Source organism: Bufo gargarizans, chromosome 6, assembly GCF_014858855.1.
Source record: "Bufo gargarizans isolate SCDJY-AF-19 chromosome 6, ASM1485885v1, whole genome shotgun sequence".
NCBI classification, from domain to species: Eukaryota; Metazoa; Chordata; class Amphibia; order Anura; family Bufonidae; genus Bufo; species Bufo gargarizans.
The window spans coordinates 142,142,659-142,214,747 of record NC_058085.1 but is presented as its reverse complement, the minus strand read 5'-3'; positions in this window follow the sequence as shown (position 1 = coordinate 142,214,747).

Sequence of the window (72,089 nt, the reverse complement as noted above, 5' to 3'; positions counted from 1 at the left end):
TTTAGGCGCTGGGTGACCGGTATGGATTTAGCGACAGAATTAGACTTGGAAATGCACAGTAGCGTGTGTGTGAAGTTATTCTGAATGACCCTATGTGCACCTTGAATATTATATACCCTTTTAGGGATAGATTTCAAATAGCTCTGATATAGCAGGAACCACTAAATTATGAAATTGCTAAATTGGGAATTGTACTTCAACCCAGAACAAAAAATGTGCTTTGACGGACACTAAATAACTTTCCCAGCCACAACAGTACAGCGGTAACGAGAGATTTAGCGGGATATAAATTTGAGGCCTAGTATTTAGGCGCTGGGTGACCGGTATGGATTTAGCGACAGAATTAGACTTGGAAATGCACAGTAGCGTGTGTGTGAAGTTATTCTGAATGACCCTATGTGCACCTTGAATATTATATACCCTTTTAGGGATAGATTTCAAATAGCTCTGATATAGCAGGAACCACTAAATTATGAAATTGCTAAATTGGGAATTGTACTTCAACCCAGAACAAAAATGTGCTTTGACGGACACTAAATAACTTTCCCAGCCACAACAGGACAGCGGTAACGAGAGATTTAGCGGGATATAAATTTGAGGCCTAGTATTTAGGCGCTGGGTGACCGGTATGGATTTAGCGACAGAATTAGACTTGGAAATGCACAGTAGCGTGTGTGTGAAGTTATTCTGAATGACCCTATGTGCACCTTGAATATTATATACCCTTTTAGGGATAGATTTCAAATAGCTCTGATATAGCAGGAACCACTAAATTATGAAATTGCTAAATTGGGAATTGTACTTCAACCCAGAACAAAAAATGTGCTTTGACGGACACGAAATAACTTTCCCAGCCACAACAGGACAGCGGTAACGAGAGATTTAGCGGGATATAAATTTGAGGCCTAGTATTTAGGCGCTGGGTGACCGGTATGGATTTAGCGACAGAATTAGACTTGGAAATGCACAGTAGCGTGTGTGTGAAGTTATTCTGAATGACCCTATGTGCACCTTGAATATTATATACCCTTTTAGGGATAGATTTCAAATAGCTCTGATATAGCAGGAACCACTAAATTATGAAATTGCTAAATTGGGAATTGTACTTCAACCCAGAACAAAAAATGTGCTTTGACGGACACTAAATAACTTTCCCAGCCACAACAGGACAGCGGTAACGAGAGATTTAGCGGGATATAAATTTGAGGCCTAGTATTTAGGCGCTGGGTGACCGGTATGGATTTAGTGACAGAATTAGACTGGGATATGGCCAAAAAATAACCACACTATTGCTGGTTAAATGCACTTGGTGACGGGCGCAGCTTGCCCCTGATGTAGTATATGGCCAAAAAATGAACAGACTATTGCTGGTTAGGCTACTTTCACACTAGCGTTCGTCGGTCCGCTCGTGAGCTCCGTTTGAAGGAGCTCACGAGCGGACCCGAACGCAGCCGTCCAGCCCTGATGCAGTCTGAATGGAGCGGATCCGCTCAGACTGCATCAGTCTGGCGGCGTTCAGCCTCCGCTCCGCTCGCCTCCGCACGGACCGGCGGACCGCTTAACGCTGCTTGCAGCGTGCGGGTGTCCGCCTGGCCGTGCGGAGGCGTGCGGATCCGCCCAGACTTACAATGTAAGTCAATGGGGACGGATCCGTTTGAAGATGCCACAATATGGCTCAATCTTCAGGCGGATCCGTCCCCCATTGACTTTACATTGAAAGTCTGGACGGATCCGTACGAGGCTATTTTCACACTTAGCTGTTATATGCTAAAAATAATGCAGACGGATCCGTTCTGAACGGAGCCTCCGTCTGCATTATTATGATCGGATCCGTTCAGAACGGATCCGATCGAACGCTAGTGTGAAAGTAGCCTTAAATGCACTTGGTGTCACAGCTTGACGAACCACACTACTGAGGGTTAAATGCACTTGGTGACGGGCGCAGCTTGCCCCTGATGTAGTATATGGCCAAAAAATGAACAGACCATTGCTGGTTAAATGCACTTGGTGACGGGTGCAGCTTGCCCCTGATTTAGTATATGGCCAAAAAATGAACAGACTATTGCTGGTTAAATGCACTTGGTGTGATAGCTTGACCAACCACACTACTGAGGGTTAAATGCACTTGGTGACGGGCGCAGCTTCACCCTGATGTAGTATATGGCCAAAAAATGAACAGACTATTGCTGGTTAAATGCACTTGGTGACGGGCGCAGCTTGCCCCTGATTTAGTATATGGCCAAAAAATGAACAGACTATTGCTGGTTAAATGCACTTGGTGTGATAGCTTGACCAACCACACTACTGAGGGTTAAATGCACTTGGTGACGGGCGCAGCTTGCCCCTGATGTAGTATATGGCCAAAAAATGAACAGACTATTGCTGGTTAAATGCACTTGGTGTCACAGCTTGACGAACCACACTACTGAGGGTTAAATGCACTTGTTGACGGGCGCAGCTTGCCCCTGATGTAGTATATGGCCAAAAAATAAACAGACTATTGCTGGTTAAATGCACTTGGTGTGGCAGCTTCACCCTGATGTAGGCTTTAGCCAAAAAACAACCACACCATTGAGGGTTAAATGCACTTGGTGACAGGCGCAGCTTGCCCCTGATTTAGTATATGGCCAAAAAATGAACAGACTATTGCTGGTTAAATGCACTTGGTGTGACAGCTTCACTCTAATGTAGGCTTTAGCCAAAAAACAACCACACCATTGAGGGTTAAATGCACTTGGTCGCAGCTTGGATGCACTTGGTCGCAGCACCGCACAAGACACAAAATGGCCGCCGATCACCCCAGAAAAAAGTGACTGACAAACGGTCTGAGCAGCCTAAAAACAGTGAGTGAGCATTTGAATTTCAGCAGCTCAATGATGCACAGCTGCAGATCGATCGATTAATCAAGTGAAGTCCTTTGGAGGAGTTAATCTGCCTAATCTCGCCCTACTGTCGCAGCCGCAACCTCTCCCTACGCTAATCAGAGCAGAGTGACGGGCGGCGCTATGTGACTCCAGCTTAAATAGAGGCTGGGTCACATGGTGCTCTGGCCAATCACAGCCATGCCAATAGTAGGCATGGCTGTGATGGCCTCTTGGGGCAAGTAGTATGACGCTTGTTGATTGGCTGCTTTGCAGCCTTTCAAAAAGCGCCAAGAAAGCGTCACAAAAGCGCCAAGAAAGCGACGAACACCGAACCCGAACCCGGACTTTTACGAAAATGTCCGGGTTCGGGTCCGTGTCACGGACACCCCAAAATTCGGTACGAACCCGAACTATACAGTTCGAGTTCGCTCATCCCTATTCGTAACGCGATTTTTTATGAGTTTTATGATTTTCTTATGAGTATTTGCGATTTCTCTGCCATCATGTGAGGTCCATACTTATTGTATACATTGTTTTATTTTATGGATGTTTTTACTGTTTTATGTATTGGCTCCTTATATTAAATATGTATGATCATTGACGTAATCACAGAGTACTTGCTGCCTTCTTTTCCCAAACGTGGAGTGCCCCTAATTATCTATTGCTTATTTACTCTATTCAGATGGTTTGGGTGGACCGAGAGGTGTGCACCCTGATCCATTCGGTCGATAGGTAGAGTCGCTGTTATCATTTTCTCAGAGCAGGGGTATATCACACCCAAAATTTGGTGAATTTCACCCGAATATGTAACAGACAAATTAGTGAATTTTTTTTACTTGTCTACTATGTAGAGCAGTGGTATATCACACCCAAAAATTGGTGAATTTCACACGAATATGTAACAGACAAATGAGTCTTTTTTTTTTACCTGTCTATTAGGTAGAGCAGGGGCATATCACACCCAAAAATTTGTGAAATTCACCCAAATATATTTGGAAAACAAAGAAATGCGAGGCGGCACTGCTGGTATGTCTAGCACTATCAGGTACAAAATGTAAAACTGTGCGACCCAGTCAGGTGGTTGAAATTATCAGTGGTGCTCTCCTATCAGGAAAGTCCACAATGTAGCATACGATAATCCATATAGTAGATAGAATAACGATAGCGGCACTCACCCAGATGTTGCAAAAACTTCTTTATTCGTACACTTTAGATAAAAGTAGACAGCGGGCTGGGGCGGACCATAGCATGTATCTGCTGAGTGATCAGCTGGCGACGACCGTTTCGCACACTTGCGCTTCCTCTGACCTCTGACCTAGTCGTGCTACCTATGCGCTCATTTTAAGGCATCTATGTTGCCTCGGCAACCATTGACGCTAAGAAACAACTACCTCACTTAAATCAAAGCGAGGTAGTTGTTTTTTAGCGTCAATTGGTGAATTTCACCCAAATATGTAACAAATTAGTGAATTTTTTTTACCTGTCTACTAGATATAGCAGTGGTATATCACAGCCAGAAATTGGTGAATTTTACCTGAAAATGTAACAAAACACCAAAAGAAGAAAAGGGCCAGCACACAATAATATTATATATAAACTTTATTAGACGTCTCCAATCGAGACAAAGGCAATAAAATATACACAAAACACAATATGATGGTGGATAGAGAGCACACCGGAAAACATGTAGCACCACTAAAGGCTCATCCCGTTATGGCAAATAAATACAAGCATAGATAATGCATATGGGCCAAACAGGATGTGAAATACGTTTTAAGGCCGATTCATTGGCCTGTATTTGTGAGAGGGGCTCTGCCACGCTATTTAGGTTCCATTCCCCCTCCCCTACATCCTACGTCTGCTCAACACAGATCGTGGCCATATCCGTGTGCGTCTGGTCAGTTGCCTTACTGCTCCTTATTCGCACCGTGCACTGTGCCCACCGTTTCCACATCTAAACTCATTCACTCGCCTTCCCAGGTAAGTTGCCGCCTCAGTCAGCGGCTCGTTGCTTAAAGTCCGGTCGCAGTGCCAGGTAAGGGGGAGTCACGCTGCACCGGAGCGAACTGCCTGGATGCATCGGCTCCCACGCGGCAGTATAGGCAGGGTGCAGGGGTCAGCGTGGTCCCGAAATCGTTCGCAAATGTCTGGCACGGGCCGCCGTGCCATTAGTGAGGCAGGTTTATTTGGTTATATTTGCTGTACTTACCTCTGTGTCCTCTCCGTCTGGTGTCCTCTGCTGCTACCGGCCGCTTGCTTCACTTCACTCGGCATCCCAGGCTCCTTCCTGTCTGGCTCCATTCGCCCCCGGTGGCCACATCTTAGAATGCAGGACGGGGAGCTCACTACACAGTGTGTAGCGGGTTTTCAGGATGAGCACCCTCTGGTGGTCACTCCTGCTATTGCAGTTGAGAAAGAAAGAAAAAAAAAAAAAAAGAGAAAACACACATTTACTTACCTATGCCATTGTTTTACTTAGGAAAAAAAAAAAAAAAAGGGGGAAAGAAGGTTGTACTAACACGATGGGGTATGTATATATATGTATATATATATGCGTGTGTTAAAAAAAAAAAAAGGGAAAGAATTGCCCTCCACATTTTTTAGGTCATGTTCAGTCGCCTCAAAAACGCATTCACTACGTCAGTTCATTTTCAAACCTCCGTAGTTTACGCACCATACGCGTATTTGTTCGTCAATCTCGTATACATCTCCAGTCGTGTATAGCCGTTCCTTGTCTGTTTATGTTTTTTCTCCATTTCTCTCCAGGAACGTTACTTCTTTTCAGGTCTGCCATCGTTTCTCAGTGACCCAGTATCATATCTAACAGGTAGTATAGGGAACTTTTCAGTACTAGTTTCACCTTCTCATTTTGTCGTCTAAAAAATCTCACGGTTTTATTTAGATATTCTCCTCATTCCCGCTATTTGCTTCTTCTGTGCTGTGGGTAAGTCAGCTCAGTTGTCGTTGGCGGTAATCATTGATCACGAGGTGACGTTATCCACGATGGCATGCGCACGCACACCACATCGTTCGGTGGTAGGGTTGTCACTGGTGTCCAGTCCCGGGTCCCGTGCTTGTGCCTCATTCTCACGTACTGTATCTACAGGATCATGTCTCATGCCTCTGACATCATGGAGGCCTCAGTCAACGAAAATACCGACAGGTTGTCCGAAGCAGGTAGCATCCCGTCACTACGGAGTTGAACCGTACCAAGGTTGATGGCAGATCTGTCCAAGAGGGGTATCCCATTTACAGCATCGGCCAGAAAAGCGGAATTATACCGCCTACTCATGTCTTCTGCGAGTCCTCAACGTCAGGAGGAAGTCTCGATGGCCACAGTCCAGACCTCGGTCGCTCAGATTCACCTCATGCTAAATAATCTCACGTCATCTGTCACGGACATCCAATCCAGACTGGACACAGTCGAGTCCCGGGGTGCCGTTCTCACTCCTCCGGGTCCAGAGTTGGCCATCCCATCCACATCCGCTGCAGGGTGTACCGGTACGTCGGTGTCTCTGTTCCTAATATCACCCCCGCTCATTTCATACCTGCCAACATCAGGAAAGATATTCTGGAAGGCAGGGACGTCAACCTGGCTTCCCTGTTGATTGCTACAGCGGGATTTCTCTGACAGCAAAGTCATCGCGTGCGGCGATGTCTCAGTAGTACTCAGGGGCCGCGATCTCAGGCTAAACAGGAAGCTTACCATCCCGGAGTTCCTTTTAGCTTTCAGCCTGTATAGAGACGTAATTTGTTCCGTACGGCCTGATCGCAGGGAAGAGCTAGATCTTTATTTGTTTAGGGTGACTGAATTGGGGTACAAATATGGTGGTAGCTCATTTTACGATTATCACTGCTCCTTTTCAGCTAAAGCCGCGGCGGCCCTCAGTCAATTTCAGTTTCTCACAAACTGGGCTAATATCGACACTGAGCTATTTTGCAGACACTTTGCTGGTCTTAGGGCTCCTGCTTGTTCTCTGTGTCAATCCATCTACCACACAGCAGAATGGTGTCACAAAGCCACCTCTTGTGCCGATATTAGCCCTCCCGCACAGCCGTCTAGGCAGCCTGATCCCCTGCATGCCCCTGGTTTAGTCGACAAGTTGGGAAGGCCCATTCAATATCTCGGCAGATCACAGATCTGCAATAATTTCAACTTTTCCTCCTGCAATTATAGCCAGTGTAGGCTGTTACATGTGTGTGTGAATTGTTTTAGAGCCCATCCCAAGTTAGTCTGTACATTAAAAGCGGATAAGTCGTACCTCAGTGTCCTTAACGTTGATTGTCTGCTGCACTTCCTACGCAACCACCACGACCCCAGATTCGTTCAGTTCCTCATGTCAGGGTTTAAATCAGGTTTCCACCCTGGCCTAGTCGCCTTGCCTGAATCATCTTATGAGTGCAGGAATTTATTGTCAGCAGAGCTCCACCCTCGGGCAGCGGATGAACTGATTTCTATAGAATTGACTAAGGGGTTCCATATAGGCCCCTTTTCTTCTCCCCCTTTTGCACGGTGGAGAGTTAGCCCTATAGGCGTAGTCACAGGCAAATTTAGTAACAAACAAAGGTTGATCATCGACTTGTCAGCCCCACATGGTCACTCCACCCTCAGTATTAACTCTCATACCCTCCGAAGAAGTCAGCATGAAATACTCCTCCATAGATCAGGCCATTGCCATCATACTGCAGTTAGGCCATAACTCTATCCTGTCAAAAGCTGACATATCTGATGCCTTTAAGCTACTCCCCATCAGTCCGTCCCTGTGGCAGTGGCATGGTATAAAGTGGAGAGATCTTTATTATTTTGCCTCTAAGCTCACTTTCAGTTCAAAAATCAGTCTGTGGTTGTTTGACAAACTGGCCCAGGCTCTCCACTGAATACTAGTCAACGAGTTCCATTGTAGTTTTGTTATTCATTACTTAGACGACTTTCTGTTGTTGGAACGCCCCGAGTCCAATCCAATAGCACTGCAGTCGCTGCTGAACTGTTTTCACCAACTTGACATTCCCGTTTCTCCTAAAAAGGTGGAAGGTCCGTCCCCAGTTATTACTTTCTTAGGTATCATTGTGGACACAGTAAACATGGTTGCTAAATTACCAGAAAACAAACTGGACAGGATTAGGTTCACTCTCCACAATTTAACGCAAACCAGAACCATTAAAAAAATTGAATTACAGTCTCTTTTAGGCATGTTAAATTTTGCCATGCGAGTCATGCCCCAAGGTAGGCCGTTCGTGTCACGACTGCTAGCTCTCCTTCCTTCAGCTCCCTCCCAAGACAGCCTCGTATGCCTTGACGACCAAATAGTTGCCGACTTAGCCATGTGGGATTATTTTCTTAATAACTGGAATGGTATTTCTCTCCTCATCCCGGTGGTGTCCAATAGTTCCCCTATAGTCTTTTCTGATGCAGCTCCCAGTTCTGGATTCGCAGCCATTTTTGGCACACATTGGCAAGCGGACATTTGGCCTGACAAAGTCGAGATACTGCCAGGGTTTCTTCAGTCTTCAGCCTCCTGTGAGATTTACCCCTTAGTCGCAGCCGCTGATGTGTGGGGTCGCGAGTGGACTGGTCATACAGTGTTGTTCATTTCCGACAATGCAGCAGTTATGGATATCCTAAATAACGGGTCATCTAAATCCCCGCAGGTGTTGCCATTCCTCAGACGGCTAGTGCTTCTTTCATTACAATATACATATATCAGGACAGAAGAATGTCGCTGCTGATGCGCTGTCTAGAGCTAATTTTGGCCTTTTCTCGCAGGTATTTCCTGACGCAGACGCCAGCGGAGCCACAGTCCCTCCGTTTCCTTCTCTGGTTTGGACATAAACTCTCACTTAGCTACAGCTCGTTCTCTACTGGCCAAGTCCCTGTCACCCAACACGGCCAGGGCTTATCAAACAGGATAGAGGGCTTTTCTTAAATTTCAAGACAAATTTCCCCAAGGCGTCCTCGATTTTACCAACTACATCCTGGCCTTCATTGGTTATTGTCACTCTGAGTTGAATTTGTCGCACTCCACAGTCAAGTCTTACTTAGCTGGCGTACAGCATTTCCGAGCCTCTAGTCAACCACAAGCTCCCTCACTGTTCTCCATTCACGTAGTCAAGGCTACACTCAGAGGACTTGAGAAATGTAAACCTAACACGCGGCCGGGCCGCCAGGCCATCACCGGGCAAATATTTTGTCAGCTGTCCGACATGTTAGACCATAGCCCTTTTGGAGCCCAGCAAAGTCTAGTGATAAAAGTAGCCATATACCTGGCTTTCTACGGCTTCCTGAGACCAGGAGAGTTTATCTCAGCCCGTAGCAGCCACAGGTATCTGACTGTCGGACAACTGAAGACTGACACAGATAATTTCATTCTCTCGCTCATGTGCACCAAAACTTCACAGACAGGCCCTCCTACCCAGGTCACGTACTACCCAACCACTCACCACTGGTGCCCCGTTCAAGTATTTCATCAGTTGTTAAGTAGTATTGACAGTTTGTCACCTCAGAGGCCACTATTGCCTTTCAATGCCGCACACCTCACGAGCTCCCAATTTGTTTCACATGTTCGCTCCCTGATGGCCAACCTAGACTTAGACCCGGCATCTGTCTCCGGCCACTCCTTCCGGATTGGCGCCGCTTCTGCAGCTTCCAAGAACAGAGTTCTTGCTCACGTCATCGGGAAATTAGGGCGCTGGCACTCCTCCTGTTATTCGAGATACATATCTCACGCCTGTCAGAATCTTGTACTATAAATGCGGTTCGTAAATAAAGTTTCTGGTGGCTTGCTCTTTTGGCCTCCTTCAGTCATCCCTACAACGTTGCGGTTACGGCACAAATCAAACCGTTTAGTTAACTACCAGTTAGGGTCCCGGTACAGGGGTAGCCCCGACCACAAGTTTTAAGGCCGATTCATTGGCCTGTATTTGTGGGAGGGGCTCTGCCACGCTATTTACGTTCCATTCCCCCTCCCCTACATCCTACGTCTGCTCAACACACCCACCCGTCCCACCCTCCTTTTCATCATCTCACCAGGGGATGGCCTCCTTCAGTCATCCCTACGACGTTGCGGTTACGGAACAAATCAAACCGTTTAGTTAACTACCAGTTAGGGTCCCGGTGCAGGGGTAGCCCCGACCACAAATATAATTAGGGCAGGACTATCAGAATGAAGTAGAAATATCATACAATATACAGAGAGACAATATAAAGTGCATAGTGCAAAATGAGGGCAAGAATAGCAAAGTATATAAATATATAAATGATTCAGACTGGGAAGTCAGCAACAAAGCCCTACAATAAATACCTGAGTGGTGCACCGACAGCTATATCTATTGTAGGGCTTTGTTGCTGACTTCCCAGTCTGAATCATTTATATATTTATATACTTTGCTATTCTTGCACTCATTTTGCACTATGCACTTTATATTGTCTCTCTGTATATTGTATGATATTTCTCCTTCATTCTGTTAGTCCTGCCCTAAATATATGTATTTTACATCCTGTTTGGCCCATATGCATTATCTATGCTTGTATTTATTTGCCAAAACGGGATGAGCCTTTAGTGGTGCTACATGTTTTCCGGTGTGCTCTCTATCCACCATCATATTGTGTTTTGTGTATATTTTATTGCCTTTGTCTTGATTGGAGACGTCTAATAAAGTTTATATATAATATTATTGTGTGCTGGCCCTTTACTTCTTTTGGTGTTTTACTTCACGTTTCGGCTTGGCAATCTACTATTGGTGTACACTGAAAATGTAACAGACAAATTAGTTGAAATGACATAAAATAAAATACGTTCCCAAAAAAAGTTAAAAATCTTGATTTATGAGGTGGAGGTCCATATGGAGTTAGGAGTTTGAGGAGGAGAACGAGGTAGCCAACACTGGTTTTTGGTTTTATTTATTTATTTATTTATTATTATTATTTTTATTAGGGTACACTCCAAAAGAGTGGAAAATATACAAAATACAACAATAAGCAAGTGTGTTGTAGTATAACAATGGCTGGTAAGGCCGGTATACATGTCTATTCAGCACAAGGTACAGACAAGTCCTGTGGGATCTATGTCTGGTTCATTTTAATGAACGTGAGCTTGTCCGCATTGGCTGTGGACAGGCAGCTGCGCTTGTCTGTGATAAGGCCCCCTGCCGTGCTAAACACACGTTCATGCAATACGCTGGCTGCAAGGCAGGCCAGCACCTCCAAGGCGTAAAGGGCAAGCTCAGGCCATGTGCCCAATTTGGAGACCCAGAAGGTGAAGAGGACAGACCAGTCCTTCAGTAATTGTAGGCATGTGCACACATACTGCTCCACCATGTTGCTGAAATACTGCTTCCTGTTAAGACGTTCCATATCCGCTGGTGGTGCTGGTTGTTGTGGCATGCTGACAAAGCTTTTCCACATTTTGGCAATGCTAACCCTGCCTTCTGAGGTGCTGCTGGTGCCCTAGCTGTGTTGGCGACCTTTTCCTCTGCCTTTGCCTTGTGCTTCCACTGTGCCTCCGCTGTCACGTGGGAATGCCACCAGCAGCGCGTCTTCCAGCGTGCGCTTGTACTCGCTCATTTTATTATTACTCTCCAGTGACGGATTTAACCACCTCCGGACCGCCTATCGCAGATTCGTGTTCCGGAGGTGGCAGCCCTGCGCACAGTCACGCATATATGCGTCATCTCGCGAGAAGCGAGATTTCCTGTGAACGCGCGCACACAGGCGCGCGCGCTCACAGGAACGGAAGGTAAGCGAGTGGATCTCCAGCCTGCCAGCGGCGATCGCTCGCTGGCAGGCTGGAGATCCGAATTTTTTAACCCCTAACAGGTATATTAGACGCTGTTTTCATAACAGCGTCTAATATACCTCCTACCTGGTCCTCTGGTGGTCCCTTTTGTTAGGATCGACCACCAGAGGACTCAGGTAGGTCAGTACAGTCGCACCAAACACCACACTACACTACACTACACTACACCCCCCCGTCACTTTTTAACCCCTTATAAACCCCTGATCACCCATGTTCACCCCATATAAACTCCCTGATCACCCCCCTGTCATTGATCACCGCCCTGTCATTGATCACCCCCCTGTCAGGCTCCGTTCAGACGTCCGTATGATTTTTACGGATCCACGGATACATGGATCGGATCCGCAAAACGCATACGGACGTCTAAATGGAGCCTTACAGGGGGGTGATCAATGACAGGCGGGTGATCACCCATATACACTCCCTGATCACCCCCTGTCATTGATCACCCCCCTGTCATTGATCACCCCCCTGTAAGGCTCCATTCAGACGTCTGCATGATTTTTACGGATCCATGGATACATGGATCGGATCCGCAAAACACATGCGGACGTCTGAATGGAGCCTTACAGGGGGTGATCAATGACAGGCGGGTGATCACCCATATACCCTCCCTGATCACCCCCCTGTCATTGATCACCCCCCTGTAAGGCTCCATTCAGACGTCCGCATGTGTTTTGTGGATCCGATCCATGTATCCATGGATCCTTAAAAAATCATGCGGATGTCTGAATGGAGCCTTACAGGGGGGGTGATCAGTGACAGGGGGGTGATCACCCTGATCACCCCCTGTCATTGATAACCCCCCTGTAAGGCTCCATTCAGACATCCGCATGTGTTTTGTGGATCCGATCCATGTATCCATGGATCCGTAAAAAATCATGCGGATGTCTGAATGGATCCTTACAGGGGGGGTGATCAGTGACAGGGGGGTGATCACCCTGATCACCCCCTGTCATTGATAACCCCCCTGTAAGGCTCCATTCAGACGTCTGCATGTGTTTTGTGGATCCGATCCATGTATCCATGGATCCGTAAAAAATCATGCGGATGTCTGAATGGAGCCTTACAGGGGGGGTGATCAGTGACAGGGGGGTGATCACCCTGATCACCCTGATCACCCCCTGTCATTGATAACCCCCCTGTAAGGCTCCATTCAGACGTCCGCATGTGTTTTGTGGATCCGATCCATGTATCCATGGATCCGTAAAAAATCATGCGGATGTCTGAATGGAACCTTACAGGGGGGGTGATCAGTGACAGGGGGGTGATCACCCTGATCACCCTGATCACCCCCTGTCATTGATAACCCCCCTGTAAGGCTCCATTCAGACGTCTGCATGTGTTTTGTGGATCCGATCCATGTATCCATGGATCCGTAAAAAATCATGCGGATGTCTGAATGGAGCCTTACGGGGGGGGTGATCAGTGACAGGGGGGTGATCACCCTGATCACCCTGATCACCCCCTGTCATTGATAACCCCCCTGTAAGGCTCCATTCAGACGTCCGCATGTGTTTTGTGGATCCGATCCATGTATCCATGGATCCGTAAAAAATCATGCGGATGTCTGAATGGAGCCTTACAGGGGGGGTGATCAGTGACAGGGGGGTGATCACCCTGATCACCCTGATCACCCCCTGTCATTGATAACCCCCCTGTAAGGCTCCATTCAGACGTCCGCATGTGTTTTGTGGATCCGATCCATGTATCCATGGATCCGTAAAAAATCATGCGGATGTCTGAATGGAGCCTTACAGGGGGGTGATCAGTGACAGGGGGGTGATCCGGGAGTCTATATGGGTGATTACCCCCCTGTCATTGATCACCCCCCTGTCATTGATCACCCCCCCCCCCCCCCCCCCTGTAAGGCTCCATTCAGACTTTTTTTGGGCATAAGTTAGCGGAAATTTTTTGTTTGTTTTTGTTTTTGTTTTTTCTTACTAAGTCTCATATTCTACTAACTTGTGTCAAAAAATAAAATCTCACATGGACGCACCATACCCCTCACGGAATCCAAAGTAAACATTTTTAGACATTTATGTTCCAGACTTCTTCTCACGCTTTAGGGCCCCTAAAAAGCCAGGGCAGTATAAATACCCCACATGTGACCCCATTTCGGAAAGAAGACACCCCAAGGTATTCGCTGAGGGGCATATTGAGTCCATGAAAGATTGACATTTTTGTCCTAAGTTAGCGGAAAGTGAGACTTTGTGAGAAAAAAAACAAAAAAATCAATTTCCGCTAACTTATGCAAAAAATAAAAAATTTCTAGGAACTCGCCAGGCCCCTCATTGAATACCTTGGGGTGTCTTCTTTCCAAAGTGGGGTCACATGTGGGGTATTTATACTGCCCTGGCTTTTTAGGGGCCCGAAAGTGTGAGAAGAAGTCTGGGATCCAAATGTCTAAAAATGCCCTCCTAAAAGGAATTTGGGCCCCTTTGCGCATCTAGGCTGCAAAAAAGTGTCACACATCTGGTATCGCCGTACTCAGGAGAAGTTGGGGAATGTGTTTTGAGGTGTCATTTTACATATACCCATGCTGGGTGAGAAAAATATCTTGGTCAAATGCCAACTTTGTATAAAAAAAATAGGAAAAGTTGTCTTTTGCCAAGATATTTCTCTCACCCAGCATGGTTATATGTAAAATCGCACCCCAAAACACATTCCCCAACTTCTCCTGAGTACGGCGATACCAGATGTGTCACACTTTTTTACTGCCAAGGTGGGCAAAGGGGCACATATTCCAAAGTGCACCTTTCAGATTTTGCAGGCCATTTTTTACACATTTTGATTGCAAGGTACTTCTCACACATTTGGGCCCCTAAATTGCCAGGGCAGTATAACTACACCACAAGTGACCCCATTTTGGAAAGAAGACACCCCAAGGTATTCCGTGAGGGGCACGGCGAGTTCCTCGAATTTTTTATTTTTTGTCGCAAGTTAGTGGAATATGAGACTTTGTAAGGAAAAAAGAGAAAAAAAAAAAATCATCATTTTCCGCTAACTTGTGACAAAAAATAAAAAATTCTAGGAACTCGCCGTGCCCCTCACGGAATACCTTGGGGTGTCTTCTTTCCAAAATGGGGTCACTTGTGGCGTAGTTATACTGCCCTGGCAATTTAGGGGCCCAAATGTGTGAGAAGTACCTTGCAATCAAAATGTGTAAAAAATGGCCTGCAAAATCTGAAAGGTGCACTTTGGAATATGTGCCCCTTTGCCCACCTTGGCAGCAAAAAAGTGTGATACATCTGGTATCGCCGTACTCAGGAGAAGTTGGGGAATGTGTTTTGGGGTGTCATTTTACATATACCCATGCTGGATGAGAGAAATATCTTGGCAAAAGACAACTTTTCCCATTTTTTTATACAAAGTTGGCATTTGACCAAGATATTTTTCTCACCCAGCATGGGTATATGTAAAATGACACCCCAAAACACATTCCCCAACTTCTCCTGAGTACGGCGATACCAGATGTGTGACACTTTTTTGCTGCCAAGGTGGGCAAAGGGGCACATATTCCAAAGTGCACCTTTTGGATTTCACCGGTCATTTTTTACACATTTTGATTGCAAAGTTCTTCTCACACATTTGGGCCCCTAAATTGCCAGGGCAGTATAACTACGCCACAAGTGACCCCATTTTGGAAAGAAGACACCCCAAGGTATTCCGTAAGGGGCATGGCGAGTTCCTAGAATTTTTTATTTTTTGTCGCAAGTTAGTGGAATATGAGACTTTGTAAGAAAAAATAAAATAAATAAAATCATCATCATTTTCCGCTAACTTGTGACAAAAAATAAAAAGTTCTATGAACTCACTATGCCCATCAGCAAATACCTTAGGGTGTCTACTTTCCGAAATGGGGTCATTTGTGGGGGTTTTCTACTGTTTGGGCATTGTAGAACCTCAGGAATCATGACAGGTGCTCAGAAAGTCAGAACTGTTTCAAAAAGCGGAAATTCACATTTTTGTACCATAGTTTGTAAATGCTATAACTTTTACCCAAACCATTTTTTTTTTGCCCAAACATTTTTTTTTTATCAAAGACATGTAGAACAATAAATTTGGCGAAAAATTTATATATGGATGTCGTTTTTTTTGCAAAATTTTACAGCTGAAAGTGAAAAATGTCATTTTTTTGCAAAAAAATCGTTACATTTTGATTAATAACAAAAAAAGTAAAAATGTCAGCAGCAATAAAATACCACCAAATGAAAGCTCCATTAGTGAGAAGAAAAGGAGGTAAAATTCATTTGGGTGGTAAGTTGCATGACCGAGCGATAAACGGTGAAAGGAGTGTAGTGTAGGAACAAATGTACTTAGTGAACAACTCCAAGAATTTGCGAAAGAGTATTTAAACTAGGAAGGGGGGGCAAAAGAGTGAAAATAAAAGAGTCCAATTGCCCCCCGAAACAATGCCAGAACAGGTCAGATGCACAGAGGTTAAGAAATGATAAGCTCAGAGTCCTCTCTACAAATGCTCGCAGTTTAGGTAAAAAAAATCAATGAACTTGGGTCAATAATGGCATCTGAGAATGTAGATTTAGTGGCTGTTACGGAGACATGGTTTAATGAAAGAAATGACTGGGACATAACCATACCAGGGTACTCTTTATACAGAAGAGACAGAGAAGGCAAGAAAGGAGGAGGAGTGGCCCTGTATGTGAAAGATAGCATTAAATCTAACCTAATACAAGTTGGTGAGGCCAACATAGAGTCAGTTTGGGTTACGTTGCAGTTTGCTAATCATGCAGTAACTCGTGTAGGTGTGATATATAGACCACCTGATCAAGTTAAAGAACTAGATGATCTACTAGTTGAAGAAATAGCTAAAATGACAATGAAAGGAGAAGTTATCATTATGGGAGATTTCAATCTTCCAGATATAAACTGGAAAACCAAAATAGCAAGTTCTACCAGGAGTACAGATATTCTAAATTCCCTACTGGGGTTATCCCTACAACAAATGGTTGAGGAGCCAACCCGGAGGGAGGCCATTTTGGATTTGATATTCACAAATGGGGATTCGGTATATGATGTCATTGTAGGCGAAACCTTGGGATCTAGTGATCACCAGTCAGTGTGGTTTAATATAAGAACTGTGAAAGAGTCCCACCACACAAAAACAAAAGTTTTAGATTTTAGAAAAACAGACTTTTCAAAAATGAAATTAGTCATAAATGAGTCCTTATCAGACTGGAACGGATTACTTGGAGTCCAGGAGAAATGGGACTACTTAAAAGGTGCATTATTGAAGGCAACAGAAAATTGCATTAGACTTGTCAGTAAAAGCAAAAAAAGGAAGAGACCACTGTGGTACTCGGCAGAAGTGGCCCAAATCGTTAAAAATAAAAAGCTAGCATTTTGTAATTATAAAAAAAACCAGAGCAATGAAGATAAGGAAATCTACAAGATTAGGCAGAAAGAGGCCAAGCAAGTTATAAGAACTTCTAAAGCGCAGGCAGAAGAAAAACTAGCTCAGTCTATGAAAAAAGGGGATAAGACATTCTTCAGATATATAAATGAAAAAAGGAAATTAAAACAAGGAATAACTAAATTAAAAATAAAGGACGGAAGGTATGTAGAAGAGAATAAAGGGCTAGCCGACTGCCTTAATGAATACTTCTGTTCAGTTTTTACAAAAGAAAAAGAAGGAGAAGGACCTCCACTAGAAAGGATGACTATTAAATCGTTTGATGCATGTGTCTTTACAGAGGAAGATGTTCTAAGTTTGCTGTCTAAAGTGAAGACAAATAAGTCACAGGGGCCTGATGAGATACACCCAAAATTATTAAAAGAGCTTAGTGGTGAGCTGGCAAAACCGTTAACAGATTTATTTAACCAATCATTAGTAACAGGAGTCGTCCCGGAAGATTGGAAATTGGCAAATGTCGTGCCCATTCACAAGAAAGGTAGTAGGGAGGAATCGAGCAACTATAGACCAGTGAGTCTGACATCAATAGTAGGCAAATTAATGGAAACCCTATTAAAGGATAGGATTGTGGAACATCTAAAATCCCATGGATTGCAAGATGAAAAACAGCATGGGTTTACTTCAGGGAGATCATGTCAAACAAATCTTATAGATTTTTTTGACTGGGTGACTAAAATAATAGACGGTGGAGGTGCAGTAGACATCGCATATCTAGATTTTAGTAAGGCTTTTGACACTGTCCCACATAGAAGACTTATCAATAAACTGCAGTCATTGAGCATGGACTCCCATATTGTTGAGTGGATTAGGCAGTGGCTGAGTGACAGACAACAGAGGGTTGTAGTCAATGGAGAACATTCAAAACAAGGTCATGTTACCAGTGGGATTCCACAGGGATCTGTACTGGGACCAATTTTGTTTAATATCTTCATAAGTGACATTGCAAAAGGCCTCGATGGTAAGGTTTGTCTTTTTGCTGATGACACAAAGATATGTAACAGGGTTGATGTTCCTGGAGGGAAACGCCAAATGGAAAAGGACTTAGGAAAACTAGAAGAATGGTCAGAACTCTGGCAACTGAAATTTAATGTGGATAAGTGCAAGATAATGCACCTGGGGCGTAAAAACCCAAGGGCAGAATATAGAATATTCGACACAGTCCTGACCTCAGTATCTGAGGAAAGGGATTTAGGAGTAATTATTTCAGAAGACTTAAAGGTGGGAAGACAATGTAATAAAGCAGCACGAAATGCAAGCAGAATGCTTGGATGTATAGGGAGAGGTATAAGCAGTAGAAAGAGTGAAGTGCTTATGCCGCTGTACAGATCACTAGTGAGACCTCACTTGGAGTATTGTGCGCAGTACTGGAGGCCATATCTCCAGAAGGATATAGATACTCTAGAGAGAGTTCAGAGAAGAGCTACTAAACTAGTACATGGATTGCAGGATAAAACTTACCAGGAAAGGTTAAAAGACCTTAATATGTATAGCTTGGAAGAAAGAAGAGACCGAGGGGATATGATAGAAACTTTTAAATACATAAAGGGAATCAACTCGGTAAAGGAGGAGAGCATATTTAAAAGAAGAAAAACTACCACAAGAGGACACAGTTTTAAATTAGAGGGGCAAAGGTTTAAAAGTAATATAAGGAAGTATTACTTTACTGAGAGGGTAGTGGATGCATGGAATAGCCTTCCTGCAGAAGTGGTAGCTGCAAATACAGTGAAGGAGTTTAAGCATGCATGGGATAGGCATAAGGCCATCCTTCATATAAGATAGGGCCGGGGCTATTCATAGGATTCAGATATATTGGGCAGACTAGATGGGCCAAATGGTTCTTATCTGCCGACACATTCTATGTTTCTATGTTTAGTGCCGAAGTGTAAAAAGTGCTCTGGTCATGAAGGGGGTTTCACCTAGCGGGGCTGAAGTGGTTAAGGATGGTACGTTGTCCTTGTAACGGGGATCCAGCAGCGTGGCCACCCAGTTATCGGCACAAGTTAGAATGTGGGCAACTCGGCGGTCGTTGCGGAGGCACTGCAGCATGTAATCACTCATGTGTGCCAGGTTGCCCAGAGGCAATGAAAAGCTGTCCTCTGTGGGAGGTGTATCGTCTGTGTCCTCTGTACCCCCCCAGCCATGCACCAATGATGGCCTTGAGCTGGTTTGGGTGCCACCCTGCTGTGAACACAGTTCCTCTTCCTCCATCTTCTCCTCTTCATCTTCCACCTCGTCATCCTCCAGAACTGTGCCCTGGCTGGACAATTGTGTACCTGGCATTTGTGGGTGCAGGAACCCACCCTCGGAGCCACTTGTGAATGACTAGCTGGAAGCTCTATAAAATGTTCCCTCTTCCTCATCCTCCTCCTGTGCCACATCCTCTTTCATCATCGCCAGAAGCGTTTTTTCAGGGAGGCATATAAGTGGGATAGTAACGCTGAGAACGGCGTTATCGGCACTGGCCATGTTGGTGGAGTACTCAAAACAGCGCAACTAGGAACACAGGTCTCGCATAGAGGCCCAGTCATTGGTGGTGAAGTGGTGCTGTTCCACAGAGCAACTCACCCGTGCGTGCTGCAGCTGAAACTCCACTATTGCCTGCTGTTGCTCGCACAGTCTGGCCAGCATGTGCAAGGTAAAGTTGTACCTTGTGGGCACGTCGCATATAAGATGGTGAGCGGGAAGGCCGAAGTTACGCTGCAGCGCTGACAAGCGAGCAGCAGCAGGGTGAGAACGCCGAAAGCGCACACAGACATATCAGGATAATTTTTAAGGAATCTCTGCACCAAATTCAGCACATGCGCCAGGCAGGGGATGTGCGTCAAACCGACTAGTACGAGATTTCGCCCATTATCGCATACCACCAAGCCGGGCTTGAGGCTCACTGGCACCAACCACTCATCAGTCTGTTATTCCATGCCTGTCCACAGCTCCTGCACGGTGTGGGGTTTGTCCCCCAAACAGATACGTTTTAAAACTGCCTGCTGTCGTTTACCCCTGGCTGTGCTGAAGTTGGTGGTGAAGGTGTTACGTTGACCGGATGAGGAGGCGATAGAGGATGAGGAAGCGGAGTAGGAGGAGGAAGCAACAGCCAACTAAAGCGCCCTGCAATCCTCGGTGGTGGAAGAACAAACTGCTATATGCCTCAGGCCCAGCGGCCACTGCATTTACCCAGTTGCTGTTAGGGAGATATAACGTCCCTGACCGTGTTTACTGCTCCACGTATCCGTAGTTAGGTGGATCTTGCCACAGATGGTGTTGCACAGTGCACACCTGATTTTGTCCCCCACTTGGTTATGCAGGGAAGGGATGACTCTCCTGCAGTGGTCTAGATACAGGGGTCGCAGGGGTCGCAGTTGCAACCGGGCCCGTCACTACTGGCGTGAGTCCCACTGTACTCACATGTAATGGAGCGCTCTGATGGGGTACAGTGGCAATTTCAGGCCCCATCAGAGCACTCCATGCCTCCATTACATAAATAATATGGGGGCAGAGGGTCAAGGAAGAGGGGGGCGAGCGCGCACTCACTCACAAGGCCAGGCAGTTCTGTTTCTATAGTGAAGCAGGGAAACCTCTCTGCTCCCTGCTTCACTGATCTGCTACTGGCTGTGGGAGGAGAGCTAAAAGCCCAGGAATCTGTCTCCTGTCATCAGGAAAGAAGGTAAGTACAAACCGGATTCCAAAAAAGTTGGGACACTATACAAATCGTGAATAAAAACTGAATGCAATGATGTGGAGGTGCCAACTTCTAATATTTTATTCAGAATAGAACATAAATCACGGAACAAAAGTTTAAACTGAGAAAATGTACCATTTTAAGGGAAAAATATGTTGAATCAGAATTTCATGGTGTCAACAAATCCCCAAAAAGTTGGGACAAGGCCATTTTCACCACTGTGTGGCATCTCCCCTTCTTCTTACAACACTCAACAGACATCTGGGGACCGAGGAGACCAGTTTCTCAAGTTTAGAAATAGGAATGCTCTCCCATTCTTGTCTAATACAGGCCTCTAACTGTTCAATCGTCTTGGGCCTTCTTTGTTGCACCTTCCTCTTTATGATGCGCCAAATGTTCTCTATAGGTGAAAGATCTGGACTGCAGACTGGCCATTTTAGTACCCGGATCCTTCTCCTACGCAGCCATGATGTTGTGATTGATGCAGAATGTGGTCTGGCATTATCTTGTTGAAAAATGCAGGGTCTTCCCTAAAAGAGATGACATCTGGATGGGAGCATATGTTGTTCTAGAACCTGAATATATTTTCCTGCATTGATGGTGCAGAAAAAATGCAAACTGCCCATGCCACACGCACTCATGCAACCCATACCATCAGAAATGCAGGCTTCTGAACTGAGCGTTGATAACAACTTGGGTTGTCCTTGTCCTCTTTGGTCCGGATGACATGGCGTCCCAGATTTCCAAAAAGAACTTTGAATCGTGACTCGTCTGACCACAGAACAGTCTTCCATTTTGCCACACTCCATTTTAAATGATCCCTGGCCCAGTGAAAACGCCTGAGCTTGTGGATCTTGCTTAGAAATGGCTTCTTCTTTGCACTGTAGAGTTTCAGCTGGCAACGGCGGATGGCACGGTGGATTGTGTTCACTGACAATGGTTTCTGGAAGTATTCCTGAGCCCATTCTGGGATTTCCTTTACAGTAGCATTCCTGTTTGTGGTGCAGTGTCGTTTAAGGGCCCGGAGATCACGGGCATCCAGTATGGTTTTACGGCCTTGACCCTTACGCACAGAGATTGTTCCAGATTCTCTGAATCTTTGGATGATGTTATGCCCAGTTGATGATGATAGATGCAAAGTCTTTGCAATTTTTCGCTGGGTAACACCTTTCTGATATTGCTCCACTATCTTTCTGCGCAACATTGTGGGAATTGGTGATCCTCTACCCATCTTGGCTTCTGAGAGACACTGCCACTCTGAGAAGCTCTTTTTATACCCAATCATGTTGCCAATTGACCTAATTAGTGTTAATTGGTCTTCCAGCTCTTCGTTATGCTCAAATTTACTTTTTCCAGCCTCTTATTGCTACTTGTCCCAACTTTTTGGGGATTTGTTGACACCGTGAAAATTTGAATCAACGTATTTTTCCTTTAAAATGATACATTTACTCGGATTAAACGTTTGATCTGTCATCTACGTTCTATTACAAATAAAATATTGACATTTGCCATCTCCACATCATTGCATTCAGTTTTTATTCACAATTTGTTTAGTGTCCCAACTTTTTTGGAATCCGGTTTGTATGTGTTTTAGTTTTTTTTTCTAACGCTGCAAACTGGGGGCAGGGGGGGGTGTTTGATGGGCACAACTAGAGTGAGGGGGCACAAAAGTTGGCATCTCTACTGAGGGGCACCTAATTTGCCATAACTAATTTGAGGGGGGCACATATGAAGGCATAACTATGAGGGGGCACATATGAAGGCATAACTACTGTGAGGGGGCACGTAATCTGGCATAACCACTGTGAGGGGCACATATGTGGGCATATCTAATGTGAGGGGCACATAATCTGGCATAACCAATCTGAGGGGGCACATATCTGGGCATATTTACTTTGAGGGGGCACATAACCGGGCATAAATACTGTGAAGGGGCACATAATCTGGCATTACTACTGTGAGGGGACACATAATCTGGCATTACTAGGAGAGGGGCACATATTCTGGCATTACTAGGTGAGGGGCACATATTCTGGCATTACTAGGTGAGGGGCACATAATCTGGCATTACTACTGTGAGGGGGCACATAATCTGGCATTACTACTGAGGGGACAAATAATTTGGCATTACTACTATGAGGGGACACTCTGGCATTACTACTGTGAGGGGACACATGATTTGGCATAACTACTTTGAGGGGGCACATATCTGGGCATAACTACTGTAAGGGGACACATATTTGGCATAACTACTATGAGGGGGCACATATCTGGGCATAGCTACTGTGACTGGAACAAAGGTGGGCAAAACTACTGTGAGGGGCCACAAGGAGGGAATTAGTACTGTGTGGTTGCACTTAGGGGAAATGTCCTAGATTGCCCTGCTGTCCATTGGCATGGCTCAGTCTTACAGGCCAGCACAGTGCACCCTGCTGATTTCACAGGGGCAGTCACCATCCCTTCCTTATGTTATTATTCTTTTTTTTCTCACCACAGGGACCTTGTTTTGGATCCAGCGGACATCACGCCGATGCCAGTGACACCCTGGATGAGGTAGGACCAGATTTTATTAAGACTGGGTTAGTGTAGCCATGCATTGGGCTTAGTTCTCTTTAACATGAGCGGATCCCGTGCAGGTAATCCGCTGCGTGAAAGAGAGCCAAGCCCCGTTCCGGACAGCAGAGACACGGAGCATTAACATGGTTGATAATGCTCCGTGCCTCTCTGTGATCTTTTTACTACAAAATCACAGAGAGATAAAGTTGTCACCGTGATTTTGTAGTAAAAAGATCACAGTTAATCATGTTGCTGCTCCGTGTCTCTGCTGTCCTGAATGGGGCTTGGCACTCATTCACACAGTGGATTAGCCGCACGGAAAGAGACCTTACTAAGAAAATCTGCCGCTTCTTTGTAAAAATGTTTGCACTGTGGCCCATAACACTATAGTTACAGTACTGGTAGGGGAGGTAGTGGGGGGTGGGGGGTGGAGGCAGGTTGGAGGGGCGACGGGGAGGGGGCCCCATGGATCAGTTTCGCACCGGGGCCCCATGAATTGTGTGTACGCCACTGCTCGCCTGTAAAAGTAGTGGCGGCTGGGCACGACGTACTGTGGGACAGCCACCTCCATAAGGCTTTTAATACTCTCCGTCTCCAACAGACGGAATAACTGAATTTCAAAGGCCAGTAATTATGAAATGAGGGCATTCAGGGCCAGAGATCGCGGGTGGGTAGGGGGGTACTTCCTCTTCCGCTCCAGTGTTTGGGAGATGGAGAGCTGAACGCTTCTGTGGGACATTGTGGAGATGCTTGGTGACCCAGGTGGTGGTGTTGCTGGCAGATCCTCTGTTTGTGGGGTGGCAGGTGGCACTGTCACTCCAGAGGTGGATGAAGAGGCTGAGACTGCAGCAGAAGAGGAAGCAGGAGGAGCCAGAGACCTTTCTTGGTTTTTGAGGTGTCTACTCCACTGCAGCTTGTGCTTTGCACTTAGATGCCTGGTCATGCAGGTTGTGCTCAGGTTGAGAACATTTATGCCTCGCTTCAGGCTCTGATTGCACAGCATGCAAACCACTCGTGTCTTGTTGTCATCACATTGTCTGAAGAACTGCCACGCCAGGAAACTCCTTGGAGCTGGCTTTGGTGTGCTCGGTCCCTTGCTGTCGTGGGCAGTAGCAGGCGTACTGTCTAGGGGACGGCCACTCTACTTTTGCACCCTGCTCCCTCTTCTGCTGTGCTGGTGGCTCTGTGCGACCACCGCCTCTTCTTCCGAACCACAGAGGTCACTCACATGACCTTGATTCCATGTGGGGTCGAGGACCTCATCGTCCTCCACATCATCTTCCACCCAGTCTTCATTCCTTTCCTGCTTGTCGGTCTGCACACTTTTGAAAGCCACAGCAGTTGGCACCTGTGTTTCGTCATCATCCGAGATGTGCTGCGGTGGTCCTCATGTACTCATCTTGAAACATAAGTGGTTGGGCATCGGTGCACTCTCTCTTCCACTTCTGGGGCAGGGCTATGTGGATGGCCCTAGGAAACCCTGCTAGCAGAGTCATCAAAAAGCAGAAGAGACTGCTGCATGACTTGGGGCTCAGACTGCTTGGCTGATTTGCAAGAGGGTGAGGTGAAAGACTGATGGACAATGGCTGCAGGTGCTAACTCTGATCTTTCAGCAGGAGACTGGGTGGGAGACAATGTAAAGGAACTGGAGGCACTGTCAGCAACCCAATCTACTATCGCCTGTACTTGTTCTGGCCTCACAATTCGTAGAGCCGCATTACGCTGAAGGTTCTGTCGCCTACTCGCACCTGAGGAAGGTGTTTCACTTGTGCGTGTACCTGGCACAGATCAGCCACGTCCTCTCCCAGCAACAGAATCTCCACCAGCAGCACCACGACCGGGCCATGTCCCTTATTCGACACTCTCCTCATTCTCCGCAAATTTTGGATATTGCCCAAAATGGGTGTTTTTTTTAATAACAGAATAGAACAGCAGTATCTAACACACTGACAGATGCAGCAAAGGCTGAAATTTTGTTTTTTGACCAAAATGGGCGTTTTTTTTAAGCCCAGAAAATTATTTTACTATTGCAAGCTTGTATTTCACACTGACAAATGCTGCAAAGGCACCAGATGTAGGATATTGCCCAAAATGGAAGTTTTTTTTAATATTATTGCAGTATTTCAAGCTTGTATCTCACACTGACAGATGCAGCAAAGGCTGCAAATTTATATTTGGCCCAAAATGGGTGTTTTTTTTTAATGACAGAATAGAACACCAGTATCTAACACATGTATCTCACACTGACAGATGCAGCAAAGGCAGCAAATTTAGTTTTTTTTTACCAAAATGGGTGTTTTTTTTAAACCCAGAATATTATTGCAGTATTTCTAGCTTGTATGTCACACTAACAAATACAGCATAGGCCCCAGATGTAGGGTATTGACAATAATGTTTTTTTTTTTTTTTTAACCAATACAATTATTGAAGTATTGCAAGCTTGTATTTCACACTGACAAATGCTGCAAAGGCACCAGATGTAGGATAAAAGTTATTTTTTCTGTGTCACTGGGCTCAGGGCAGCAGCATCCTATCCCTACACTAGTAACAGCACAGTGACGTGCAGCGCTATGTGACTTTAGCTTATATAGAGGCTGGGTCACATGCTGCACTGGCCAATCACAGCTATGCAATTAGTAGGCATGACTGTGATGGCTTCTAAGGGCACAGAGTTAAACGCTTGGTGATTGGCTCTGCAGCCTTTCAAAAAGCACAATTAACTCGCCAAACACCGAACCCGAACCCAAAGTTTTACTGAAAAGTTCGGGTCCGAGTCCGGGGTCCAATAATCCTAAAGTTCGGTACGAACCCGAACTTTACAGCTCGGGTTCGCTCAACCCTAATGACTACCCCATATAATAGAGATGACTATTCTTTATCATAGAGATGACTACCCCATACAGTACAAATGACTATCCCATGTAGTAGAGATAATTGTACCATAAAGTAGAAATGACTACCCCATACAGTAGAGATGAATACCCCATGTGGTAAAGATGACTACCCCATATAGTAGAGATGACTACACCATATAGTAGAGATAACTATCCTATAAAGTAGATATGACTACCCCATATAGTAGATATGACTACACCATATAGTAGAGATAACTATCCCATATAATAGAGATGACTACCCCATATAGTAGATATGACTACACCATATAGTAGAGATAACTACCCCATATAATAGAGATGACTACCCCATGTAGTAGATATGACTACCCCATGTAGTAGATATGACTTCCCCAATGTAGTAGAGATGACTACCCCATGTAGCAGAGATGACTAACCCATGTAGTAGAGAAAACTACCTCATGTAGTAGAGATGACTACTCCATGTAGTAGAGATGACTACTCCATGTAGTAGAGATGACTACTCCATGTAGTAGAGATGACTACCCCATATAGTAGAGATGACTACCCATATAGTACAGATAACTACCCATATAGTACATATAACTACCCAATATAGCCAAGATGACTACCCCATTTAGTAGAGATGACTACCCCATGTAGTACAGATAATTAATAGTGTTGAGCGAACCCGAACTGTGCCGGAAAAGTTTAGGTTTGAGTTCGGTTTTCGGGCATTTAATAAAGCTTGTTGAAAGGCTGTAGGGCAGCCAATCAAGAAGCTTTTAAGCTGTGGGTATTTAGAAGCCATCACAGCCATGCCTAGTAATATATATATATATATATCAATTAATCTTGCTGTTAATTCTGTGGGTGACCTATAGCGATCTTTTGTGGGTGCAATGCACCATCTTTGCACCCCTGACACAAAAATATAATAGTTAATATGTCTGTTAGATCGGTGGTTAACATATTCCCATTTTTTGTGTGAGGCACACCTGCACTGCATACGTGCCAGGAAAATTAATATAGTTAATCCGTCTGTTAGATTGGTGGGTGACATATTCCCATTCTTGTTGTGAGGTACACCTGCATTGTATACCTGACAGTGAAATAGATATAGTTAATTCGTCTGTTAGTTCAGTGGGTGATATATACCCATTTTTTTAGTGAGTTACACCTGCATTGCATATGTGACAGGGAAATTAATATAGTTATTCTGTCTGTTAGATTGGTGGGTGACATATTCCCATTCTTGTTGTGAGGTACACCTTCATTGTATACCTGACAGTGAAATAGATATAGTTAATTCGTCTGTTAGTTCAGTGGGTGATATATACCCATTTTTTTAGTGAGTTACACCTGCATTGCATATGTGACAGGGAAATTAATATAGTTATTCTGTCTGTTAGATTGGTGGGTGACATATTCCCATTCTTGTTGTGAGGTACAGCTACACTGCATGCCTGACAGGGAAATAAATATATTTAATCCGTCTGTTAGTTTGGCCGGTGACATATAGCCATTATTTGTGTGAGATACACGTGCACTTTATACATGACAGGGAAATTAATATAGTTAATCCGTCTGTTAGTTCGGTGGGTGACATATACCCATTTTTTGTGTGAGGTACACCTGCACTGCATATGTGACAGGGAAATTAATATAGTTACTCCATCTGTTAGATTGGTGGGTGACATATTCCCATTCTTGGTGAGAGGTACACCTGCACTGCATGCCTGAAAGGGAAATAAATATATTTAATCCGTCTGTTAGTTCGGCCGATGACATATACCTAATTTTTGTGTGAGGTACACCTGCATTGCATATGTAACAGGGAAATTAATATAGTTAATCCGTCTGTTAGATTAGTGGGTGACGTATTCCCATTCTTGGTGTGAGGTACACCTGCACTGCATACGTGACAGGGAAATTAATATAGTTAATCCATCTGTTAGTTCGGTTGGTGACCTCAAAGAATGAGGAGAGCATCAAATAAGGGACGTGGGCGTGATGCTGCTGGTGTTGGTGGAGCTTCTGTTGCAGGGAGAGGATGTGGTCGATCTATGCCAGCTACACGTCCAAATGAAACACATTCCTCAGGTGTGAGTAGGCAACAGAATGTTCAGTGTTATTTTGTAGGCTTAAATACCAGTGTACGAATGGTTAGGCTAGAGCAAGTAGAGGCGGTAGTAGATTGGGTGGCTGACAGTGCCTCCAGTTCCTTCACATTGTCTCCCACCCTGTCCCCTGCTGAAAGCGCAGAATTGGCACCTGCAGCCCATGGGCATCTGTCGTTCACCTCACCCCCTTGCAAATCAGCCAAGCAGTCTGAGCCTCAAGTCATGCAGCAGTATGTTATGGTTTTTGATTACTCTGCTGGCAGGGTTTCCGTGGACCACCCACGTAGCCCTGCCCCAGAAGTGGAAGAGATTGAGTGCACCGATGCCCAACCACTTATGTTTCAAGATGTGGACATGGGAGGACCAGCGCAGCACGTCTATGATGACGACGAAACAATGGCGCCAACTGCTGCATTTTTCTGCAGTGTGCAGACCAGCAAGGAGGGCAGGGGTGAAGAGTGGTGGAAGATTATGTGGAGTATGATGAGGTCCTAGACCCCACATGTAATCAAGGTCATGTGAGCGACGTGTGCATTTCGGAGGAAGAGGTGGTGGTCACACAGCACCAGCCGCACAGCAAAAGAGAGAGCAGGGTGCAAAAGCAGAGTGGCCGTCCCCTAGCCAGTACGCCTGCTACTTCTGTTGCAGTCTCCGCCTCTTCCTCCCCCTCTGGTGTGACAGTGGCACCTGCCACCCCGCAAACAGAGGATGTGGCAGCAACGCCAAAGTCCAGCTAGAGAATCAACCCTTCTATATAACAGTTGCTTAAATGTTTTACTTTATTTAATATCTCAACACACATACTGATTGTCCATGGTGGGTACCATCACACATCTGGCTATGTAGGTTTAGTTGTGGGCGGGGACAATGTCCCTATTATGGACCCTATACTAAACCCTTTGCCCAGGGACGGCCCCTAATGGTGGGGACTCCCTGTCCTCGAGCCTAAGGCTAACAGCTCCTATGTTGCCCTCGCTGTTAGAGAAAGCCTATTCAGTGGGGGACCTCCATGGACAGCAAGACAAAACAGAGACAAAATAAGTGCGCCATGTATACAGCCCTAGTGATATGTAGACATCAAAAGGTACACGACGCACCAGACCAACTTATTAAAAAACACCCTGTTATAGGGATGTTTATGGTCACCCAGATATATGGACCAAACCAATACACTAAAACCCCAACGCGTTTCCCCCACGGTGTGGGATCATCAGGGGGTGGACAGAAAAACCCACTTTGAAGTCCTACATCTCTGTATTTAACGACCGTGTATAAGCGGTAGATTATATTTGATGCTCCCTTCAATTCCTTCTAATAATAATATCGTGTAATATCAATAGGTCCAGTTCGAACTGCTATCTTTGCGGTAACAGATATCATCACACTGAGGAGGATGTGAAATCTTCACTGATAGAGTGGCCTCATTATTTGGGCCTCTACTCTCTCAGTGTGATACATAGGCTACATGCTGCCGATTTGTTACAGCATTTTCTACACTACATTATCTAATTAAACTGCAAGATCCATTCACCCCCTGATGATCCCACACCGTGGGGGAAACGCGTTGGGGTTTTAGTGTATTGGTTTGGTCCATATATCTGGGTGACCATAAACATCCCTATAACAGGGTGTTTTTTTAATAAGTTGGTCTGGTGCGTCGTGTACCTTTTGATGTCTACATATCATTAGGGCTGTATACATGGCACACTTATTTTGTGTCTGTTTTGTCTTGCTGTCCATGGAGGTCCCCCACTGAATAGGCTTTCTCTAACAGCGAGGGCAACATAGGAGCTGTTAGCCTTAGGCTCGAGGACAGGGAGTCCCCACCATTAGGGGCCATCCCTGGGCAAAGGGTTTAGTATAGGGTCCATAATAGGGACATTTTCCCCGCCCACAACTAAACCTACATAGCCAGATGTGTGATGGTACCCACCATGGACAATCAGTATGTGTGTTGAGATATTAAATAAAGTAAAACATTTAAGCAACTGTTATATAGAAGGGTTGATTCTCTAGCTGAACTTTGTACTTTTTGTTGACCCACTTATTAAAAACCTATCCTCAATTGCTGGATTAAGTGTGGCAGCAACGCCACCTCCTCCGTCACCACCACCAAGCATCTCCACACTGTTCCATGGAAGTGTTCAGCTGTCCATCTCCCAAACACTGAAGAGAAAGAAGATGTCCCCCCTACCCACCCGTGATCCCTGGCCCTGAATGCCAGCATTTCAAAATCCCTGGCGTTTGAAATGGTGTAATTCCATCTGGTGGAGACAGAGACTTTTAAAAACCTTATGGCGGTGGCTGTCCCACAGTATGTGGTTCCCAGCCGCCACTACTTTTCCAGGCAAGTCATCCCTGCTCTGCACAAGAGGGATCATTTCCACGGTTATCAGGCCAGTCATTCACAAGTGGCTCCTGCACCAACATAGGCCAGGTACAGAACTGTCCAGCCAGGGCACAGTTCTGGAAGATGAGGAGGATGATGGTGAGGAGGAACCTTGTTCACAGCAGGGTGGCACCCAATGAAGCTCATGGGCATTACTGGAGCGTGGCTGGAGGGATACAGAGGACACAGATGATACACCTCCCACAGAGGACAGCTTGTCGTTGCCTCTGGGCAGCCTAGCACACATGAGCGACTACATGCTGCAGTGCCTGTGCAACGATCGCCGAGTTGCCCACATTCTAACTTGTGCTGATTACTGGGTGGCCACCATGCTATATCCCAGCTACAAGGACAACGTGCCATCCTTAATTCCGTCACTGGAGCGTGATCGGAAGATGTGTGAGTACAAGCGCACACTGGTAGACACGCTGCTGATGGCATTCCCACCTGACAAGGCATAAGCAGAGGAGAAGGAAGAAGTCGTCAATGCAGCAGGGGCACCACCAGCACCTCAGAAGGGAGGGTTAGCATGGTCGAAATGTGGAAAAGCTTTGTCAGCACGTCACAACAACCAGCACCACCAACTGATTTGGAACGTCTTAGCAGGAGGCAGCATTTCAGCAACATGGTGGAACAGTACGTGTGCACACGCCTACACGTACTGAATGACGGGTGTCTGCTCCTCAAGAAACCAGGAGCAGACATAAATATAATGGCCAACTTCAGACCGATTACCAACATCCACCTAATAGCTAAAATCATGGAGACAGCAGTGGCAAGCCAACTCCAGCTGCACGTAGAAAAGCATCGACTTCTAGATGAACACCAGTCGGGCTTTAGGCCAACACACAGCACGGAAACAGCCCTGGTTAGCCTATGGGATGAAGCCCTAGGGGTCGCAGACGAGGGAGGGGGGACCTGGTTGGTCCTCATAGACATGTCGGCAGCTTTTGACACTATCAGTCATCCCATCCTCCTAAATAGATTAAAAGCTGACATCGGAGTAGATAGCCACGGACTTACCTGGTTTGACTCCTTTCTGAAAAACAGAACTCAGAGAGTCAAACTGGGCTCATTCTTTTCCCCAGTCGAGAAGGTGGAGTGGGGAGTCCCTCGGGGATCTCCCCTCTCGCCATTACTCTTTAACATATATGTCCGACCTCTGCTCGCTATTCTGAAGGAGTATAACATCAGCTATGAGTCTTATGCGGACGATACACAGATCCTTTTGAGAGTATCGAAATCCGCTGATGACTACAAGCTCACGCAAGAAGGACTAAATAAGGCCAGGAACTGGCTAGCACATAACCACCTCAAACTCAACCCGACCAAGACTGAGCTTATTGCACTACATAAAACACCTGAGGCTGCCGGCCCGTCTATCTTTGGGGAAAACGTTGCCATCGCCACACAAGGAAAGAGTCTGGGGATAATCTTAGATCAAGAAATGAGTCTCCGTCCCCAGATTAAAGAAGTAATACGGAAAGCAAACTTCGCCCTATTCCTTCTAAAAAAAGCCCTACCGTTTCTCCCCAACACATGCAGACAGGTCGTGGTGGGAGCTCTAGTCAACTCCCACCTGGACTATGGTAATGCAATGTATGCGGGGCTGCCAGAGAAAGATCTGGGAGCTCTGCAACACTGTCAAAACAGAGCCATCCGGCTCATCAAGAAACTAGACTGGACATATTCTGTCACAAAAGCACGCAGGGAACTCCACTGGCTCCCAGTGAAAGAGAGAGTGCAGTTTAAGCTGTGCTGCTTAACACACAAAGCTCTCTACAAAACAGGTCCCATCTACCTGCAAAAAAAGATAACACGTCACCATCCTCCTAGAGAACTGAGATCCACCTCAGCCTCCCTTCTGTCAGTGCTAAGAACCCGCCTCAAGACAAGGGGGGACAGACGTTTCTCAGTATTGGCCCCCAAGATCTGGAACTCCCTCCCAGAACACATTAGAACAACATCAAATTACCTGGAATTTAGGAAGTTGGTTAAGACCTGGCTTTTTGTGTAGGATGACGTAGGGGCCCACCAATATAGCCATCGACAAGCGCTTCGATCGGATTGAGTTCCTCTAGAGCGCTATACAAGGACTTAGTAACATAACATAACATAACGGGTCTGCCCCCTTCAACTTCTGGGTCTCCAAATTGGGCACATGGCCTGAGCTTGCCTTTTACGCCTTGGAGGTGCTGGCCTCCCCTGCGGCCAGTGTATTGTCCGAACGTGTGTTTAGCACGACAGTGGGGGTGATCACAGACAAGTGCAGCCGCCTGTCCACAGCCAACGTGGACAAGCTCACGTTCATTAAAATAAACCAGGCATGGATCCCACAGGACTTGTCTGTACCTTGTGCTGAATAGGCAAGTATACCGGCCGCACCCAGCCATTGTTATACTCCAGCGCACTTTCTCTTTGCATTATTTTTTTTATTTCCTAATGTTTTGGGGTCTTTCCAAATTTATAAAAAAAAAAAACTGTGTTGGCTACCTCCTCCTACTCCACCACCGCTTCTGATTGGCTGAGCAGAACCCTGTGATACACAATGTGACTACACACAAACTAGAAGTGCTTCATTTTGCCGCTCTAGGGTATAAATTATATTAACAAGGTACCACATTGATGCTTCAGTTTAAAGAAGTTTGGCATAGCAAGAAGGTGACAAGACACATCAAATGAAGAACAGAAGTATTTGAACACCCTGTGATTTGGCAAGTTCTCCCACTTAGAAATCATAGAGGGGTATTACATTCACATTGTGGGTGCATCCACTCAGAGACAGAATAAAAAAATAATAATCTGGAAATCACATTGTATGATTTTTAAAGAATGTATTTATCTTGCACTGCTGAACATATCGTATTTTTTCTTTATAAGACGCACCTGATGATCAGACACACCTGATGATAAGACACACCTAGGTTTTTGAGGAGGAAAATAAGAAAAAAATATTTTGAACCAAAAGGTGTGCTTTTGGCAGGTTTTGAACTAATGGTGGTCTGTGGATGACGCACTGTTATGGGGATCTGTGGATGACGCACTGTTATGGGGGGATCTGTGGATGACACTGATGGGGGAATCTGTGAATGACACTGAGGGGGGGATCTGTGGATGACACTGAGGGGGGATCTGTGGATGACACTGAGGGGGGCTCTGTGGATGACACTGATGGGGGATCTGTGCATTACACTGATGGAGGATCTGTGGATGACACTTATGGGGCTCTGTGGATGACACTTATGTCATCCACAGATCCCCATAAGTGTCATCTACAGATCCCCCATCAGATGGATCAGTGTGGAGGGAGGAGGCGGGGACACTCATGGCGGGGCCCGGTGCAGTGACTCTACTCTAATACACCGGGCCCCACAACTGTTAAACATTCAATCTGATCTCTATATCTAATTGTACACGTGCTGTACGGTACTTACTGTAGTACCGGAAGTATAACATTAAGACGGCGCAGGAGGGCATCCCGCCTGTCGCAGCTCCCTCAGTCATGCGCCGCCTGCCCCAGCGGCCTCCTCATGCACCGCCTGCCTGCTTATCTCACTTTATGAATGAACAGGCAGGCGGTGCATGACAGAGTGCATGAGGAGGGAGCTGCGGCAGGCGCTGCGCCGTCTTAATGTTATACCTCTGGTACTACAGTAAGTACCGTACAGCGCGTCCACAATTAGATATAGAGATCAAATTGAATGTTTAACAGTTGCGGGGCCCGGTATATTAGAGTAGAGTCACTGCCCCAAGCCCCGGCATGAGTTTCCCCGCCTCCTCCCTTCACACTGATACTTTGCTGGCCGCGCTGTGCAGCATAGCGGCCAGCGAAGTATTCACTTTATAAGACGCACGGACATTTTCCCCCCACTTTTGGGGGGGGGGGAAGTGCTTCTTATAAAGCAAAAAATACGGTAAGTATTTGAACACCTGAAAAACAGCAAGAATTCTGGCTCTCAAAGACCTGTTACTGTGCCTTAACCCCTTAAGGACACAGGGCGTACAGGTACGCCCTTGTGCATTTTCGATCACTGCCGTGCGGCTGGCAGTGATCGGAACCCGGTGCCTGCTCAAATCATTGAGCAGGCACCTAGGCTAAATGCGCGGGGGGGTCCCGTGACCCCCCCATGTCGGCGATTGCGGCAAACCGCAGGTCAATTCAGACCTGCGGTTTGCTGCGATTTCTGCAGTTTCTGATCCCCGCGGTCCCTGACCCTGGTATAAACGGCTGACATCGGTGATGCGATGTCAGCCGTTTAACCCTTTCCATACAGCGGTCCGTACGGACCGCTGTATGGAAAAGGTTAACAGTAAGAGGGAGCTCCCTCCCTCTCCCATCGGGGGGCTGCTGTGCCTTTGCAGTCCCCCGAATGGAGAGGGAGAGAGCTTCCAGGCAGCCCCCCAAGCCCCGTCCTTACCCTTCCCCGTCTGCGCAGTTCTGGCCACTACTGAGCAGACGGGGAAGGTTCCCATGGCAACAGGACGCCTTCTCAGGCGTCCTGCTGTCCATGGTGCTGAACAGATCTGTGCTGAAAGGCATAGATCTGTTCAGACAAAGTGTAAAATACAGTATAGTACTATATATTGTACTGTACTGTATTATGCAGACATCAGACCCACTGGATCTTCAAGAACCAAGTGGGTCTGGGTCAAAAAAAAAAGTGAAAAAAGTGAAAAATAAAGTAAAAATCAAAAAACACATTTATCACTGATTAAAAATGAAAAAAATAAAATTCCCTACACATGTTTGGTATCGCCGCGTCCGTAACGACCTGATCTATAAAACGGTAATGTTACTTTACCCGAACGGTGAACGCCATAAAAATAAAAAATTAAAAACTATGATGAAATTGGAATTTTACCCACCTTACTTCCCAAAAAAGGTAATAAAAGTGATCAAAAAAGTCGCATCTATGCCAAAATTGTAACAATCAAACCGTTATCTCATCCCGCAAAAATCATACCCTACCCAAGATAATCGCCCAAAAACTGAAAAAGTTATGGCTCTTACACTATGGAAACACTAAAACATGATTTCTTTTGTTTCAAAAATGAAATCATTGTGTAAAACTTACATAAATAAAAAAAAGTATACATATTAGGTATCGCCGCGTCCGTATTCACCAGCTCTATAAAAATATCACATGACCTAACCCCTCAGATGACCACCGTAAAAAAATAAAAATAAAAACGGTGTAAAAAAAGCCATTTTTTGTCATCTTCCGTCACAAAAAGTGTAATAGCAAGCAATCAAAAAGTCATGTGCACCCAAAAATAGTGCCAATCAAACCGTCATCTCATCCCACAAAAAATGAGACCCTACTTAAGATAATCGCCCAAAAATTTAAAAAACTATGGCTCTTAGACTATGGAAACACTAAAACATTTTTTTTGTTTTAAAAATGAAATTATTGTGTAAAACGTACATAAATAAAAAAAATTGTATACATATTGGGTATCACCGCGTCCGTGACAACCTGCTCTATAAAATGACCACATGATCTAACCTGTCAGATGAATGGTGTAAATAACAAAAAAAAAAAAACGGTGCCAAAAAAGCAATTTCTTGTTACCTTGCCGCACAAAAAGTGTAATATAGAGCAACCAAAAATCATATGTACCCTAAACTTGTACCAACAAAACTGCCACCCTATCCCGTAGTTTCTAAAATGGGGTCACTTTTTTGGAGTTTCTACTCTAGGGGTGCATCAGGGGGGCTTCAAATGGGACATGGTGTCAAAAAAACCAGTCCAGCAAAATCTGCCTTCCAAAAACCGTATGGCATTCCTTTCCTTCTGCGCCCTGCCGTGTGACCGTACAGCGGTTTACGACCACATATGAGGTGTTTCTGTAAACTACAGAATCAGGGCCAGAAATAATGAGTTTTGTTTGGCTGTTAACCCTTGCTTTGTAACTGGAAAAAAAATATTAAAATGGAAAATCTGCCAAAAAAGTGAAATTTTGAAATTGTATCTCTATTTTCTATTAAATCTTGTGCAACACCTAAAGGGTTAACAAAGTTTGTAAAATCAGTTTTGAATACCTTGAGGGGTGTAGTTTCTTAGATGGGGTCACTTTTATGGAGTTTCTACTCTAGGGGTGCATCAGGGGGGCTTCAAATGGGACATGGTGTCAAAAAAACCAGTCCAGCAAAATCTGCCTTCCAAAAACCGTATGGCATTCCTTTCCTTCTGCGCCCTGCCGTGTGACCGTACAGCGGTTTACGACCACATATGAGGTGTTTCTGTAAACTACAGAATCAGGGCCAGAAATAATGAGTTTTGTTTGGCTGTTAACCCTTGCTTTGTAACTGGAAAAAAAATATTAAAATGGAAAATCTGCCAAAAAAGTGAAATTTTGAAATTGTATCTCTATTTTCTATTAAATCTTGTGCAACACCTAAAGGGTTAACAAAGTTTGTAAAATCAGTTTTGAATACCTTGAGGGGTGTAGTTTCTTAGATGGGGTCACTTTTATGGAGTTTTGACTCTAGGGGTGCATCAGGGGGGCTTCAAATGGGACATGGTGTCAAAAAAACCAGTCCAGCAAAATCTGCCTTCCAAAAACCGTATGGCATTCCTTTCCTTCTGCGCCCTGCCGTGTGACCGTACAGCGGTTTACGACCACATATGAGGTGTTTCTGTAAACTACAGAATCAGGGCCAGAAATAATGAGTTTTGTTTGGCTGTTAACCCTTGCTTTGTAACTGGAAAAAAAATATTAAAATGGAAAATCTGCCAAAAAAGTGAAATTTTGAAATTGTATCTCTATTTTCTATTAAATCTTGTGCAACACCTAAAGGGTTAACAAAGTTTGTAAAATCAGTTTTGAATACCTTGAGGGGTGTAGTTTCTTAGATGGGGTCACTTTTATGGAGTTTCTACTCTAGGGGTGCATCAGGGGGGCTTCAAATGGGACATGGTGTCAAAAAAACCAGTCCAGCAAAATCTGCCTTCCAAAAACCGTATGGCATTCCTTTCCTTCTGCGCCCTGCCGTGTGACCGTACAGCGGTTTACGACCACATATGAGGTGTTTCTGTAAACTACAGAATCAGGGCCAGAAATAATGAGTTTTGTTTGGCTGTTAACCCTTGCTTTGTAACTGGAAAAAAAATATTAAAATGGAAAATCTGCCAAAAAAGTGAAATTTTGAAATTGTATCTCTATTTTCTATTAAATCTTGTGCAACACCTAAAGGGTTAACAAAGTTTGTAAAATCAGTTTTGAATACCTTGAGGGGTGTAGTTTCTTAGATGGGGTCACTTTTATGGAGTTTCTACTCTAGGGATGCATCAGGGGGCTTCAAATGGGACATGGTGTCAAAAAAACTGTCCAGCAAAACATGCCTTCCAAAAACCAAACGGCGCACCTTTCACTCTACGCCCCGCTGTGTGGCCGTACAGTAGTTTACGGCCACATATTGGGTGTTTCTGTAAACGGCAGAGTCAGGGCAATAAAGATACAGTCTTGTTTGGCTGTTAACCCTTGCTTTGTTAGTGGAAAAAATGGGTTAAAATGGAAAATTAGGCAAAAAAATGAAATTCTCAAATTTCATCCCCATTTGCCAATAACTCTTGTGCAACACCTAAAGGGTTAACAAAGTTTGTAAAATCAGTTTTGAATACCTTGAGGGGTGTAGTTTCTTAGATGGGGTCACTTTTATGGAGTTTCTACTCTAGGGGTGCATCAGGGGGCTTCAAATGGGACATGGTGTCAAAAAACCAGTCCAGCAAAATCTGGCTTCCAAAAACCATACGGCGCACCTTTCACTCTACGCCCCGCTGTGTGGCCGTACAGTAGTTTACGGCCACATATGGGGTGTTTCTGTAAACGGCAGAGTCAGGGCAATAAAGATACAGTCTTGTTTGGCTGTTAACCCTTGCTTTGTTAGTGGAAAAAATGGATTAAAATGGAAAATTAGGCAATAAAATGAAATTCTCAAATTTCATTCCCATTTGCCAATAACTCTTGTGCAACACCTAAAGGGTTAACAAAGTTTGTAAAATCAGTTTTAAATACCTTGAGGGGTGTAGTTTATAGAATGGGGTCATTTTTGGGTGGTTTCTATTATGTAAGCCTCGCAAAGTGACTTCAGAGCTGTAGTGGTCCCTAAAAATTGGGTTTTTGTAAATTTCTGAAAAATTTCAAGATTTGCTTCTAAACTTCTAAGCCTTGTAACATCCCCAAAAAATAAAATATCATTCCCAAAATAATTCAAACATGAAGTAGACATATGGGGAATGTAAAGTCATCACAATTTTTGGGGGTATTACTATGTATTACAGAAGTAGAGAAACTGAAACTTTGAAATTTGCTAATTTTTCCCAATTTTTGGTAAATTTGACTTTTTTTTATGCAAAAAAAAATATTTTTTTTAACTTTATTTTACCAGTGTCATGAAGTACAATATGTGACGAAAAAACAATCTCAGAATGGCCTGGATAAGTCAAAGCGTTTTAAAGTTATCAGCACTTAAAGTGACACAGATTTTCAAAAAATGGCCTGGTCCTAAGGTGTAAAAAGGCTGTGTCCCTAAGGGGTTAAAAAAGTCCACCTCTACTCCACTTATTAATCTAACTTAGTAGCACCTGTCTGTCACAGTCAGTCAGACGCCAACTACTACCATGGGCAAGACCAAAGAGCTGTCAAAAGACCCAGAGAAAAAATTGCGGACCTCCACAAGGCTGGAAAGGGCTACGGGGCAATTGCCAATCAGCTTGATAAAAATAGATCAACTGCAATTGTTAGAAAATGGAAGAGGCTAAAGACGTCTGTCAGTCTCCCTCGGACTGGGGCTCCATGCAAAATCTCACCTCGTGGGGTATCACTGATGATAAGAAAGGTGAGGAATCAGCCCAGAACTACAAGGGAGGAGCTGGTCAATGACATGAAGAGAGCTGGGACCACAGTTTCAAAGGTAGAACACTACGAGGTCATGGTTTCAAATCATGCATTGCACGGAAGGTTCCCCTGCTCAAGTCATCACATGTCCAGGCCCGTCTGAAGTTTGCTAATAACCATCTGGATGATCCAGAGGAGGCATGGGAGAAAGTAATGTGGTCAGAAGAGACCAAAGTAGAATTTTTTGGTCTAAACTTCACTCGTCGTGTTTGGAGGAAAAAGAAGGATGAGATGCATCCCAAGCACACCATACCTGCTGTGAAGCATGGGGGTGTTAACATCATGCTTTGGGGGTGCTTTTCTGTGAGGGGGACAGGACGACTGCACTGTATTAAGGAGAGGATGAATGGGGCCATTTATTGTGAGATTTTAAGCAACAACCTCCTTCCCTCAGAGCATTGAAGATGGGTCGTGGCTGGGTCTTGCAACATGACAATGACGTGAAGCACACAACCATGATAACCAAGAGTGGCTCCGTAAGAAGCATACGGTATCAAGGTTCTGGAGTGGCCTAGCTAGTCTCCAGTAGAGATGTCATGAACATAAAATTTGTGCAGATTTTTGCAAATGTTCGCGAACGGGCAAACCGCCATTGACTTCAATAGGCAGGCGAATTTTAAAACCCACAGGGACTCTTTCTAGCCACAGTAGTGATGGAAAATTTGTTTCAAGGGGACTAACACCTGGACTGTGGCATGCCGGAGGGGGATCCATGGTAAAACTCCCATGGAAAATTACATAGTTGATGCAGAGTTGGATTTTAATCCATAAAGGGCATAAATCACCTAACAATCCAATTTTTTTTTTAACAACGTGGTTTAAAACATCCAGTGTGTGTATACAATCAGGTATGATGTTGTATCGATCAGGTAGTGTAAGGGTTACGCCCGCTTCACAGACATTGACAGACCAAACTCCCCTTTTAATGCACCGCAAACAGTCCATTTGCCCAACCGCAAACTCACCATTTGCACAAGGTTGGATACCAAGCTAGCCATGTCCCATTGATGTCATTGAAGGTTTCTTCCTCCACCCAGCCACGTACAACACCAAGGGTCCCCGAAAGGTGAATTAAATAGATTTTTCGAACGGGGAGATGGTTAAAAAAACGCTGGCTCCCTCCCCTTTGTTTGAATCCACGGTCACTGCGTCTGCGCCGTGCAATTTACTGTCACACCCGATATGAGTGGTATTTTCTGTAGTTCTATTCTCATCAGTTTAATCCCTGTTACGTCCCCAATCTGGGGTCCATTTATTGAATTGATTTTTCAAACGGGGAGATGGTTAAAAAAAAACGCTGGCTCCCTCCCCTTTGTTTGAATCCATGGTCACTGCGTCTGCGCCGTGCAATTTACTGTCACACCCGATATGAGTGGTATTCTCTGTAGTTCTCTTCCTATCAGTTTAATCCCTGTTACGTCCCATTCAGGGATTGCCTTTTGTGAAAAAATTATTTTGGCCGGGTACCTTTGTCTGCCTTCACTGTGACAGACCAAACTCTGATACACCAAACTGAATTGATTTTAGGAACCGGGAGATGGAAAAAGCAGCTTGGTCGGTCCTCTTACTCCCAAGTTGGGGCACTGCGCATGCACGGAGCAATGTGCTGTGACACCCTATATGAGTGGTGTCCTAACTAGTACTATTCCTATCAGTTTAATCCCTGTTACGTCCCCTATCCGGGGACGTGTGTCGAATTGATTAACCATTGTCGAATTAACGAACCATTACGACATCATGAAATAATTTTGTTCTGAGCTCTGTACTTGCTTTGTATTAAAATTTATGGGGATTTTTTAAATTGTCTGCATTATTTCTAATAAACTATTAAGAGACTTTAGTATTAAGCAAAAGTATTTTGCTGTATTTGTGAGAGGAGAGGCTGATTACATGGCTACTTACTTGCACCTGTGAGGCCAGGCTGGTTGGGTACTAGGCTATTTATAGGCTCCTGTAGGCCTAGGCTGACGATGATTCAGCTGATTTCACTACCTGTGAGTCGGCTCTAGGATACAGCAGCATGGTGTGGAGGCTCCTTATGGCTGGGCGATGGCAGAATGTCTTAGCAGGGCGCTGGTATTCACGGTAGGATCGGAGTGGTTTGCACGGGACCAACGCTGCGGTCCGCGACATGTAGTGCTCTGGGATGTAGCAGAGTCGGGCGCTAAACGGTTGAATGATGGTTGTTAGTTGGTTCAAGTCATGCACGCTGTGTTTTTATATCAATGGTAAAAAATAAAAAAAATAAAAAAAATGCTGTGGTATTGCACTTGATGGCATGGTGCCTACAGGGCGGCATGCGATGCGCAGTACTCTGGTTCAAAGCAGAGTGGGGTGCTAACGGTCTAGTGAATGCTTGGCTGTCTAGGGGCTCGTTGGGGGTCATTGCATATAGTTGTTGGCCTAGCAGGCGCCTGGTGTAGGTATGGTCGCAGGTTTCCTCTATTAAAAAAAATATAAAATAAAATGTGTGTTTTAACATGCAGGGGCACATCCGTAGCTAACGCCAAACATGCAAGGAGTTGGGGTATGTATACCAGGGGTCTGCATGTGGGGACCCACGCAGATCAGTCGAGGCGCCCGCATTTGAGTTCTGATGCTCCTGTAGGTAAGAGTGGTTTATCTATAAACTGTATGTTATGGGCACGCATGTGTCAGCGGTTCTGTGCTGGGGTATAGGTGCATTATATGTTGCTTTATTGTCGTTGCTTCAAGGTTCATGTTCATACACGTTTATGTTTCCTGGGTGGTGCTGTGGTGACCATCCCTGAGAAAAGGAAAAAGAAAAAAAAAAAAAAAAAAAGCCTGCAGCATTATGTGGAGGCGTTACCTTCAAAGCTATGTCCATGTGTCTGCATTTACAATTTATACTCTGCTCACCACTAGAGCTGCGTTCATGCGTTGCTGTTGCATCACATTGATACCCTGTCATTTCAGATTGCATTCACAGCTGCGTTATACCGTGCTCTTCATGCTCACAGCTGGGCCCATACCATGTTTCAGGCACTACTCACATCCACAGCTGCGTTCACCCAGCTGTTCATACATCACTTCGGCTTCCACTTAAGGCCGCATTTTCCTTTTTATTGCTACATCATGGTTACTCAGTATTTTCTCTGGGGCAGTCAGTGCACCGCTCTGATACCGTTCTCCTAATGAACATAGCTGCTTTCCTTCAGGTTTACGTTTCTTCCCTCGCTGGCGCCTGGCCCCGCCATTAGGGTCTCTCGCGCCTGGCGGTTAATAAATCCTGTCACGACTACAGGTGATTACGAAGTCCTGTCACGACTACAGGCGATTACGAAATCCTGTCACGTCTACAGGTTAATAAGTCCTGTCACGTCTTCAGGCGATTACGAAATCCTGTCACGACTACAGGTTAATAAGTCCTGTCACGACTACAGGCGATTACGTCCCGATCCATTATCAGAGTTAAGCGGCATATGCCATCTTCTAATTTTTGGGTCCTTTATTAATAATAAGAAATAATTTAAGCAGTGGCCTGGGGAAGTATAGGTGTAGTATTTGCTACCAGCAATAGTTGGTGTCCGAGCAGGGCCCCTAGCGAATGGTTGGACTTCATTAAGTCTTCCATCACATTCACCATTGTTATTTCAGTCTGCAGCTCCCGGGTTCAGACCTTCTTGTAATATGTTCATATGATCGTCAACATAGGGGTAAATCGTTTCTGACTACCGACCGCTCTTTCAAAACATCAACTTTAGCTACCTCCAAAAACAACGGCACGTGACAAAGAGGTAAGGTATATAGAAGTCGCTGATATGTACGGTATATTCCGCACCTTCATCGGGTAGAGTTTTCTGCGTTCAAAGCGGGTGTCGTAATGGTATGTATATGTTTACTCTAAATAAGGTCTATGCTTTTTGGCCCCTTTAGGCTGCCCTACAGCAGCAGTTATGGCACAATTCTACTGCTTGTTGCAAGATAGGGTTAGATAGGTTAGGGACACCTTTCTGATAGCCGATCCGAACACAAGTATTAAGCAAAAGTATTTTGCTGTATTTGTGAGAGGAGAGGCTGATTACACGGCTACTTACATGCACCTGTGAGGCCAGGCTGGTTGGGTACTAGGCTATTTATAGGCTCCTGTAGGCCTAGGCTGACGACGATTCAGCTGATTTCACCCACCCACCCACGCCATCTTACAGTCACTTCATATAGGGGTGGCCCCCTTTAGGCTGCCCTACAGCAGCAGTTATGGCACAATTCTACTGCTTGTTGCAAGATAGGGTTAGATAGGTTAGGGACACCTTTCTGATAGCCGATCCGAACACAATTATGATTTTTTTACTTTATGTATTAAAAACCCATACAAAAAAAAAAAAAAAAGAAAATTGTTTTTTCTATGAAAAATTATCCAGCCGATCGCATTTAGTCTGATCATAATGAAGCAACGGCCTTATCATCTGGGGTGTGGCAACATTGCAACGGCTTCATTGTGATACACAAGCCCCTTCACCACAACAAGGTACCGATCACGGAGGGGAATTGACACGTTTTGTGCCTTTGTTTTGTTTTTGCAGCCACCGTGCAGCACCAGCGGCCCAGAAAGATGACTAAAATATTGCGGCTTGAACCCTAGTTGGTGGAGGAGAATTCACAAAACTCATCCGGTATGCAGACATTAAATACAGCAGTGTGGGGACCATTTTGAGGCCAAGGCATGTCATTAGGCCTTTTGTTAGTCAAACGTATCCCCCACTGTCAGTCCCTCCAGGATCCATGCCTCATTCATCTTAATTAAGGTGAGGTAATTAACACTTTTTTGACCGAGGCGACTTCTTTTGTCAGTGACAATGCCTCCTGCTGCACTGAAGGTCCTTTCTGACAGGACACTTGAAGCGGGGCAGGCCACAGGTCAAGCCTGCACACCCAGTAGTCAAGGGGTTCATCGCTCCTCAGAGTGTCGATATCTGCAGTTAAGAAGAGGTAGTCTGCTACCTGTCGGTCGAGTCGTTCTCTAAGGCTGGATCCCGAAGGGCTGTGGCGATGTGTAGGACTGAAAAAGCTCTGCATGTCCTCCATCAACAACACATCTGTAAAGCGTCCTGTCCTTGCCGCTGTGGTCGTGGTAGGAGGAGGATTACTTTCACCTCTTCCCCAGTTAGATTCCCGTTGTGCTGTGACATCCCCCTTATAAGCTGTGTAAAGCATATTGTTTTAGTTTGGTTTTGAACTGCTGCATCCTATCTGACTTCCGGTAATTTGGTAACATTTCCGCCAGTTTCTGCTTATACCGGGGGTCTAGTAGCGTGGCCACCCAGTATAAGTCGTTCTCCTTCATCCTTTTTATACGAGGGTCCCTCAACAGACATCACAGCATGAAAGAACCCATTTGCACAAGGTTTGATGCCGAGCTACTCATTTCCCGTTCTTCCTCCTCACTGATGTAATTGCCGGTCTGTTTTTCCTCCCAGCCACGTACAACACCACGGGTCCCAGATAGTTGACAACAACGAGCACCCTGGGATGCCTGCTGTGGTTGGTCTTCGTCCTCCTCAAAGCCACATTCCTCCTCTGACTCTTCTTTCTCATACTTCTCTTGCAGCGTTGCCGGAGGTCCGGCAAGCGATGATGACAAGGCTGTTTCTGGTGGTGATGGTGACCACAACTGTTCCTCTTCCTCTTCACGCTCATCTACAGCCTGATCCAGCACTCTTTGCAGGTAGAGTTGAGCGAACACCTGGATGTTCGGGTTCGAGAAGTTCGGCCGAACTTGCCGGAAATGTTCGGGTTCGGGATCCGAACCCGACCCGAACTTCGTCCCGAACCCCATTGAAGTCAATGGGGACCCGAACTTTCCGGCACTAAAAAGGCTGTAAAACAGCCCAGGAAAGAGCTAGAGGGCTGCAAAAGGCAGCAACATGTAGGTAAATCCCCTGCAAACAAATGTGGATAGGGAAATGAATTAAAATAAAAATTAAATAAATAAAAATTAACCAATATCAATTGGAGAGATGTCCCATAGCAGAGAATCTGGCTTCACGTCACCCACCACTGTAACAGTCAATTGTCAGATATTTAGTCCCAGGCACCCAGGCAGAGGAGAGAGGTCCCTTTAACAGAGAATCTGGTTTCATGTCAGCAGAGAATCAGTCTGCATGTCATAGCAGAGAATCAGGCTTCACGTCAGCCACCACTGCAACAGTCCATTGTCATATATTTAGGTCATAAATTTGAGGCCTATTATTTAGGCGCTGGGTGACAGGTATACGTTTACGGACAGAATTAGACTGGGATATGCACAGTTGCGTGTGTGTGACGTTATTGAGAATGACACTATCTGCACCTTGAATCTTATATACCCTTTTAGGGATAAATTTAAAGTAGGCCTGATACAGCAGAAACCACTAATTTAGAGAATTGCTAAATTGGGAATTGTATTTCAACCCAGAACAAAAACTGTGCTTTGACGGACACTAAATAACTTGCCCAGCTACAGCAATAACCACAGATTTAGCTGACTATAAATTTGAGGCCTATTATTTAGGCGCTGGGTGACAGGTATACGTTTACAGACAGAATTAGAGTGGGGTATGGCCAAAAAATAACCATGGGATATGGCCAAAAATTAACCACACTATTGATGGTTAAATGCACTTGGTGTGACAGCTTCACCCTGATGTAGGACATAGCCAAAAAACAACCACACTATTAAGGGTAAAATGAACTTGGTGACATGCTCAGCTTGCCCCTGATGTAGTATATGGCCCAAAAATAACCACACTATTGATGGTTAAATGCACTTGGTGTGACAGCTTCACCCTGTTGTAGGATATAGCCAAAAAACAACCACACTATTGAGGGTTAAATGCACTTGTTGACAGCTTGCCCCTGATGTAGTATATGGCCAAAAAATAACCACACTATTGATGGTTAAATGCACTTGGTGTGACAGCTTCACCCTGATGTAGGATATAGCCAAAAAATAACCACACTATTGAGGGTTAAATGTACTTGGTGGCAGCTTGTGCTGGCGCACCACAAGACACAAAATGGCCGCCGATCACCCCAGAAAAAAGTGAATGAAAAACGCTCTGGGCAGCCTAAAAACAGTGAGCAATTGAATAGCAGCAGTTCAATCATCCACAGCTGCAGATGGATCACTGAATGAAGTTTTTTGGAGGAGTTAATCACTGCCTAATCTCGCCCTAATGTCGCAGCTGCAACCTCTTCCTACACTGATCAGAGCAGAGTGACGTGCGGCGCCTCTGAACACTGGGCATTATTCCAGAGCCAGTGGAAATAACAGCACCACAACCACGACGGCCCCTGCGGGGTGGCCTGCCTCTTCCTGTTTTTTTAGATAAGTGGTACTATGCGTGCAAGGTACTCTGCCACCCTATATAAGTGGTGGGCAGTGGGCACAGTACAGTCTGTGTGGGCCTGACACACACTGGCTTGCAACTGGGATTATATCACAGAAAAGTATTAAATTTATATTTTTTTTAATCTGCAAGGTATTTGTGAGTGAGTGACACCCTGTAACGGTATGAGTGGAGGCCTAACCAGTGGCCATAGTACAGTCTGTGTGGGCCTGACACACACTAGCTTGCAACTAGGATTATATCACAGAAAAATATTAAATATATTTTTTTTTATCTGCAAGGTATTTGTGAGTGACACCCTGTAACGGTATGAGGGGAGGCCTAGCCAGTGGCCACATTACAGTCTGGGGCCAGACACACACTGGCTTGCAACTGGGATTTTATCACAGAAAAATATTAAATATAATTTTTTTTTATCTGCAAGGTATTTGTGAGTGAGTGACACCCTGTAACGGTATGAGTGGAGGCCTAGCCAGTGGCCACAGTACAGTTTGTGTGGGCCTGACACACACTGGCTTGCAACTGGGATAATATCACAGAAAAATGTTAAATTGCATTTTTTTTTTATCTGCAAGGTATTTTCTGTCACACCCTGTATGAATGGTGTGCACACAGTACTGTCTGTGACTGAGCCTGCAGCCTCTCCCACACGGGCAGCCAGGCAACTGCAATATATATACGTATATATATATATATATTTTAAAAAAGCTTTTTGGGGTGCTGTCAGGACGCTGTCCTTACAGCAGATGAGTCTGTGGACGCTAACGCTTTCCCTATTAGTTCAGCAGCAGCACTGTCCCTCCTCTCACTGAGAATGCAGCTTCTGAATGAATCTAAAATGGATGCTGTCCAGGAGGTGGCAGGGTCTGGGAGGGAGGATCTGCTGCTGATTGGCTGGAATGTGTCTGCTGACTGATTTTCTCCCAGGGTCTCTTCCTTTGATAGTCCAGCTATGGTTAAAGCTCCAAAGCACACTCCGTGTGCTGTCTGCATCCGTTGCCCTGTTTCGTGGTCTGCAAAAAAAACAACATGTCCTATTGTTGTCTGTGCGGACAAGAATAGGCAGTTATATGTAAAGGCTATCCGTGCCGTTCCGCAAATTGCAGAACTCGCGCGGACTAAATCCGTGTTTTGCGGATCCGCAAAAAAAAACATGGTCGTATGCATGCACCCTAAAGCAGTATGAACAGTATAGCTGCAGTGGAATAAGACAGGAGTATAAATCAGTTTGGACTAAGTGGGCAGTAACATCGTGACCATGTATTGAGGATTATAACTTAGTACGAAAGTTTTGGAATGGGGTTCCAGAGGCCCAGCATGCACAGCCGTGTAGGGGTGGGGGGGTCAGGGTTTGGGGTAGGGTATTAAAAAAATTTAAAATTTTTAAATAAAGCAGGGAACCTGCTTGGCATGGAAAAGTATTTACAAAGGTTTTCCATGTGAGAAGGCCGGACAGTAAATAAATCCACTATAGTATAGCATACAGTATTTGTGTGGCCTATTTGAGTGCACTACAGGTTAATGTAAACTGTATCCCTTTTAAAAAGCTTGCCGAGGCAAAACGCACGTCAGAGAAGCTGCTTCTTTTCCCCCCCCGGGTTAGTTTGGAGGAACAATTTATGTCTATTTTTGCATTTATGCATTGATTATGGCTGCACCATTAGACTGTATTGATCACTATTTGAATTTTGATACCCGTATAGGCCAACTAATGTGGGTTCAATCTTTTATTCAGTTGGTAGTCTGAGTTGTTTTCCCTACAGTAATTCCTGGTTCTTGCCATTTTGCACTGCTGACTTTATCTAGTATTGGATGCACTTTACTGGCCAAGGTTTTTTTTTTTTTATCACAGTACTCATCTGCATGATTTTATATATGTGTTTATTGTCATTGTTACATTGTGTTTCAATAAAGTGATGTTTAAATAAAAAAATTAAAAATAAAAGAATGCCTCTAAAAGTTCCTGTCTGATCAAGGACTGCAGTCGATGTTTCATACTTTTCAGCTTTGAGAACACTCTTTCACATGATACCTGGGTGCAAGCAAGAGTAAGAGGTGTCTTGCAAACTGCAAAAAGGGTCTTCTCAGCAGCAGAGTGTAAATTGTGGTCACACAAAAACCAGTAGCAGCAAGTGCAACGGGCACCTCCCCCCAGGGCCCTTTAAAGAGGAAAAAAGTACTTGTTTTTGTGACGCCAGTTGCAGTGAAGCAACATGGGCACAGGACCCCTTTTAGAGATATGGTAGATGGTTCTCAGGTGTAGGAATGCCAGAGTGGTGTAGGGCAGCCTATAATGTCCCTTAAGGTGTTGTGCACATGGCACGGTGCTCCTACCTGGATACTCTGGACCCCAAGATCCAAAGTAATGAAAAGGGGGGGTTGTTGATGAAGGGGATGATTAAATAAATAGAGTCCAGATCTTTTGATTAAGTTGAGTAACAGCTTTACTTAGCATAAATGTTTCTCCAAACGATTTACAGGCTTTATCTTGGTTCCATCAGGCGTTAGCATTAACTGTGGCAGGCAAACTCCTCTCTGCTACATATGTTGCTCTCTGGCTCTGCTGTGCTGACAGGTAGCTGCATAACTTAGCTTCCTCTGGGTGCTGCGACTTCTCTCTTGGGGTCTGACTCTAGATTTGTCCAGGGAAAACTTTCTTCTCCTGGCTTGTGAGGCTCCAAGTTGTGGCCTCCTCATCCAGCAGAGCTGATGGTGGTCTGGCTGACCTAGACATAGCACGTCCAGTAGGGACGTGCACCTGCTTCCTTCCCCTAGTAGGGGGTATTCTCCACTGACTTCTAACTAGAACTCCACCCTCCCTGCAACAAGTGGGACATGCTCACCACACCACAGGAGGGGGGGGGGGGGGGGGTTAGAATGGAATAGAAATCTCCATTCTATGTAACTGTAGCTCTTCCATTTATGCTGCCACCTGCTGGTGAACCAGGCATATTACACGTGAACATAAACAGTTACATGGGAAGAGATATGCACATTACACAGGACCTGGAAATAATTACATAGGATGACATTAGGTTAGCACATTAGAGATAGTAACAGGGTGCAGAAGTGGTAATACCACTTGGGCATTACACAAGTAAAGCAGTTTTCACATGCTAACCTTTCTGCATCTATGACTTCCTCTTCATCAATACATTTTGCAGAAATTTTGTCAAAGGGTCAGAAGAGAACGCATCCCTTGCTAGCTTCCCAGGCATTATCTTTTTTCTAACTGTTCTTTTTTGAGGTAAAGTATTTTAAATGATAATATTTACAGCATGTTCCTCAAGTGCAGTATCAGCTTTTTCAATAAATGTATTCACTGTTTCAGTCAGATCTTCTAAGGTCCCCCTAAGCCAAAGTATCTGTGTTCTAAAATTTTCAATCATCTTGTCCACTTGTTTGTTGGTAATCTGACACGGCAGTCACAATTGAAAAAATTTGCATGAACAAAAAAGCAATGAGCAATGTTTCATATCTTGTCCAGCAATGACATATGGTAGATTGCTTCTGTTATGGCATTATCATCAAATGTGGGGCATGTTGAAATAAACTGCAAGCAGTACAACAGTCTGCTATATAGTTGCTTGGAATGGTCATGGAAGGAACCAAAAATTGTAAGTAAGGCTCTTAGTTTACTCCACCAGCGTGTGTCACCAATTCTTTGAAGTCTAGCCAATTTGTCATGGACTTGAGTCTGAGTAGAAACATGTTCAGCTCCATTCCCGAACAATCAGGGCCTTCGCAATCATTAAACCTTTCATCCATTATTGAAATAGAGAAAACTGAATTTTTGGATCAATATCGGCTGGAACTAGCCCAAAAACAACCAGCTCAAAAGTCGGGTCTACAGTTGATATGTTCGTTATCCCCATCCTATGAAGATCTTTTATAGGATTCTGAGAAAAAGACAGCTGTCTTCTCTAAAATGCCATAGAAAGATTTCACCCGACAGGAACATTTAGTAGCATCTACAATTACCAAGTTTAATATATGTGCATAGAACCAAGTATACACAGAATGTCATGACACAGTCTTTATGTGGGCCTACACACCAATATAGCATCCATTCATATTTGCAGCACCATAAAAAGAACAACCAATAATGTTGGTAACACTAGGGGAAAACATCTCTAATTCTTGTTTCATGGTCAATAAAAGCCCCTGCCCAGTGGAGACACTGACATTAGTTAGAGAAAAGAGTCTTTGAGGGACAGTTTTCTCCTTTACATAACGTAAGATAATGCTGCACTGTTCTTGACCGGTAACATCTTGTGTGCTGTTCATTTCCGCACTAAAATTAACAGCATATTCCTCATCCTGGCTTATTTCCTCTTTTATCATTTCTCCCATTATTATAATTAAACGGTTGACTGAGATTTTACTCAAAAATGTCACCAAACACCTCGTCTGTGGCTGTGCTTTTTTCTCTCTCACTAATTGCCACAACCTCATCTACATAATGTTTCAGTGTGCTGTCATTTCAAGGAAATTTCCATGATTGAGATCAGGATTTAGCAAAGAATGAGCAGCGTCATCCAGTGGCGTAGCTAGAAATTACTGGGCCCCACAGAAAATTTATGAATGGGGCCCCCCTCCCCCAGTAATTTTTTCACAACCCCTTCCTTTCATGCCGCCACCATTCCTGTGGCTAGTAAAGCTCGCTCTCTCAGACCAGGCCCGGCAGCTGTTCCTTCTGTTTCTTACACTGTCTATACTGTCACTGTATATCATTTCATTATGTAATACTGTTGAGGGGGCCCTGACAAACTCTTTTAGTCCTCCTCCTCCTGGATGGGCCCCTTCTGGGTCAGGGCCCCAAAGCAGCCGCTTCCCCTGCTTCCCCTATAGTTACACCCCTGGCGTCATCCTTTCCTCTGTAAGTTAGGTTTAGTTTGGCTATGCAGAGTATTATGTTAATTACTCTTTTCCCAACAGTACGATTTTGTAGTATTTTAGCTTAGTTTTTATTGGCTAAATTTACATTGATCATTGTTTCAATGTCAGCTCTTTTTTCAGCAGCTGTTGCAGATGATGCTGGATTGATTCCTCGTGGTCCCTGCATACACGTGTATTTTATCAACTGTCCAACCATTAATGAAATGGTTACATTTGGTAGTGCAAAATGCCATACATGTACAACAATAGCGTTTTTGAAATTGCACACGTTTTCTTTGAGTGGCACTGCCACCAGGCACAGATCTGAAATAAATGGTATGGAATGGTAATATATGTGTAGCATCAGATATCGGTTGGATAGGATGTTTTTTATAAAGTCTAACTTTTTAGCCAGATTACACATCAGATCTGGGGCACTTAAAGCAGTGCTCATAGCAGGCATATGAGATGCTATGTCATAGATTGAACTTTCTGAATCTGTGTCACTCAATTTCTCTGAATCACTATTTTCCGCTGTGCACTCCTGTTCTACTGTTTGAGATTGGGATGGCTCACCGCATTAAATGCTTCACATGTACAGTAACTATGTCTGGTTCTAACTCTTGATGAGTAGTGATGAGCGGCAGGGGTCATATTCGAATTCGCGATATTCCGCGAATATTTTTTAGAATATTCGTTGAATATTCGAAAATTCTTGATTTTTTTCTAAAAAAAAATCGGCAAGGTAATGATTGTGTAATATGCGAATTTTCGTAATTCGAATTTTCGTATTCTAATTTTTTATTGCGAATTTTTCAATTTACAACTATTAGACAAAGAAGATTATAGCACTATATTAGCTAAATTGCTCTATATTTGATTTTTTTTAATATTCGCTATATTGCTATAACTTTTTTTTTCGAATATTCGTAAAATTCTAAAACAAGAATATACAGCAATATAGCAAATATTCGAAAAAAAAGAATATAGAGCAATTTAGCTAATATAGTGCTATAATCTTTTTTTATAGTTGTAATTTTTTCCAATCTGAACTTCAGATGGGAAAAAAAATTACAACTATTAGACAAAGAAGATTATAGCACTATATTAGCTAAATTGTTCTATATTAGTTTTTTTTTCAAATATTCGCTATATTGCTATAACTTAGTTTTTTCGAATATTTGTAATATTCTAAAACAAGAATATATAGCAATATAGCGAATATTCGAAAAAACGAATATAGAGCAATTTAGCTAATATAGTGCTATGATCTTCTTTCTCTGATAGTTGTAATTTTTTTCTCATCTGAAGTTCAGATTGGAAAAAAATTACAACTATAAAAAAAATGATTATAGCACTATATTAGCTAAATTGCTCTATATTCGTTTTTTTTTTCAAATATTCGCTATATTGCTATAACTTAGTTTTTTCGAATATTCGTAATGTTCTAAAACAAGAATATATAGCAATATAGCGAATATTCGAAAAAATGAATATAGAGCAGAATTCGCAAACACTACTACTCCTAAAGTCAAGTATATTGCAGCCTTCTTTGTGGCCCACAAGCTAGAAGCAGGAAGGGATCATGTGTAGGGATGAGCGAACTCGAACTGTATAGTTCGGGTTCGTACCGAATTTTGGGGTGTCCGTGACACGGACCCGAACCCGGACATTTTCGTAAAAGTCCGGGTTCGGGTTCGGTGTTCGTCGCTTTCTTCGCGCTTTTCTGACGCTTTCTTGGCGCTTTTTGAAAGGCTGCAAAGCAGCCAATCAACAAGCGTCATACTACTTGCCCCAAGAGGCCATCACAGCCATGCCTACTATTGGCATGGCTGTGATTGGCCAGAGCACCATGTGACCCAGCCTCTATTTAAGCTGGAGTCACATAGCGCCGCCCGTCACTCTGCTCTGATTAGCGTAGGGAGAGGTTGCGGCTGCGACAGTAGGGCGAGATTAGGCAGATTAACTCCTCCAAAGGACTTGATTAACTGATCGATCTGCAGCTGTGGATCATTGAGCTGCTGATCCTCAATTGCTCACTGTTTTTAGGCTGCACAGACCGTTTGTCAGTCACATTTTTCTGGGGTGATCGGCGGCCATTTTGTGTCTTGTGGTGCGCCAGCACAAGCTGCGACCAAGTGCATTTAACCCTCAATGGTGTGGTTGTTTTTTGGCTAAAGCCTACATCAGGGTGAAGCTGTCACACCAAGTGCATTTAACCAGCAATAGTCTGTTCATTTTTTGGCCATATACAAAATCAGGGGCAAGCTGCGCCTGTCACCAAGTGCATTTAACCCTCAATGGTGTGGTTGTTTTTTGGCTAAAGCCTACATCAGGGTGAAGCTGTCACACCAAGTGCATTTAACCAGCAATAGTCTGTTCATTTTTTGGCCATATACTAAATCAGGGGCAAGCTGCGCCTGTCACCAAGTGCATTTAACCCTCAATGGTGTGGTTGTTTTTTGGCTAAAGCCTACATCAGGGTGAAGCTGTCACACCAAGTGCATTTAACCAGCAATAGTCTGTTTATTTTTTGGCCATATCCCAGTCTAATTCTGTCACTAAATCCATACCGGTCACCCAGCGCCTAAATACTAGGCCTCAAATTTATATCCAGCTAAATCTGTCCCTAGTGCTGTAGCTGGGCGAGTTATTTAGTGTCCGTTCAAGCACATTTCTTGTTCTGGGTTGAAATACAATTCCCAATTTAGCAATTTCATAATTTAGTGGTTTCTGCTATATCAGAGCTATTTGAAATCTATCCCTAAAAGGGTATATAATATTCAAGGTGCACATTGGGTCATTCAGAATAACTTCACACACACCCGCTACTGTGTATTTCCAAGTCTAATTCTGGCACTAAACCCATACCTGTCACCCAGCGCCTAAATACTAGGCCTCAAATTTATATCCCGCTAAATCTGTCCTTAGTGCTGTAGCTGGGCGAGTTATTTAGTGTCCGTTCAAGCACATTTCTTGTTCTGGGTTGAAATACAATTCCCAATTTAGCAATTTCATAATTTAGTGGTTTCTGCTATATCAGAGCTATTTGAAATCTATCCCTAAAAGGGTATATAATATTCAAGGTGCACATTGGGTCATTCAGAATAACTTCACACACACCCGCTACTGTGTATTTCCAAGTCTAATTCTGGCACTAAACCCATACCTGTCACCCAGCGCCTAAATACTAGGCCTCAAATTTATATCCCGCTAAATCTGTCCTTAGTGCTGTAGCTGGGCGAGTTATTTAGTGTCCGTTCAAGCACATTTCTTGTTCTGGGTTGAAATACAATTCCCAATTTAGCAATTTCATAATTTAGTGGTTTCTGCTATATCAGAGCTATTTGAAATCTATCCCTAAAAGGGTATATAATATTCAAGGTGCACATTGGGTCATTCAGAATAACTTCACACACACCCGCTACTGTGTATTTCCAAGTCTAATTCTGGCACTAAACCCATACCTGTCACCCAGCGCCTAAATACTAGGCCTCAAATTTATATCCCGCTAAATCTGTCCTTAGTGCTGTAGCTGGGCGAGTTATTTAGTGTCCGTTCAAGCACATTTCTTGTTCTGGGTTGAAATACAATTCCCAATTTAGCAATTTCATAATTTAGTGGTTTCTGCTATATCAGAGCTATTTGAAATCTATCCCTAAAAGGGTATATAATATTCAAGGTGCACATTGGGTCATTCAGAATAACTTCACACACACCCGCTACTGTGTATTTCCAAGTCTAATTCTGGCACTAAACCCATACCTGTCACGCAGCGCCTAAATACTAGGCCTCAAATTTATATCCAGCTAAATCTGTCCCTAGTGCTGTAGCTGGGCGAGTTATTTAGTGTCCGTTCAAGCACATTTCTTGTTCTGGGTTGAAATACAATTCCCAATTTAGCAATTTCATAATTTAGTGGTTTCTGCTATATCAGAGCTATTTGAAATCTATCCCTAAAAGGGTATATAATATTCAAGGTGCACATTGGGTCATTCAGAATAACTTCACACACACCCGCTACTGTGTATTTCCAAGTCTAATTCTGGCACTAAACCCATACCTGTCACCCAGCGCCTAAATACTAGGCCTCAAATTTATATCCCGCTAAATCTGTCCTTAGTGCTGTAGCTGGGCGAGTTATTTAGTGTCCGTTCAAGCACATTTCTTGTTCTGGGTTGAAATACAATTCCCAATTTAGCAATTTCATAATTTAGTGGTTTCTGCTATATCAGAGCTATTTGAAATCTATCCCTAAAAGGGTATATAATATTCAAGGTGCACATTGGGTCATTCAGAATAACTTCACACACACCCGCTACTGTGTATTTCCAAGTCTAATTCTGGCACTAAACCCATACCTGTCACCCAGCGCCTAAATACTAGGCCTCAAATTTATATCCCGCTAAATCTGTCCTTAGTGCTGTAGCTGGGCGAGTTATTTAGTGTCCGTTCAAGCACATTTCTTGTTCTGGGTTGAAATACAATTCCCAATTTAGCAATTTCATAATTTAGTGGTTTCTGCTATATCAGAGCTATTTGAAATCTATCCCTAAAAGGGTATATAATATTCAAGGTGCACATAGGGTCATTCAGAATAACTTCACACACACGCTTCTGTGCATTTCCAAGTCTAATTCTGTCACTAAATCCATACCGGTCACCCAGCGCCTAAATACTAGGCCTCAAATTTATATCCAGCTAAATCTGTCCCTAGTGCTGTAGCTGGGCGAGTTATTTAGTGTCCGTTCAAGCACATTTCTTGTTCTGGGTTGAAATACAATTCCCAATTTAGCAATTTCATAATTTAGTGGTTTCTGCTATATCAGAGCTATTTGAAATCTATCCCTAAAAGGGTATATAATATTCAAGGTGCACATTGGGTCATTCAGAATAACTTCACACACACCCGCTACTGTGTATTTCCAAGTCTAATTCTGGCACTAAACCCATACCTGTCACCCAGCGCCTAAATACTAGGCCTCAAATTTATATCCCGCTAAATCTCTCGTTACCGCTGTCCTGTTGTGGCTGGGAAAGTTATTTAGTGTCCGTCAAAGCACATTTTTTGTTCTGGGTTGAAATACAATTCCCAATTTAGCAATTTCATAATTTAGTCGTTTCTGCTATATCAGAGCTATTTGAAATCTATCCCTAAAAGGGTAGATCATATTGAAGGTGCACATAGGGTCATTCAGAATAACTTCACACACACGCTTCTGTGCATTTCCAAGTCTAATTCTGTCACTAAATCCATACCGGTCACCCAGCGCCTAAATACTAGGCCTCAAATTTATATCCCGCTGAATTTGAATACAATACATTGGGCCAAATAATATATTTGTTGTTGTGGTGAACCATAACAATGAGAAAAACATCTAGTAAGGGACGCGGACGTGGACATGGTCGTGGTGGTGTTAGTGGACCCTCTGGTGCTGGGAGAGGACGTGGCCGTTCTGCCACATCCACACGTCCTAGTGTACCAACTACCTCAGGTCCCAGTAGCCGCCAGAATTTACAGCGATATATGGTGGGGCCCAATGCCGTTCTAAGGATGGTAAGGCCTGAGCAGGTACAGGCATTAGTCAATTGGGTGGCCGACAGTGGATCCAGCACGTTCACATTATCTCCCACCCAGTCTTCTGCAGAAAGCGCACAGATGGCGCCTGAAAACCAACCCCATCAGTCTGTCACATCACCCCCATGCATACCAGGGAAACTGTCTCAGCCTCAAGTTATGCAGCAGTCTCTTATGCTGTTTGAAGACTCCGCTGGCAGGGTTTCCCAAGGGCATCCACCTAGCCCTTCCCCAGCGGTGAAAGACATAGAATGCACTGACGCACAACCACTTATGTTTCCTGATGATGAGGACATGGGAATACCACCTCAGCATGTCTCTGATGATGACGAAACACAGGTGCCAACTGCTGCGTCTTTCTGCAGTGTGCAGACTGAACAGGAGGTCAGGGATCAAGACTGGGTGGAAGACGATGCAGGGGACGATGAGGTCCTAGACCCCACATGGAATGAAGGTCGTGCCACTGACTTTCACAGTTCGGAGGAAGAGGCAGTGGTGAGACCGAGCCAACAGCGTAGCAAAAGAGGGAGCAGTGGGCAAAAGCAGAACACCCGCCGCCAAGAGACTCTGCCTGCTACTGACCGCCGCCATCTGGGACCGAGCACCCCAAAGGCAGCTTCAAGGAGTTCCCTGGCATGGCACTTCTTCAAACAATGTGCTGACGACAAGACCCGAGTGGTTTGCACGCTGTGCCATCAGAGCCTAAAGCGAGGCATTAACGTTCTGAACCTGAGCACAACCTGCATGACCAGGCACCTGCATGCAAAGCATGAACTGCAGTGGAGTAAACACCTTAAAACCAAGGAAGTCACTCAGGCTCCCCCTGCTACCTCTTCTGCTGCTGCCGCCTCGGCCTATTCTGCTGCTGCCGCCTCGGCCTCTTCCTCCGCCTCTGGAGGAACGTTGGCACCTGCCGCCCAGCAAACAGGGGATGTACCACCAACACCACCACCACCACCTCCGTCACCAAGCGTCTCAACCATGTCACACGCCAGCGTTCAGCTCTCCATCTCACAAACATTTGATAGAAAGCGTAAATTCCCACCTAGCCACCCTCGATCCCTGGCCCTGAATGCCAGCATTTCTAAACTACTGGCCTATGAAATGCTGTCATTTAGGCTGGTGGACACAGACAGCTTCAAACAGCTCATGTCGCTTGCTGTCCCACAGTATGTTGTTCCCAGCCGGCACTACTTCTCCAAGAGAGCCGTGCCTTCCCTGCACAACCAAGTATCCGATAAAATCAAGTGTGCACTGCGCAACGCCATCTGTGGCAAGGTCCACCTAACCACAGATACGTGGACCAGTAAGCACGGCCAGGGACGCTATATCTCCCTAACTGCACACTGGGTAAATGTAGTGGCAGCTGGGCCCCAGGCGGAGAGCTGTTTGGCGCACGTCCTTCCGCCGCCAAGGATCGCAGGGCAACATTCTTTGCCTCCTGTTGCCACCTCCTCCTTCTCGGCTTCCTCCTCCTCTTCTTCCACCTGCTCATCCAGTCAGCCACACACCTTCACCACCAACTTCAGCACAGCCCGGGGTAAACGTCAGCAGGCCATTCTGAAACTCATATGTTTGGGGGACAGGCCCCACACCGCACAGGAGTTGTGGCGGGGTATAGAACAACAGACCGACGAGTGGTTGCTGCCGGTGAGCCTCAAGCCCGGCCTGGTGGTGTGTGATAATGGGCGAAATCTCGTTGCAGCTCTGGGACTAGCCAATTTGACGCACATCCCTTGCTTGGCGCATGTGCTGAATTTGGTGGTGCAGAAGTTCATTCACAACTACCCCGACATGTCAGAGCTGCTGCATAAAGTGCGGGCCGTCTGTTCGCGCTTCCGGCGTTCACATCCTGCTGCTGCTCGCCTGTCTGCGCTACAGCGTAACTTCGGCCTTCCCGCTCACCGCCTCATATGCGACGTGCCCACCAGGTGGAACTCCACCTTGCACATGCTGGACAGACTGTGCGAGCAGCAGCAGGCCATAGTGGAGTTTCAGCTGCAGCACGCACGGGTCAGTCGCACTACAGAACAGCACCACTTCACCACCAATGACTGGGCCTCCATGCGAGACCTGTGTGCCCTGTTGCGCTGTTTCGAGTACTCCACCAACATGGCCAGTGGCGATGACACCGTTATCAGCGTTACAATACCACTTCTATGTCTCCTTGAGAAAACACTTAGGGCGATGATGGAAGAGGAGGTGGCCCAGGAGGAGGAGGAGGAGGAGGAGGAAGAGGGGTCATTTTTAGCACTTTCAGGCCAGTCTCTTCGAAGTGACTCAGAGGGAGGTTTTTGGCAACAGCAGAGGCCAGGTACAAATGTGGCCAGCCAGGGCCCACTACTGGAGGACGAGGAGGACGAGGATGAGGAGGAGGTGGAGGAGGATGAGGATGAAGCATGGTCACAGCGGGGTGGCACCCAACGCAGCTCGGGTCCATCACTGGTGCGTGGCTGGGGGGAAAGGCAGGACGATGACGATACGCCTCCCACAGAGGACAGCTTGTCCTTATCCCTGGGCAGCCTGGCACACATGAGCGACTACATGCTGCAGTGCCTGCGCAACGACAGCAGAGTTGCCCACATTTTAACCTGTGCGGACTACTGGGTTGCCACCCTGCTGGATCCACGCTACAAAGACAATGTGCCCACCTTACTTCCTGCACTGGAGCGTGATAGGAAGATGCGCGAGTACAAGCGCACGTTGGTAGACGCGCTACTGAGAGCATTCCCAAATGTCACAGGGGAACAAGTGGAAGCCCAAGGCCAAGGCAGAGGAGGAGCAAGAGGTCGCCAAGGCAGCTGTGTCACGGCCAGCTCCTCTGAGGGCAGGGTTAGCATGGCAGAGATGTGGAAAACTTTTGTCAACACGCCACAGCTAACTGCACCACCACCTGATACGCAACGTGTTAGCAGGAGGCAACATTTCACTAACATGGTGGAACAGTACGTGTGCACACCCCTCCACGTACTGACTGATGGTTCGGCCCCATTCAACTTCTGGGTCTCTAAATTGTCCACGTGGCCAGAGCTAGCCTTTTATGCCTTGGAGGTGCTGGCCTGCCCGGCAGCCAGCGTTTTGTCTGAACGTGTATTCAGCACGGCAGGGGGCGTCATTACAGACAAACGCAGCCGCCTGTCTACAGCCAATGTGGACAAGCTGACGTTCATAAAAATGAACCAGGCATGGATCCCACAGGACCTGTCCGTCCCTTGTCCAGATTAGACATTAACTACCTCCCCATAACCATATATTATTGGACTCCAGGGCACTTCCTCATTCAATCCTATTTTTATTTTCATTTTACCATTATATTGCGATGCTACCCAAAGTTGAATGAACCTCTCCTCTGCCTGTGTGCTAGGCCTAAATATATGCCAATGGACTGTTGCAGTGGTGGCTGACATGAAGCCTGATTCTCTGCTATGACATGCAGACTAATTCTCTGCTGACATGAAGCCAGATTGTCTGTTACGGGACCTCTCTCCTCTGCCTGGGTGCTGGGCCTAAATTTATGACAATGGACTGTTGCAGTGGTGGCTGACGTGAAGCCTCATTCTCTGCTATGACATGCAGACTGATTCTCTGCTGACATGAAGCCAGATTGTCTGTTACGGGACCTCTCTCCTCTGCCTGTGTGCTAGGCCTAAATATATGCCAATGGACTGTTGCAGTGGTGGCTGACGTGAAGCCTGATTCTCTGCTATGACATGCAGACTGATTCTCTGCTGACATGAAGCCAGATCCTCTGTTACGGGACCTCTCTCCTCTGCCTGTGTGTGTGCTGGGCCTAAATATATGCCAATGGACTGTTGCAGTGGTGGCTGACGTGAAGCCTCATTCTCTGCTATGACATGCAGACTAATTCTCTGCTGACATGAAGACAGATTCTCTGTTACGGGACCTCCCTCCTCTGCCTGGGTGCTGGGCCTAAATATATGCCAATGGACTGTTGCAGTGGTGGGTGACGTGAAGCCTCATTCTCTGCTATGACATGCAGACTAATTCTCTGCTGACATGAAGCCAGATTGTCTGTTACGGGACCTCTCTCCTCTGCCTGTGTGTGTGCTGGGCCTAAATATATGCCAATGGACTGTTGCAGTGGTGGCTGACGTGAAGCCTCATTCTCTGCTATGACATGCAGACTAATTCTCTGCTGACATGAAGACAGATTCTCTGTTACGGGACCTCTCTCCTCTGCCTGTGTGTGTGCTGGGCCTAAATATATGCCAATGGACTGTTGCAGTGGTGGCTGACGTGAAGCCTCATTCTCTGCTATGACATGCAGACTAATTCTCTGCTGACATGAAGACAGATTCTCTGTTACGGGACCTCCCTCCTCTGCCTGGGTGCTGGGCCTAAATATATGCCAATGGACTGTTGCAGTGGTGGGTGACGTGAAGCCTGATTCTCTGCTATGACATGCAGACTAATTCTCTGCTGACATGAAGACAGATTCTCTGTTACGGGACCTCTCTCCTCTGCCTGTGTGTGTGCTGGGCCTAAATATATGCCAATGGACTGTTGCAGTGGTGGCTGACGTGAAGCCTCATTCTCTGCTATGACATGCAGACTAATTCTCTGCTGACATGAAGACAGATTCTCTGTTACGGGACCTCCCTCCTCTGCCTGGGTGCTGGGCCTAAATATATGCCAATGGACTGTTGCAGTGGTGGCTGACGTGAAGCCTCATTCTCTGCTATGACATGCAGACTGATTCTCTGCTGTCATGAAGCCAGATTGTCTGTTACGGGACCTCTCTGCTCTGCCTGTGTGCTAGGCCTAAATATATGCCAATGGACTGTTGCAGTGGTGGGTGACGTGAAGCCTCATTCTCTGCTATGACATGCAGACTGATTCTCTGCTGTCATGAAGCCAGATTGTCTGTTACGGGACCTCTCTGCTCTGCCTGTGTGCTAGGCCTAAATATATGCCAATGGACTGTTGCAGTGGTGGGTGACGTGAAGCCTCATTCTCTGCTATGACATGCAGACTGATTCTCTGCTGACATGAAGCCAGATTGTCTGTTACGGGACCTCTCTCCTCTGCCTGTGTGCTAGGCCTAAATATATGCCAATGGACTGTTGCAGTGGTGGCTGACGTGAAGCCTCATTCTCTGCTATGACATGCAGACTAATTCTCTGCTGACATGAAGCCAGATTGTCTGTTACGGGACCTCTCTCCTCTGCCTGGGTGCTGGGCCTAAATTTATGACAATGGACTGTTGCAGTGGTGGCTGACGTGAAGCCTGATTCTCTGCTATGACATGCAGACTGATTCTCTGCTGACATGAAGCCAGATCCTCTGTTACGGGACCTCTCTCCTCTGCCTGTGTGTGTGCTGGGCCTAAATATATGCCAATGGACTGTTGCAGTGGTGGGTGACGTGAAGCCTCATTCTCTGCTATGACATGCAGACTGATTCTCTGCTGTCATGAAGCCAGATTGTCTGTTACGGGACCTCTCTGCTCTGCCTGTGTGCTAGGCCTAAATATATGCCAATGGACTGTTGCAGTGGTGGGTGACGTGAAGCCTCATTCTCTGCTATGACATGCAGACTGATTCTCTGCTGACATGAAGCCAGATTGTCTGTTACGGGACCTCTCTCCTCTGCCTGTGTGCTAGGCCTAAATATATGCCAATGGACTGTTGCAGTGGTGGCTGACGTGAAGCCTCATTCTCTGCTATGACATGCAGACTAATTCTCTGCTGACATGAAGCCAGATTGTCTGTTACGGGACCTCTCTCCTCTGCCTGGGTGCTGGGCCTAAATTTATGACAATGGACTGTTGCAGTGGTGGCTGACGTGAAGCCTGATTCTCTGCTATGACATGCAGACTGATTCTCTGCTGACATGAAGCCAGATCCTCTGTTACGGGACCTCTCTCCTCTGCCTGTGTGTGTGCTGGGCCTAAATATATGCCAATGGACTGTTGCAGTGGTGGCTGACGTGAAGCCTCATTCTCTGCTATGACATGCAGACTGATTCTCTGCTGACATGAAGCCAGATTCTCTGTTACGGGACCTCTCTCCTCTGCCTGTGTGTGTGCTGGGCCTAAATATATGCCAATGGACTGTTGCAGTGGTGGCTGACGTGAAGCCTCATTCTCTGCTATGACATGCAGACTAATTCTCTGCTGACATGAAGACAGATTCTCTGTTACGGGACCTCCCTCCTCTGCCTGGGTGCTGGGCCTAAATATATGCCAATGGACTGTTGCAGTGGTGGCTGACGTGAAGCCTCATTCTCTGCTATGACATGCAGACTAATTCTCTGCTGACATGAAGACAGATTCTCTGTTACGGGACCTCTCTCCTCTGCCTGGGTGCCGGGGCCTAAATATCTGAGAATGGACTGTTCCAGTGGTGGGTGACGGGAAGCCAGATTCTCTGCTATGGAACCTCTCTCCAATTGATTTTGGTTAATTTTTATTTATTTCATTTTTAATTTAATTCATTTCCCTATCCACATTTGTTTGCAGGGGATTTACCTACATGTTGCTGCCTTTTGCAGCCCTCTAGCCCTTTCCTGGGCTGTTTTACAGCCGTTTTAGTGCCGGGTCCCCATTGACTTCAATGGGGTTCGGGTTCGGGACGAAGTTCGGATCGGGTTCGGATCCCGAACCCGAACATTTCCGGGATGTTCGGCCGAACTTCTCGAACCCGAACATCCAGGTGTTCGCTCAACTCTAATCATGTGTACTGATAAAAAAATAAAATAAAAAAAATCGGAAAAAAAAAATCTGTAAAAATTGGAATATTCGAAATTACGGATATATATAACTATATTCAAAATATTTGCGAATTTTCGAAGTACCTATATTCGCGATAAAAATTCGAAATTCGAATATTCGTGATCAACACTATTGAGGAGTAACATCTTCAGAGTTTGAGGCTGTTGAGTGCCCAAGACTGCCACTGGCAGAGCTTCTTGGTTGGCATAATTTTTGCCGACCAGGTGCTAAACCTACTTTGGCTAGATGTTTTCTTGACGTTTCTAGTCTCTTTTCTGCACGAGATTTGTATTTTTTCTTTTTTGAACCAGCTTATTCAGATTTTTCTTTGGAATCTAAGCTTCTTTTAAAAGACATTGTACTGTCACTAATGACTACAGCCCGATTTTGTGTAAGAGTCTATGTACTTGGCATAGCTATGTCACCCATGAAAGGCAGCATTAAGGAATTCCTAAGATAATGGATTTTGGAACAATAGTCACTCCATGGGCCTCCATCAATCCCTTTCAAAAAGTGGTATCCCCTACCTAACAAAACCTGACAGAATATTATTAATAATGAAATCAGGAGTATTACACACAATTCCAAGGTATACAAATCACACATTCGGCTGCTAGATTGTCAGGTATATACTGTCTAGGTACCACAGCAGGTCCAGAAATTAATCTATGGAAATTAACATATAACTGATAAGCTTAGATCCTAAGACAATGCCCGTATTCTTGATTCATGTTAACGAAAGTCAAAAGATGTGTCCGTAAGGCCAAAAGGGAATCGATAACCAGTTTCATGCTGGCCTTTCTGAAGGCAGCATAAACTAGTGATAGAGAGCCTGATGAAAACACTGGCTCACTTAACCCTTGTATGACCAGGTGATTTTCAATTTTTTTCCTTTTTGTTTTTTACTTCCAGGCCTCCCAAAGCTGTAACTTTTTTATTTTTCCGTTCACATAGCTAAATGGTAGCTTCCTTTTTTGGGGTACAAGGTGCACTTTCTAATGGCACTATTTAAGGTTACACACAATGTGGTGGGAAGCCGGCAAAAAATTACAAACGGGGCGAAATTAGGAAAAAAACGCAATTCCTCAACAGTTTTTTTTGTGTTTTGTTTTTACCGCATTCCCTACACAGTAAAACTGACCAGTTACTTTAATTATGTAGGTCAATATGAATCTGGCCATACCAAATATATATATTTTTTCATGCGTTTTTATACTGATAAAAAATGAAAAACTTGAAAAAAAAAATTGTTTTAGTCGCCATATTCTTAGCTTTATAACTTTTTTTTAGTTATGTGTATGGAGCTTTTTGCGGGGCGATCGGTACTTTTCAGTGATACAATTTGGGGTGTGTTTGACTTTTTGGGGGGCCAGTGCGATGATACTCACTGTAACTTCCTCTATAACGCATACAGAAGACCCTTTCCATTTTCCCCCATGTACATCACAATAATGTCTCAATACAGGGTGTCCTTCATATTTTTGTTCTATATTATATATGTGCTCCCTTACACATTCTTTTAGGGGTCTTGTTGTTGACCTACATAAAATTTCTCACATGGGCATGTTATTAAAGGGGTTAGCCTCAAAGAGGCTCGTCACTGACATGACTTGCTATTGGCTGCTCCCGCGACCGACAATCCTCTTTTTTGCTACAATTTCTATATAGGCGCATGAATTGACTTCCGGGTACATTTAATAGCCACTATGGCAAATGACAACTAGTCATGGCGATAAAGCTATTATGGTGCCTTCTTCAATAAAAATTGTTAAATCCCAAAAATTAATTTTAGATTTACTGTATGTAGGGATAAATTCAAAAAAAGTATTCATTTTTATTCAGGGGTGTTGCTAGGTAAAAACATTCGGGGACAGCGCCTGCCAGCTAGATACAACTATATTACCATCCTGAGGACGACAATACAATTGATTAATGCACTGGAAGAGCTGAAGGACCTGTGATGACATCACAGGTCATGTGACCAGTAAAACAGGCACTGGTCACTATCATGTGACCAGTGCAGGAGAGGATGGCAGTGAAGAAGGGAAATGGTGGGAAAGAAGCTGTGGTGAGGTCTGCTACATCAGGAGAGATAAGTGAAAGGAGAGGCAAAAGAAAGCTGGGAGTTGTGGGTATTTAACTGGTACTGTGTGTTAGGGCTGAAGTGAGGGATGTTATTTACATGGGATTGAATGTTGAGGGGGTGATGTTATTTACATGAGGCTGCATGTTGGAGGTGGCTGGGGAGGGAGTGATGTTATTTACATGGGACTGTATGTTGATGCCAGTTGTGGGAGGGAGCGATGTTATTTACATGGGACTGTATTTTGATGGCGGCTCTGGGTGGGAATGATGTTATTTACATGGAACTGTATATTAGAGGGGATGAAAGGAGGGAAGTAATGTTATTTACATGGGACTGTACAGGGAGTGCAGAATTATTAGGCAAATGATAATTTTGACCACATCATCCTCTTTATGCATGTTGTCTTACTCCAAGCTGTATAGGCTCGAAAGCCTACTACCAATTAAGCATATTAGGTGATGTGCATCTATGTAATGAGAAGGGGTGTGGTCTAATGACATCAACACCCTATATCAGGTGTGCATAATTATTAGGCAACTTCCTTTCCTTTGGCAAAATGGGTCAAAAGAAGGTCTTGACAGGCTCAGAAAAGTCAAAAATAGTGAGATATCTTGCAGAGGGATGCAGCACTCTTAAAATTGCAAAGCTTCTGAAGCGTGATCATCGAACAATCAAGCGTTTCATTCAAAATAGTCAACAGGGTCGCAAGAAGCGTGTGGAAAAACCAAGGCGCAAAATAACTGCCCATGAACTGAGAAAAGTCAAGCGTGCAGCTGCCAAGATGCCACTTGCCACCAGTTTGGCCATATTTCAGAGCTGCAACATCACTGGAGTGCCCAAAAGCACAAGGTGTGCAATACTCAGAGACATGGCCAAGGTAAGAAAGGCTGAAAGACGACCACCACTGAACAAGACACACAAGCTGAAACGTCAAGACTGGGCCAAGAAATATCTCAAGACTGATTTTTCTAAGGTTTTATGGACTGATGAAATAAGAGTGAGTCTTGATGGGCCAGATGGATGGGCCCGTGGCTGGATTGGTAAAGGGCAGAGAGCTCCAGTCCGATTCAGACACCAGCAAGGTGGAGGTGGAGTACTGGTTTGGGCTGGTATCATCAAAGATGAGATTGTGGGGCCTTTTCGGGTTGAGGATGGAGTCAAGCTCAACTCCCAGTCCTACTGCCAGTTTCTGGAAGACACCTTCTTCAAGCAGTGGTACAGGAAGAAGTCTGCATCCTTCAAGAAAAACATGATTTTCATGCAGGACAATGCTCCATCACACGCGTCCAAGTACTCCACAGCGTGGCTGTCAAGAAAGGGTATAAAAGAAGAAAATCTAATGACATGGCCTCCTTGTTCACCTGATCTGAACCCCATTGAGAACCTGTGGTCCATCATCAAATGTGAGATTTACAAGGAGGGAAAACAGTACACCTCTCTGAACAGTGTCTGGGAGGCTGTGGTTGCTGCTGCACGCAATGTTGATGGTGAACAGATCAAAACACTGACAGAATCCATGGATGGCAGGCTTTTGAGTGTCCTTGCAAAGAAAGGTGGCTATATTGGTCACTGATTTGTTTTTGTTTTGTTTTTGAATGTCAGAAATTTATATTTGTGAATGTTGAGATGTTATATGGGTTTCACTGGTAAAAATAAATAATTGAAATGGGTATATTTGTTTTTTGTTAAGTTGCCTAATAATTATGCACAGTAATAGTCACCTGCACACACAGATATCCCCCTAAAATAGCTAAAACTAAAAAACAAACTAAAAACTACTTCCAAAAATATTCAGCTTTGATATTAATGAGTTTTTTTGGGTTCATTGAGAACATGGTTGTTGTTCAATAATAAAATTAATCCTCAAAAATCCAACTTGCCTAATAATTCTGCACTCCCTGTATATTGGAGGGGACAGGAGAGATGGTGTGATGTTATTTACATGGGACTCTATGGCAGAGGGAAATAGTGTTATTTACATGGGACTGTATATTGGAGGGGCTGAAGGAAGGGGAACAATGTTATTTACATGGGACTGCGTTTTGGAGGAGGCAGGAGAGATGGTGTGATGTTATTTACATTGGACTGTATGGTGGAGGGAGAAATATAACTACAGGGGGCAGTATAAATATTGGGGGCACAGTAGGGGCATTTTAAATCCAGGGAACATTAGGCGTTCATATTACTACGGGGAGCTCTATAGGAGTGACTTATAGATCCACCTTATTTCTACTAAAAACACTATGGGGGCCTTATTACTACTGAGGGGTCTGTAGAGAGCTTTATTGCCACTGGGGGAACAATAGGGGGCCCTATTTCTACTGGGGCTCTATGAGGGCATTATTAATACTGGAGGGCTCTTCTAATAATGAGGGCACTCTTGGGGAGCATTATTACTGTTGGGGGGCAGTGTAGGGGGCAGTATTACTAATGAGGGCATTCTAGAAGGGAATTACTATTGGTGTGACTCTGAGGAGCACTATTACTATGGTGAGCACAGCAAGCAGCAGGATAACACTGTGGGGACTCCAGGTTGGGGGATGATGATAGAAAAGTGAGGAAGCTAAGATGTCTGTGTGTAACACTTTGCAGAGACGAGGAGCGGCTGAAAGAAGATGTCCTGATCGAATGAAGAAGATAACAGAGAAGATCTACATCAGAGGAGACACCGCCTGGGAGGCCCTGGATGTGAGAGTTTTGTGCTGCTGTATAGCAAGTTCAGTACAATGCGGTGTATGGGGGGGAGGGTCGACTTAGAGGGGCCATATTAATTGGGGCTTGGGCCTCAGATCTTTTGAAACCCTAGCAACACTCCTGTTTTTATTTACAACCTCAAAAAAATGTAAAAGCAATTCTTCTCCTCCCTTTTATATGAAAATAACATTATCAATAAAATGGCGCCAGAGAACGAGATCTGTACCATGTCTGCCAGGTGGGAAGATGCATTGATCCTCCTATTGGGCAACAAATAGGTTAGCAAAACTTGGTGCGAATCTCACCCCCATCGCGGTCCCCCATGTCTGTAAATAATAATCTCCCTCATATAGAAAATAATTTTTATTTAATATAAATAAAAAGCAATCTCCTATAAAATCAATTTGTTCCATAGAGTAAGAACTGGATTGGCATAAAAAGGATTTTTCTGTTTCGCGTCCCTTATTACTTTCTATCGTTGTATACAATGATTTGACGTCTAGGTACCTATAATGTATTCAGATTGCCTTTGTACTGTCTGCAATGTTTGAATAATATGTGTAGTATCCTCTAGGTAGGCCTCTGGTCAGCTTTACACAGGGTTGTAAGGCTACTTTCACACTAGCGTTTTTCTTTTCCTGCATAGAATTCCGTCAAAAAGGCTCAATGCCAGAAAAGAACTGATCTGTTTTATCCCCATGCATTCTGAATGGAGAGCATTCCATTCCGGATGCATCAGGATGTCTTCTGTTCAGTCATTTTGACTGATCAGGCAAAAGATAAAACCGCAGCATGCTACGGTTTTATCTTCGGCCCAAAAAACTGAAGACTTGCCTGAATGCCGGATCCGGGATTTTTTTTTCTATAGGAATGTATTAGTGCTGGATCTGGCATTCAAAAATACCGGAATGCCGGATCCGTTCTTCCGGTCTGCGCATGCGGATCCGGAAAGACGGATCCGGCATTTCAATGCATTTTTCTGAACACATCGCGCGCCTGTGTTCATTCGACGCAGGTGCTCTGAGATGAGGAGGCTCGCCTCCTCAGCACTCCCTCAGTGCGCCTGCGCCGATGATATCACCGAAAGAGAAGACGTCATCGGCGCAGGCGCACTGAGGGAGTGCTGAGGAGACGAGCCTCCTCATCTCAGAACGCCTGCGCCGAATGAACACAGGCGTGCGATTTTTGAAATGCTGACAGGGCCAGCCGGAGGAGGAGATCGTGGCTGGCCCTGTCAATCAACAGGACGAGGGGGCGGTTTTTTGCCGGCGGCTACCAGCAAGTAGACGCCCTACTTGCTGGTAGAGACCGGATTTACATATTATAAAAGTTCATTTTTAGAAGAAACTGCTGAAGGAAAGTAAGTAAAGCCATTATATTTTCATATATCGCAGTATAAGGAATTTAACTACCCCCCCCCCCAAAAAAAAATGACTTTAGTGGGGTGACAGAAGCCCTTTAACAAGTGAAATGTTCTATTGGGTTCAGATCAAGTGACTGACTTGGCCATTCAAGAATAATCCACTTCTTTGCTTTAAAAAAAAATCCTGGATTGCTTTGGCTTTATGTTTTGGGTCATTGTCCATCTGTATTATGAAACACCGACAAATCAGTTTGGCTGCATTTGGCTGGATTTGAGCACACAGTATGTCTCTGAAAACCCCAGAATTCATCCAGCAGCTTCTGTCCTGTGTCACATCATCAATAAACACTAGGGACCCAGTGCCACTGGCAGCCATGCATGCCCAAGCCATCACACTGCCTCCGCCGCGTTCACAGATTATGTGTTATGCTTTGGATCATGAGCTGTACCATGCCTTTGCCATACTTTTTTCTTTCCATCATTCTGGTAGAGGTTGATCTTGGTTTCATCTCATCTGTCCAAAGAATTCTCTTCCAGAAGTGTGCTGTTTTTTAGCAAAGTCCAATCTTTTTATTTTTGAGGCTCATGAGTGGCTTGCACCATGCAGTGAACCCTCTGTATTTACTTTCCTGCAGTCTTCTCTTTATGGTAGATTTGGATATTGATGTGCCTATATCCTGGAGAGTGTTCACTTGATTGGCTGTTGTAAAGGGGTTTCTCATCACCATGGTAATTATTCTGCGATCATCCACCATTGTTGTCTTCTGTCGGCGTCCAGGTCTTTTCGCATTGTTGAGGTCACCAGTGCTTTCTTTCTTTCTCTGGATGTACCAAACTGTAGATTTTGACACTCCTAATAGTGTAGCAGTTTCTCGGATGAGTTTTTTCTGTTTTCGCAGATGAAGGATTGCTTGTCTCACCTGCATGGAGAACTCCTTTGACCGAATGATTACTTCTCAGCAAAATCTTCAAAATGCAAGCACCACACCTCAAATCAACTCCAGGCCTTTTATGTGCTTAATTGAGAATGAAATAATGAAGGAATTGCCCACACCTGCCCATGAAACAGCCTTTGAGTCATTTGTCCAATTACTTTTGTTCCCTTTAAAAACAGGGTGCCAGATGTAAAGGACCTGAAACTCCTAAACCCTTCATCCAATTTTAATGTGGATACCCTCAAATGAAAGCTAAAAGTCTGGACATTATGTCTATGTCTATTATATAACTATAACTTCAATATGTTTTAGTAAACAGGTAATAAAAACTAAATTTGTGTCAGTGTCCAAATATATATGGACCTAACTGTATTTTGCCCCTGGATCATGGGTAGTATTACTGGTAGTTTTTTGTGGCTGCTTTTTGATATGGTATTTCTTTAAGGTTAATTTACGCATACATTAATACCAATGAATACTTCAAACGTATTGAATCCTTTTATGGGGGGCAAAAGCCTTTTTGCAACAGGGAACACTCTCCCTCAGATATCATATGGCTACTTAAGTTATAGATTTTTTGTTGTTGCTGTTGTTGGAGGTGGTTATAAACCAAAAAGTCACTCTATCTAATGAGACCAAACACACAAGTTGGTTTCATGGAAAGATCTTCTCATTCCGCTGAGCAAGAGAGCTTTATTCGAAATACATTCACTTAAATAGAAGACATGACATCACAAAAGGGGTGTTCCTTAAGAAAAGACTATTGGCTTCTTGACAAAATGAGAGTAGTTTGCTCATTTTACCCCTGAGTTTCATTAGCACATTAAAAAATTGCAACCTAACTCCCCCTTCCCCTCCCCCAGTGACCTTAAGACAAAGAAAT